Raw genomic sequence first — 70807 nt, 5'->3', positions numbered from 1 at the left:
CCAGGGGAAGGTCCTGGCAGGGGAGGAAAGAGGTGGCGAAGGGATCACCAGCACCAGCCCCTCAACGTGGGCCAGAGACTGCGCAGAGAGCTGGGCTCAACTCTGGGGGTGGAGGGCCCAAGGCCAGCTCTGCACAAAGGTCTGGGGGCATTCAGACAAAATCTGGGACTGCACCAAAGCTCTTCCCTGAGAAATGGGAAACTGGGGAGCTGGGACCCGGCACACACCGACCCAGGGCTGCTGCAAACCACAGGAGTGCCTGCAGCCTGGCAATCTGGTCATTTAAAATATCCCAGCCTGGGCGAGTTTCCTTTCCCACTCTCCCAGCACATCCCTGGTTTATTTTCAGGGAGTTCAGAGCCAGCAGACACCGGAGCAGCAAAGTCAGAGGAACAGAGCCAGGCTGCCCCCGTGATGGATTTGGCCTCGAACACGGATCAGGTGCTCCAGCATTGAGGGGTTGGGAGGAGGAGGAGGAAGCTCCTCAGCTGAATTCCCAATTTCCAGCTTTATCCGCAGTCTTCCCCAGCTTGTCCCTTCCTTGCAAACCCCGCTCGGCTCCTGCCCCACAGCCAGCCCTGCTCCCCACGGCTCGGGATGTCCCTGCTGTCAGCCCCGGAGCGCCGAGCAGGGCTGGAAGGAGCTGCTGATCCCGAGACTGGGGCTTGAGAGATGCTGCAGTGCCATCTTCAGACGGGAGGGCAGCACCCGCGGCGGGATGTGCTGGGCCACAGACGGGAGGGGGAAAGGAAACCGACCCCAAAGCCCCCCCAGACCCAGAGACCTGGGAAACATTCCCGGCTGGAGTGGCTGGAACTGGGCAGCCCAGCCCAGGGATGCAGCACAGAGCGGCACAGATCCATCCCCACACAGCCCGGGGGAGGCTCCAGCCCTTCCCTCTGCGCTGCAGCCGCAGGCTGAGGGGTCCCGCTGCATGAAACAGCTCAAGGGCTTTATGGAAAGCACATCCAGCCTCTGCCTCGGCTCTGTGCCTGGGTTCGCCGAGGTGGAAATCACCACGTGTGTTTGAGCAGCTCCCTGCTCCCGGCAAGCTGGATTACATTGTTTAGTCCTGATGGCTCCTTCTCCAGGAGGAGATAAAGCAGGACAAGGAGCTCTGTCCTTCCCTGCTCCCAGACCCTGCAGGCTCTGCCCTCAGAGCTCCATTTCCCACGGAACAGCCTCTCCTGATCCCACCAATGGCATTTCCTGGAGGGAATAAGGGAGGCAGTGACCCATGAGGGCTGGGGGCACTGGGAGAACTGGCAGCACTGGGAGCACTGGGGGCACTGGGAGCACTGGGAGCGCTGGGAGGACTGTGAGCACTGGGAGCGCTGGGAGGACAGGGAGAACTGGCAGTGCTGGGAGCACTGGGGGCGCTGGGAGCACTGGGAGCACTGGGAGCACTGGGAGGACTGGGAGCACTGGCAGCACTGGGAGCAGTGGGAGCACTGGGGGCACTGGCAGCACTGGGAGCAGTGGGAGCACTGGGGGCACTGGGAGCACTGGGAGTGCTGGGAGCGCTGGGAGAACTGGCAGCACTGGGAACACTGGGAGCACTGGGGGCACTGGGAGCACTGGGAGCACTGGGAGCTCTGGGAGCACTGGGAGCTCTGGGAGCTCTGGGAGCGCTGGGAGCGCTGGGAGCGCTGGCAGCACTGGGAGCCCTGGGAGCGCTGGGAGCACTGGGAGGACTGGAAGCACTGGGAGCACTGGGAGCACTGGGAGCACTGGGAGCCCTGGGGGCACTGGGAGCACTGGGAGCACTGGGATAAACTGGGGGCACTGGGAGCACTGGGAGCACTGGGAGCACTGGCAGCACTGGGGGCACTGGGAGCACTGGGAGCACTGTGGGCACTGGGAGCGCTGGGAGCACTGGCAGCACTGGGAGCACTGGGAGCACTGGGGGCACTGGGAGCACTGGGAGCGCTGGGAGCACTGGAAGCACTGGAAGCACTGGGAGCACTGGAAGCACTGGGGGGCACTGGGAGCACTGGGAGCACTGGGGGCACTGGGAGCACTGGGAGCACTGGCAGCACTGGGAACACTGGGAGCACTGGGAGCACTGGCAGCACTGGGAACACTGGGAGCACTGGGGGCACTGGGAGCACTGGGAGCGCTGGGAGCACTGGGGGCGCTGGGAGCACTGGGAACACTGGCAGCACTGGGAGCACTGGGGGCACTGGGAGCACTGGGAGCACTGGGAGCACTGGCAGCACTGGCAGCACTGGGAGCACTGGGAGCACTGGGAGCACTGGCAGCACTGGCAGCACTGGGGACACTGTGGCACTGGGAGCACTGGGAGCACTGGGAGCACTGGCAGCACTGGCAGCACTGGGAGCCCATTTAATTCCGTGCCACATTAACAACAGGCACTGACAGCCCCGTGGGCAAGCAGGGCCTGCAGCCGGAGCTTGGTGCCCAGAAAGCTTCAGACAGGGCCCCTCTGAAAATCAGCACCCTTGAGAAACCTTTTTTTCCAGCAGCAAAATGTTATTTGGTTATTTGGGCCAATTTTTAGCAATTTTAGTCATTTTGGCCTCCTCCACACGTCACTACTGCCGTGAGTGTCCCTGGAGCCCAGGGAGCAGCAGCAAAGCTTTAGGGGAGAAAAAGCAAATGTTCTTTGGGATTTCAATGGGATGAAATCACTGCAAGGCCTTTTTACAGTGGCATGGGGGGACAGAAATGGCTTCAAAGTGACAGAGAGCAGGGTTAGATTGGATATTGCAGAGCAATCCTTCCCTGGGAGGGGGCAGGCCCTGGCACAGGTGCCTAGAGCAGTTGGGGCTGCCCTTGGATCCCTGGCAGTGCCAAGGCCCGGCTGGACACTGGGGCTTGGAGCAGCCTGGGACAGTGGAAGGGGTGAAATCAAACCTTTCTCTGATGCTAAACTTCATCCCATCCCCGAGCCTCCCCTCCCTCATGGCCCCCAAGCAAATCCAGGTGCCACAAAAGCTCTGGAGAAGGAGGATTTGGTGAGCTGGGGAGGGGATTCCTGCACTAGGCATGAAAACAAAACCGTTTTCCAGGAGCAGGGTCACAAAAGCTGTACCCACCCCCACCTCGGCTCAGGAATTACAAAGCTTGGTTTTAAACTGATTTTAAACGTGAGCTGGGGAAGGGAGGGGGGTGAGCCTGGCTGGAGGAGCTCCGGGGGCTGTCAGCCGTGCCTGCTCACAAGGGGAGCTCTCTGCAGAGCCCTGGCAGCACCAGGGCTCGTCCCCAAACGTGTGACAGCAGCCTGCCGGCCCCGCAGAGGGCCCTGCCCAGAGCTGGGTGCCAGAACTGGCCCAGGAACGCCCGGGTTCCTGATAACCCAGGGGCTGAGAGCTGCTGGGCATGGAAGCGTGTGCCAGAAGGAAACCTGGCAGCACCCAGCACTGCCAGCTCAGCCTCAGGAGCTGCAGAGCTCAGGGAACAGTCCTGGATCAGCCAGAGGCAGTTCCTGCCTCAGACGTGACCTCCCTGCTCCCAGTGCCCAGAAACACTCCGGGAGCTTCCAGGCAGGGTCGAGACCAATTTGCTCAATTCCCAGCTTGGCAGGGAAGGGATTACACAGCAAAAACTGGATCTGAGGGTTACACAGCTCTCAAAGCCCTTCACCCCCTGTCCCCCGGGCCAGCTCAAAGCCTTGCTTCTTCAGAAACTCCTTGGCAATTAGCTCGTTTTAATTAATACCAACTCCACCCAGCGGAACCAATGCCTTGAAAACGGTTGGGAGAGAGGAAAAAAAGCAAAAAGGAGGAGAGCCAGGGTGCAGTTCTGTGCTCACCCCCATGGATGGGGGTGGTGGGAGCCCTGAGGGAGCCTCGAACCCCAGCTGGGGACAGGGAAGGAGCCTGAGCTGTCCCCACACCCATGGGGGGTGGCAGATGGCAAGGGACATCTCCCAACTCCCTGCAGTGCTCCCACTCCTCCTCTGTGACCCCACCATCCCCAAAACCCACTGCAGACACACAGAGCTCCCCCCAGCCCTGCCACAGAACCGCCCCAGCCCTGGGGATGGATGGGAGCGATGCTGGCAGCAGCCTGCATAGCCAACTCTCCTTTCCCAGCACCTCCTTCCTGCCTCCATGGCAACTTTCAACAGCCTTAATTGCTTCTTATTTTAACACTTGAGGAACGAAACCTCTGTGATCTTCTGTCACTTCGTTATTAACACTCCCCAGAACAGACCCCAAATGCGGCCAAGCACTATTTTATGTGTGTTTATATTTGCAGCTTGAATTTTCTGTATATCCCTGGCTGTGGATCTGCTGCTCCTCCAGCCCCTCTCCAAAGGCTGTCAGAAATCCTGAACATTTGCTTGCTCAGGGCTCTGCCCTCCTGGGTCTCTCCTCCCTGGTCCAAGAGGAATGAAACATCTCTGGAGGCTGCCAGTGCCAGCATGGAGATTCCTCTCTCCTGACACAGCTTTTCCCCTGGGAATTCAGAATTGCTCCCAGCCACACACACATTTCATGGACAGGGAGCAGCACAGCACTGCAATGTGTGCCCAGTTTCATCCTGCCCCTCGTGCTGTGCTCACCAAACCCTTCCCTTGGGAGCCAAAGGGCCAAACTGGGCTGGTCTGCCCCAAACTGGTGACACTGGGGAAAACTGGTTGTGTCCTGTGTCCCACCTGGGGGGGACATCAGGGGGTTACGGGGGCTGAGTCCAGCCCAGAGCTTCATCCCACACCTGACGGGGGCTGGAAAACCCTCTGGGATGGAGAAGCAGCAGCACAGCTCAGCTCAACGGCCCACGGTTGGTCCAGGGTGACCTGAAAGAGTCCAGGGGGTCACCCAGGGGCTGGAGTTGGTCCAGGGTGACCTGAAAGAGTCCAGGGGGTCACCCAGGGGCTGGAGTTGGTCCAGGGTGACCTGAAAGAGTCCAGGGGGTCACCCAGGGGCTGGAGTTGGTCCACGGTGACCTGGAAGAGTCCAGGGGGTCACCCAGGGCCTGGAGTTGGTCCAGGGTGACCTGGAAGAGTCCAGGGGGTCACCCAGGGCCTGGAGTTGGTCCAGGGTGACCTGGAAGAGTCCAGGGGGTCACCCAGGGCCTGGAGTTGGTCCAAGGCGATCTGAAGGTCAAATTCCTCCCCAAGGCCTCTCCCTGCCAGGCTGGAGCAGCCCTGCCTCTCCTTCCCCGGGACAGCACCTCAGTCCCAAGCTTGGCAAGGCTCCTGCCTCCTCGCTGGGAGTGCAGAGCGGCAAAGGCAGTGACCTCCCCGCCGCAGAGCTCTCACCTGCATGGATAGACATAAAAATACACATTTTACAGTCTGTCCCTGTTCATTAGGCCCCGCTGAACACAATAAAGCTGCCACTGGACCAGCCCCTCCTGGAGCTCTCAGCTCATGCTGAAAAATGGAATTATATTGCAGTGAGGCTTGTAAACAGTGCCAGGCTTGTTTATTATAAACCCTGCCCCAAAATCCAATCAGATTAATTTTATGTGGGACTTGAACGGCTGCTGCTAGCCGGGGGTAATGGGATGGACACAGCTCCTCGCTGCTCCTGCAGGTGCCCAATCCCTGTGGGCACTGGCCTCGGTCTGAGGGCTGGGAGGGAACTTGGAGCACCCAGAGCTCCCCACTCCTCAGGGGAAACCACATTTCCAACATCCCGGGCCTGTCCTGACCCCCAGGGATTCCTTCGTGTTGTCGTGTGTTTTGTTTAAATTCATGTCTGCCCCCTCTTCTCTTCCTTAATCTCCTCCTCTCCCGAGCTGCCAATCTTCCCAAGGCCTTCCCTAACCCCCTCCATTCCAAGCTGTCAGTCCTCCCCTTCCCCACCCCTTTCTCCAGAATGTTCCTTGTCAATCCTCCCTATCCCTACCCCTTCTTCCAGAGTGTTCCCTGCCTGTTTTGTAACACTCGACACCCCATTCCTTACTTTGTGTCATTCCCCTCCCCTGTTTTCCCTGATAGGTTTGTGAACTATTTGTCCCACCTTAGACTCCTCCCTTACCCCATCCTCACTGGTTCACTTTCCTGGACCACTCCTCCTACGTTACTGTATAAAATTTCTGTTCAGCGCCCTGAGTGGGGTCTTGGGGCTCCATCTTGTCTGTCTGATAAATGCACTCTGGTTTACCCCAGACCCGTGCCGTGTCCGTCTGTCCCCGTGCCGAGCCCGCTGGGATTGCGGAGCTCGCGGGGGGACGCTCGCTGCCCTGAGTGGGGTCTTGGGGCTCCATGCTGTCCATGGGATAAATGCACTCTGGTTTACCCCAGACCTGTGCCGTGTCCATCTGTCCCCGTGCCGAGCCCGCTGGGATTGCAGAGCTCGCAGGGGGACGCTCGCTGCCCTGGCCCGCCCCTGTCCAGCACGCCCTGCTCGGTGTGCTGCTGCTCCTTCACCCTCCCCAGGAGCCCCCAGGGTCCCTTTCCCTCGGGAGCAGGCTCTGGTCGCAGCAGGGAGCTGATCCACGGGCTCCTCCCCAGGCAGGAAGGTTTGCTGGGCCGCACCTTGCTCTGACTGCAGCCCAGCGTTTCTCCCAGCCCTGCCCTTCCCTCCCAGCTCAGCCCCAGTTTGGGATCACAAACAGCAAAGCCAAGGTGGGCGCTGAGCACAGAAGTGGATTTAAAGTTCCCCTTAAGCACAAGAGCTTTTCTTTCTTTAAAAAGGTCAGAAGGGGGGGAGGGAAGATGAAGTGAATTTATCCAGAAGCTGGTCAATCCCGTAATCCCAGGAGGTCAGAGCCATCCCACCTGGAAATCTGCTGGATTCCACTCTCTCCTTGGTGGGCTGCTGCTTCCAAGAAAATCTCATCTCAAGACACAAAGAGCCAGGTCAGGGAAGCCTCAGCTCCTGATTCTGGGAAATGAAGTGGGACAGAGTGGATTTGAGGCAGTCCTGGCTGGGAGCATCAGGGGGAGGTTTCCAAAGCCACGGTGGGCACGGGGCTGTGCCTGTCCCGAGGGGCTGAGGGATGGCTGCTCCACGACACAGGAATCCTTCTCTCCCTCCACCTCCCAGGGGCCAGGACTGCTCCAGCTCTCCTGGGCTGGCCTCAGGAAGCAGGATTTAAAGGCATCATCTTGTCACTGTGTGACAGATTCCCAAAGGGCAGCATTCCCAGAGTTTCCAACAAAATTCCTGTGCCTTGTCTGCCTCCCTCCCCACCAGACCCCGCAATGCCAGATCTGACTGGGGAGATGCAAGAGCTCCCACAGGGAACCTTGCAGCAGGTGGATTTCTCCCTCCACCTTCCCAAATTATCCTTCCAAAGCAGATGCTCCTTCCCTTTCCAAACTCCAGGAGCTTTCTGTGTCTCTGGGTGCTGGAGAAAACACGGAAAATCTCCTCCCTGGCAGCTTCAGCTGCAGAGCCAAGGGGGCACAGGCTGGCACTGCTCTGAGGAGTCCATGGACCCACATCCAGCCTCCACAGAGCCAGGCAGCAGCCACAGATCCTGCTGGAAGCATTGCCTGCAGAGCTGCACACCCCAGAATTCCAGCAGAATTCCCATTTAATGGCTCTGCCCTGGCACAGGAGGGAGCTGGGCAGGAAGGGCTCCCACCACCAGCAGGACGCAAAACCACAACATCCCCAGGACCAAAGGAACCAGATTTGTGTCCACTTTGAAGCCAAAGGGAGGGAGAAGGAAAAGGACAATTTGATGGAGCAGCTGGGAAACATCCCCTCAGGATGAATCCATGGGCACTGGAAGCACTGGGTACTGAGAGGCTCTGGCTGGGGAGCCAACGCTGCCCCTTCCAAAGCTCAAATCCCCCACACTGCTGGAGAATCAACCCTAGGGCAGGGAAGAGGCTCCTCTGCTCCATTCCCTGGCTGGCTGCTCACAGGGAAGAACAGCTCCAGGCCAGGAGGCTCCCAGGAGGCAGCACCAAACCCTGGGGGAAGGAGCAGCTGCTCGGGGCGGGGGGTAAAGAGGAGGGGAGGCTTTAGGGAGAGGGAGAGATTTCCCACCAGACAGACTGTGAGCTCCCTTCCCCTCACACATAACCTTTGTTCTCAGCTGAGGTGTCCTAACAAGGACATGGCTGCATAAACGCCTGTGGTGTTTAATATATAAATTAAATAAATTAATAATCAACCCTCCTGAGAGGGAACGAGAGAACCAGCTGTGTCTGACAGATTTGCCTGTGACAGTGGAAAGAGGAGGGAAAGCTCTGGAGCAGGCCTTGGATCACGCCGGGCTGCTGGCTCAGGGCAGACAGAAGCATTTTTGCAGCCTGGGGACCTTCAGCAGCAAACCAGGAGAAGCTCCCCTCCCTGGGCTCTGCATTTTTATCTTTACTTTTCCCTGCCCTGCCCAGAAAAGCAGCTCAGGTGCAGCTCCTTGGGGTTCCCATCCCTGGGAACTGCTGCCATGCATGACTTCCTTGGATCTCCCCCCTTCCAGGAGTTATTCTCCTCCAGCATGGGGCAAACACAGCTGAGGAGGGCAGGACACGGAGCATCTGCAGGTCCTGTGGGAAAGGTGTTCTGTACCTGCTCTTCACCCCACCACCTGGGCACTGCAGCTTCCTCAGGCATCAGGAGCAGCTGTTCCCGATCCCAGCACAGCCTCCTTCCCCAAGGTGAGGAATGGAGACATTGTCACCTCAGACGGGTTGGGGATGTTTCACAGCCGCAACTCCAGCTGCAGGTGGGGTTTTGCTGGGAAATGGGAACTTGGGAAATGCAAACTGCTAGTTTGCAACCTGTAATGCAGAAATTGTGGCTGCCCTGGACCCCTGGGAGTGTCCAAGGCCAGGCTGGAGGAGCCTGGAGCTCCCTGGGACAGGGGAAGGTGTCCTGCCCATGGCTGGTGAGATTTAAATCCCCTTCCCTTCCCATCCCTGACTCCATGAAATGCTCCCTCAGCCAGCTGCAGCTACCACTCAGTGTGGGCTGATCCTGACTTTCTGCTCCAATGGAATGAATTCGGCAGGATCCAGCCATATGGATTAGACGGGAAGTTTTAGGGAAAAGAGAAACACGTGAAAGGATTATGGAGAGTTTAAAAAAAAAATACTTTCTCAGCCCCTTCAGAACATGAAAATAGGAATTGTGTCTTTGAGGCAGCTCAAAAGCCCCGTTTGGGGTTGTGTGTCTGTGTTCACAGGCCCTGGATTTGCTTCTCACAATCAAGAAATGAGCTTACAATCAAACACTTCAAAAAATTGTGCTCTCCCGCTTTTATCCGGCACTTGCATATGGATATGGATGCACACAGAGCTTTCCTCTGCACTGGCCACAAACATTAACACTTCATTTGGCTTTAATGAGCAACTTGAAACTCCCAGAATCAAGAAAAGGCCCTAAAGCGATTGAAAATAAAACTTGACAGCAGCACAAAACCAACCAGGCTTTCTCCAGGCTCTCCCAGCCAACCTGTGGAAAATCTTTTCCTGCATCAGCATCCCAGATGAGGGAAGCAGCCACAAATGATGGGCAGCCAGGCTTTTAAGCACCTTAAAAATTTAAATGAGTTCCAGGTGTAAATTCAAAGTGGCTCCTCCAACTGCATTAAGGCACTTTCCGTTCAGAATGAGAGCAGCACTGATTTGATTCCGTGCATCTGTGCTGAGTGTGGAGACCCAGGGCATTGGAGCCCTCTGCTGAGAGCCTGCACTGGGATTTGATGCATTCCCAGGTGATGCCAGGGCTGGGGTCAGGCCGTGGTCACGGACTTGCCCTGGGTGCCAAAGCCTGGAGGATGAGAGCAAAGAAATCCCTCTGAGGCCTGGGAGCCGCTCCCTCCTCCAGCCTTGCCCTTGGAACAGGCTCTGAGCCACAGCCAGCAGCAAATTCCACCTGTGCCCACCCAAATCCCGCATTCCCGGGCACTTCTGTGCTGCCAAAACCTCATCAAAGCACAGGGAAACCTTTAAAGGTGGCCTTCAGGGACATCTCCCACCAGTCCAGGCTGTTCCAAGCCCTGCCCAACCCGGCCTTGGGCACTTCCAGGGACGGAGCAGCCCCACAACCTTCCCGTGCTCCTCCTTCCTCCTGCTCCTCCAGCACAAACCTCCCTTAAAATCAGCGATTTGCAGTGAAACTGCCCAGAATTCCCTGTAAGGAATAAATGGGACAGCACAGCTGGGGCTGCTCCATCCCTGGAGTGCCCAAGGCCAGGCTGGACAGGGCCTGGGGCAGTGGCAGGCGTCCCTGCCATGGCAGGGATGACCCTTAATGCCCCCTCCACACCATTCCTTGGATTTTAAGAGGGAAATCCCAAACCCTCTGCAGGAGCTGCCTGGGAGCTGCATTTGAGCAGCACAGCGGGTCCAGAGCAGGCCCAGCAGCTGCTGAGAGGAGCAGCCCAGCTCGGGAAAAGCTTCACTCCCCACGCCTTTCTAAGTTCTTTTCCTTTTTAATTCCACTTGCTACAGCAAAGCACTGCAAAGCTGTATTTAAATTAAAACAATCCCCCAGCCTGCAGAGAAAACACACAGAGCCATCCATTTCCACGAGCAAACGGGGCAGGAAATCCAGGCAAGATTTATACAGTTATTCCTCTGTAATTATCCAGAAGAGAGAGAAAGCCCAGGGGTCAGCAGTATCTCATTCATTATCACACCCCAGCAGCTTCTTAGGCTTTAATTTTGGGTTATTTTTTTTTGCAATCCCCTGCCTACATCCAGATTAAGGGTGATGTGCTGGGAAAATAAAGCTCTTTGTTGATAATGGGGTGAAATCAAGCTCCCCCCCAGCAGAGCCCCTCCAGGCCCCAGCTGTGGCTGTCACCCATTGCAGGCCGACCAGGCCATCATCTGATGTAGGGAAATAAAGAGTAAAATGAAAAGTAATTCAAAGGGAAAAGGGAAAACAAGGAGCCCTTTGAGAGCCAATATTTTAATTTGCCTTTTGCTGTAACAGCTCCATCCATTCTTTTTTTCAGCCCCTAAAAAGCTGTTGGTGCTGCTTTGGTTTATGGCAGGAGAAGAACCCTGGGATCCTGTGCTGGTGGCACTAAATCCCTGTGGCACTTCAGCAGGGCCACGTGCCTCTGGTTCCAGAACCAAACTCTCCTGCCCACAGGGAGACCCCAGAACGGGAGCAAGGTGGGGAAGAAGAACTCCAAACCTGCCGAATTTGGGCTCTCCAGTGCCAGGCTGGTCAGGCTGCCCCAGCTCCGGCCTCACCCCCATGGTGGGACCTGCAGGTGCCCACGCTGGGGGATTGTTCTGCCCCCACTCCCAGTTTGGGATTTCTCCATTCCAGAGGGAGGGATTTTGCTCCAGCACCTCCCCAGACCCGGCTGAGAAACTCAGGAGGGTTTCAGTCCAGGCTGAGGAGGGGCTCCAGGGGAGCCAAGGCTGCTCTGAGGCACAGAGGACAATCCATGGGAGGGGTCACCAGGAGAACGCTGCTGAGGGGAGCCAGGGAGCAGCTGCAGGGATTAACCCTGGAAAAAAAAATCCATTTTCCACCTCCACGAGAGCCAGAGGTGCTGCAGAAGCTGCTGGGGCAGGAGAGGCTCAAAGCCCACCCTGAGGTGCCCAACCTGAGGCACTTTGAGAACAAAAGGTGCTCACTGGGGAAGGATGTTTAAAGCTCATTAGAAGAGCTAATGGGAGTTTTTAATTTAGGGCCTGGGACTTCCTGGGGCACCCTCACACCCTCAGACAGGGCTCAGATAAAAGAGGTCCATAGGAACAGTTTTATGATCATGATTTTCTGCTTAATTAAAGATCCTCCTCTGCAATTACCCAGCTTAATCTGGGTACAGGCCTCTGAGTGGCATCGGCTGAGGACACAGCCCCGAGCAGATTGAAGCACTGACACTGATTTAGGCCCTGCTTGGCTTTTTCTATCTTTTTTCCAAGGCAAGGAAGGTTTATTTATTTATTGAAGGAGTCAGAGCTGCTGTCCTTGTGCCTCCAGCTGGGTTTCACTGACACCCTGGGGCTGTCGGCTCCCAGGTTTCTTTTATGGTTTTAAAACCTTCAAACATTGCAAAAAGCTGATTTTTTTCCCCCCAAGTGATGGACAGGAACGAGTCCCAGCACAGCTCGAAAGCTCTCAGGCTGAGTGGCCACAGTGAACCTGAGCAAAGTTCAGCCGAGAAGCCACAATAAATCAGTATTTTTAATATTCTTCTGTCTGGAGGATCAAGCTTCAAGATGTATTCCCAAAGTCATTAATCACACAGTAAAGGAAATCTACAAAGCTTCGTGTTCTCCTGGATTTTGGAGATGGAATTCCAAGAGTTTCAAGGTGATTCCTCTGGAGCTGTGTGGTTTCCGTGTCCATGATGACATCTAATATTTCACAGGACATTTATGGCACAGCTCAGCTGGGACCACTCTGCTTCCTCGCCCATTCTCCAGGGGGGAATTTAAACAGAGGACTTTGGATATTTTATTTCTGAGGGGGAGATTAGACACTGGATTGGGAAAAGTATTCCATCTTAAAGCTGCTCTGCAGAGTCCAAACCCCAACAAACAACAGGAACTTCGACTCCAGTTCTCTCAGAGTGAGGCAATTTTACAGAAACCACACAGGTAATTAATGATCCCATCAGGAATTTCCATTGCCAGAGTGGGGTGTGGGAGCTTTGCTATAAATTAAGCCATCCAAGTTTTTATTGGATTTTTGTACCACAGTTCAAAGTCTTAAAAAGCTCCAAAAATTCGCTCTCCTTGTTTGCCATGATAGAGATGGAAATCTTATAAATTACATTATTCTAATTTCCCTATTATCTCATATACACCCTCACATTCTGATTCTGCACAATCTTCATCACATCCTTCAGATCCCATAAATTGTGTCTTTAGTATGGAACAAAGCAGTGAGGAGAGAGATACCGGGGTGAAGCGGGAGGCAAAGGGAATCAGTCAGACCTTTTATGTTCATTAAAAGTGTTGCTGGAGCTGGATTTATTATTATGTTTTCAACTAAATTTTGTTGGCACCCAAAAAGCGCCTCGGAACACTTTAAACACTTGGGCAATAACTGCCTCAAGTGTCGCTGCGAGCGTGCGAGCCCGTGACACTTTTATAAAAACAGTGACAACGCAGAACCATCCCCAGAGGGGAAAACTGCAGCAGCACAGGGGTGGGGGGAGCAGCAGGCTCAGGAAATCCAGCAAATTCCAGGTCTCGGGAAGGGCAGGGAGGGAAGGGGACACAGGGACCAGGCTGGCTCATCCCAGGGCTGGGTGACCACCAGGGCTTGAGTGCAAACAACAACTGGGGTTTTTTCTTGGAGTGGGGATGCAGCTGGAATTTGGGATTTCAGGAGGGGGAGGCAAGGGTCCCCCTTCTCCCTGTCTGCTGCTGCAGAGTTCATTGGAAAATCCACGGAGCACAAGGCGCCTTTGGCACAGCCAGGGAGCCAAAGCTGCCCAGGGCAAAGTCACAACTCCTGGAAGGATTCTGGGCCTTCAAGCACCCCCTTGCAGCTCAGAGGGAAGAGCTGGGAACCCCAGACTGGGCTGGGTCGGAAGGGACCTTAAAGTCATGGTGTTCCACCCTTGCCATGGGCAGGGACTCCTCCCAGTACCCCAGGCTGCTCCCAGGCCTGTCCAGCCTGGCCTTGGGCACTGCCAGGGATCCAGGTGGATCCATCTGGGAGCAGAGCAGATCCTGCAGCCTGTGGAGCAGTGGCCCTCGAGAGCAGTGAAGGTTCGCACTCACCTCCCACTGAAAATCATCATCGTCCTCATCATCTTCATCATCGGTAATTAACAGCTCCCTGACCCGCAGGGCAGACTCCAGACATCCTCACGGCCTCTCCAAAGGCACCCTCGGTACCAGCACCAGTTCCATCCTCACACGGGGCACCACCAAATGTTGATTCTTTGCTTCTTTTCTGCCAGGGTCGGGGTTAAATCGCCAGACATATTTCTCATTTGGACTCGGGTGTTTATCAGTTCTTATCTCTGTCACAGTCCCACAAACCCTGAGTTCTGCAGCACTTCACTCTAACACACTGAAATGGAGCCCCATCTCTCTCTACAAGGCCTTTTAGGGATAAAGTGTCCAATTAAGAAATGACACCTAAATTATTTTCACTTTTAACCCAATAACCAACCACCCGTGCCCTGCAATGCGGGCTTTTTATCCAATGACACAAAACCACCCAAACCCATGGAGGAGAAGGAGAAGGAGAAGGAGAAGGAGAAGGAGAAGGAGAAGGAGAAGGAGAAGGAGAAGGAGAAGGAAAGGAGAAGGAGAAGGAGAAGGAGAAGGAGAAGGAGAAGGAGAAGGAGAAGGAGAAGGAAAGGAGAAGGAGAAGGAGAAGGAGAAGGAGAAGGAGAAGGAGAAGGAGAAGGAGAAGGAGAAGGAGAAGGAGAAGGAGGTGAAGAAGAAGGCCCAGCCTCCACCCCAAAACCTCCATCTTGCCCCATATCTATTACTGTATCCTAAACCCCAAACTCTCAGTTTCCCACCCTGTGACATCACACACTTCTGTTCAAACTCCACCCCCACAATCCCAGTTCTGCCATTCCATTTTGGAAGCTTCTCCACGGCCTCAGGTCAGTGCAGAGTTCTCCTGGGGGTCAGTGCCTGGCAGCACAGAAAGGCTCAAATTCTCAGTGAGCAGGGCTCCAACAAGGAGCAGCACCAGATGAATCTCTGGAGGCTCCAGGTGCCTGCATGGAGATTCAGGCTCCCCCGACCCCCTGGGTGCCTCAGGAACACGGGGCACCCAAAGAATGAGGCTTGTGGCCACAGCAGAGCATTCCCATGGCCAAAAGCCGCCCAGGGACTGGGTACAGGGAAGGTGACACAAATCCAGGCTCTGGCCCAGCACCTGCAGCCTTGGCCACCTCTTTGTAACCCTCTGTGGGAACAGGGAGGAAAATAAAGCAGGAGAACGAATCCTGAGGAGTCCCCTGTGCCCGACTGCACAAACCCAGGGCCCACCCTGAGGGGGAAACTGCTTTTGGGAATAAAAGCTCCCAGGGAAATCATGTCCCCTAGAAGTGTGTCCATTATCCCAAACAGACATTTTAAGGATGGGACTTGTGGCCTTTCCCCACTCTGTTTTCAGAGCTTTTACACATAATTTTACTTAATAAAAAACCCTCCCGCCTTGCTTTTACTGTTTAACACCTCAAATTTCTGCTTTGTTTTCCAGCTGATGCATTGCTACCAAAATTTTCCTCCTTATCTCAGCCTGGAGCCCATTTGCAGCACAGAATAACACTTTCACCCTCAAAAGGAGCAAGTGAAAGGCAGAGAGGGCAGAAATAACCTTTCCAAATGACCAAATGTCATTGGAGGCATCCAATTTGCTTGCCTTGCAAGTTGAAAATCTGGGGGGTTCAAAAAGTCCTCCTGTGCTGAAGAATGGGGGAAATTAAGTTTGACCTTCAGCTTTTCAGTTCAGGAGGGGATTTTGGGAGCCTCCAGCAGGTTCTGTCCTGCTGTGACACATCACAAATGGACCCTTAAGTGTCCCAAACACCAATTTCCACTGGACCCAGCCTGAAAAGACAAATGCTTCGAATTGCAGCACGTTAAGGAGCTGGAATCTGTATTTTGCTTCACTCTAAGAGTAAAGGTCAGAATGTACAAAGTGGGTTTTTTTGAGAAATACAAACTCTGTCACGGACTCCTGCAGAACTCCACCTGCGAGGGTGTCCCTCTGCAGGGACCGGGAGTCCTTAAATTCACAGAAATTCAGGTTTTGCTCTTGAAGTGCTCGACAAATGCTCTGTAAAAGGATTCAAGTGGCTGAACTGGGTGTGGATTTTGCTGACTCCAACACCTTCCGTGTCTCAAATCCTTCGTGTTTAGGCCTGAACCAGCTCCCATTGCAGACAGGTGATGGAGGGGAAGCTGCAGCTCCAGGGAATGAGTTGGGAATTGTCCTCAGGAGGCACCTCCAGCATGGGAGGTTGGAACCCAGCCTGGCAGGACTTGGGACAGGCTCAGAGCAAAGCGCTTTCCCTGATTGGTGGGGAAAATCAGATTGGTGTTTTATTACTATTATTATTATTATTATTATTATTATTATTATTATTGTCATTATTATTCAGCCTGGAGAAGAGAAGCTTTGGGGTCACTTCACTGCAGCCTTCCAACTCCTGAAGCAGCTGCAAGGAAGATGGAGAGAAGCTTTTTACAAGGGCCAGGAGTGGCAGAACGAGGGGGAATGGCCTTGCACGGAAAGGGAGGAGGTTTAGCTGGGATACTGGGAATTCCTGCTGGGGAGGCCCTGGCAGAGGTTGCCCAGAGAAGCTCTGAGGGGTCCTGAGTGACTTCCCAAGATGGAGAGATTGATGACCACAGAAATCTCAGCCAAGAGGAGCTCAACACCCAGACGGAGTCATTTAAACCCCAAATTCCAAGCCCCAAGGAAAACTCCCAGCCCACTTGGCACCAAGTTTTAAAACAAGTTTTTTATGATCATCATCATATCCTGCCCTTCACTGAAATCATCCTTTCCCCCCACACTGATGAGACCTTCCCTGCTTAATAAATCATCCCATGTAAAAAAAGTCACAAAAAATAGCGGAGGGAAAAGGCAGCTCAGTAAAAACGGAATAATTTCTTTCCAATCATGTAGCCTTGGGACATCTTCCATAATTCCTCTCTGTTTGCATTTTAACAACCTCGAGGATACCTTTCTATCATCCCCTTGAATTTTTGAGCTTTTAACCCTCTGATGGTACCCAGTGATGGTTAAAGGGCTTTAAGAACTCAGGTTTTTTTAAGGGCCACAGCTCTGCCTCCACTCCTGTGAGCTCCAGCGCTGCAGTTTAACCCCTCTGCTGAAACATTTCAGCTGTGGCTCTGCTAAAAGTGGTAAAAAATCCACTCTGAACTGCTCACAAGAGGTCTTGAAATACCCCAAGCCTCCTGTGAGCCTCCTGCCCTTACTTCCCTTTAAGGTTCCTCCACTTCCAAAAGAAACCCCACATTACCAGCACTCCCCCGGTGGATTTTTTTGGCTGTTTCATGGCTGTAAAGCTCTAAATGTGAGCACATTTGGTCTCCACAGCTGAGAGGCTGCTCCAGAGCTGCCTCTGGAGCTGGGTGCTGTGCACGGCTCGCAGGCAGCTCCGTGTCCCTGCTGGGCTTCCTGCGGGCTGCTCCAAGCGTTGCCACTCCTGGTGCCCAAACACATCCAAACAAACCCTCGCGGCATTTCCTCAGCCCGTGTGGGGCAAACCCACAGCTCCTGGCAGCCCTGAGAGCAATGCCAGGGCCAAAGCTCGGTGAAACCACAATCCCAACCTGTCCCCTCTGCCAGGCCTCTCCCAGCTCCCCCCCTCCAGGGAATTTTCCTGCTTTTACATCATGTCTTGGTTTGAACAGCCAGGTGTCTGCTGAGGAGGGCAGGAGCCCTGAAATGGGAAATGCAAACCCCCTCCCTCTGAATTATTTCAATTTTGAAATTGAGGGGCTCTCAGGCAAAGATATGGGAGCAGGAATAACAGTTCTTTGCTAGGGAAATGAAAACTCCAAATGCAAGAGCACAAAGAAAGCAGTGCAGAGTCAGAGCAGGCCCTGGCAGGCTGTGGGGCAGGGTGCTGGCAGCAGTCCCATTCCATGGGGGCTCAGCCCTCCTGCAGTGCCAGCTGTGCTTCTGCTGGAGCAGGATCCTGGACAAGGCTGGAGTTTTCCTCTGGAGCTCCAGGGGTGGTTATGGAGCTCTTGTCCTTTGGGAATGCAGTGGATAAGGCTGCTGTGGTGTTGCAGAGCTCAGATTGTATCCAGGTAGGAATGCTTGGCTGCTCCCCCTGGGCGCAGCCTCTGCCCATGGGATGCTGGAATTTTCTCAGCCATGCAGGGACACTCAGTGGCCATGGACAGAAGAGATCTCCTGGAGGGAGGATTGGCTGTGGGAGAGAGAAAGAAAACTGCCCCATGAACAGCAGAGAGCTGCCCCAGCTCTGACAGGTGGGAAATAGAATACAATATACACTTATCTTACAATCCAGGTCACATCAAGAGTAACATTTGGACTGGTACTTCCCACTTACTTCCCTTGCTGTGCTACTGTAGAAGCAACATCCAGGGATAAACCCCCAATTCCCTCTCTCCCTCCTCCTCCTCTCCCTGGGAAATCTCCCTGTGTCTCCCTGAGCCACAGCGGGCCCAGGCCGCGGCTCCTGAGCAGGAGGAGATGTTTGGTAACACCCCTACAAGCCTTTGCTTACATCTCCCTCCTTGTTTTCCTGATCTAATTAGTGGTGCAGAGAATTAAACCTCAGCCTTCAAGGCCAGGAGCTCCCCAGGAGAGCAATCCAGCTCTAGCACTGTTTAAATATGAAACAGCTCCTGTCCCGGCTGGAGCTGGGGAGGCAGAACCCACAGAAATGGTAATTACTGGGGGTGATTAACAATTGCAAGTTGTTGTCAGGAAGTCCAGAGCTGCTTTAGGAAATCCTTGGGGGGCAGAGAGAACAGCTCCATGGTGGAAGGGGGGAAGTTGGTTCTGGAAAATGTTGAACAGATTTGCCAGCACAGCTGTGGCCCAGGGGTGACAAAAGGGACAGCAGCCAGCAGGGGAACCACACTCCCAGGTTATCCTGCATCCCTCAGGAAGGGCTGAGGGGATCCCAATCAGATCCAGATCCAAAACCTTCCCAGGTGCGGCTCACACAAACACCTCCACACTGATCCCACATGGATCCTGCTCCGATCCCTGCCCAGGTGTGGCTCACACAAACACCTCCACACTGATCCCACATGGATCCTGCTCCGATCCCTGCCCAGGTGTGGCTCACACAAACACCTCCACACTGATCCCAAATGGATCCTGCTCCGATCCCTGCCCAGGTGTGGCTCACACAAACAGCTCCACACGGATCCCAAATGGATCCTGCTCCGATCCCTGCCCAGGTGTGGCTCACACAAACACCTCCACGCCGATCCCAAATGGATCCTGCTCCGATCCCTGCCCAGGTGTGGCTCACACAAACACCTCCACACTGATCCCACATGGATCCTGCTCCGATCCCTGCCCAGGTGTGGCTCACACAAACAGCTCCACACTGATCCCAAATGGATCCTGCTCCGATCCCTGCCCAGGTGTGGCTCACACAAACACCTCCACACCGATCCCAAATGGATCCTGCTCCGATCCCTGCCCAGGTGTGCTCCAGCCTGGCTGCAGGTGGCTCCCACAGCACCCTGTGGCCCCTGCACAGGCATGGCTTTGTGTCATTGTGAGCTGGCTCCCACTAAGCCTGGTTTGAGGGCTCCCAGTTCAGTGCCAGCAGCAGCTCCTGCTGTGCAGCGGCCCCAGAGCACCCCTGGCTCTGCTGGGCCTCCCTCACGCCTCCTTTTCCAAGCTGAATCCACACCCAGGTGCTCTTGTAGGATGAAGCCACCACAAGCCACGATCACCCCTCTTGTCCTTCCCTTCCTGAGCGAAAATTCCTTTTTAGGAAGGAATTTCAGGCCATGAAGGGGAAGTGCACTGCTGTGAGCAAACCCCAGGTTTCCAGCGCAACCATGAGTTGTGTTTGATTATTCATTCCCTACTGTCCTGCATTCCTTAACCTTCAGCTTCCCCTGGACACAAAAATTCTCCTTCACCTCAGACAGTTTAGGATTCAGGTTTCAGACATAAAAGTCAGCACCAACCATGCAATCCAGCACCAGGAATCCAAAACCCACAAAACAAAGCTCATGACCATTTTCAGGACTCTGAATCCCTCATTCCCAACTTTACCTGGGAGTTAGGGCTGCCCAGCCCTTTTATGGACACAATCCAGACAGGCTGGGAGCTGCTGGATTCCACAAATCCCAGTCTCCAGGGGAACTGCCTGTTCCTTCCGATTTTCTCTCTGCCAAGCCAGCAATACAGAGCCACCTGAGTGAGCATTAAACCAACAAACAATCCTGCAAAGCATCCACAGACCCCCAGGAAAACTGCTGGCTGCTTTATTCCCAGGTTTCCCCCTGCAAATCACAGCTAATCCTTGCAGATTTATTTAGATTACAGCCTCCTGAGGCTGAGGGCTGCTCACAGGGAATATTTACAGACCAGCACAGCACACTCCCCTCCTGGGGACTGGAAAATAAGCAAAGGAACATCCCCAGCAAGGACTAGGGGCATGGACAGGATTTATGCCAGGGGTCTGGATGGGATCCATTGCCTTGAAAATTCTGCGCGTTTGGTCACATTCAAAAAAATAAAAAAAAAACCCCAACCAAACCAACAAAACAAACGGCTTTGGATGAGTTTTCATAGCTTGGTCAGAAGGGATTCAGTGGAGCTGGGAAAGAATCCATTTATATCCCACTCTCCTCCCTGGGAGCAGGCACCATCCCCTGATTCCAGAGGATTTACATCCTTTGGGTGACTCAGGCAGCAAATGCAATTTAATGCAGACAAGTGTAAAACGCTGAGTCCCGAGGGACAAAGCACAGCGAGTGCAGCTTAACGGGAGCAGGGACGCAGCCAGGGAATGCTGAGGATGGGGAGGATGGATGGGGATGATGGCCAGGAGGGGATTTATGGATCTGGGAGGAAAAATCCTGCCGTCATTGACACCCTCCTTATCAGCACCGAGCAGGAACTGAGCACTGTTACTGCAGCTCTCGTCCAAAAAAGGGACAGCGTGATAGAGGAGGATCATTGATCCAGTGTGATATGGGATCATTGATCCAGTGTGATACGGGATCATTGATCCAGTGTGATATGGGATCATTGATCCAGTGTGATACGGGATCACTGATCCAGTGTGATATGGGATCATTGATCCAGTGTGATATGGGATCATTGACCCAGTGTGATACGGGATCATTGATCCAGTGTGATAGAGGATCATTGATCCAGTGTGATACGGGATCATTGATCCAGTGTGATACGGGATCATTGATCCAGTGTGATAGAGGATCATTGATCCAGTGTGATAGAGGATCATTGATCCAGTGTGATATGGGATCATTGATCCAGTGTGATACGGGATCATTGATCCAGTGTGATATGGGATCATTGATCCAGTGTGATACGGGATCATTGATCCAGTGTGATAGAGGATCATTGATCCAGTGTGATAGAGGATCATTGATCCAGTGTGATATGGGATCATTGATCCAGTGTGATACGGGATCATTGATCCAGTGTGATATGGGATCATTGATCCAGTGTGATACGGGATCATTGATCCAGTGTGATAGAGGATCATTGATCCAGTGTGATAGAGGATCATTGATCCAGTGTGATATGGGATCATTGATCCAGTGTGATAGAGGATCATTGATCCAGTGTGATACGGGATCATTGATCCAGTGTGACACAGGATCATTGACCCAGTGTGATACAGGATCATTGACCCAGTGTGATAGAGGATCATTGATCCAGTGTGATACGGGATCACTGATCCAGTGTGATACAGGATCATTGATCCAGTGTGATATGGGATCATTGATCCAGTGTGATACGGGATCATTGATCCAGTGTGATATGGGATCATTGATCCAGTGTGATACGGGATCATTGACCCAGTGTGATACGGGATCATTGATCCACTGTGATACGGGATCATTGATCCAGTGTGATACAGGATCCCTGTGTGACCCGGGATCCCTGATCCCAATGTCCTACAGATCTGCAGGAGGTTTTCTCTGTAATTCCTGTCCCCTGACCATGACTGTTTGCCCTGCAGGAAAGATTTTGGGGTGACCTCACTGTGGCTTGCAGGGCCTGAAGGGGCTCCAGGAGAGCTGCAGAGGGACTGGGGACAAGGCCTGGAGGGACAGGAGCCAGGGAATGGCTCCCAGTGCCAGAGGGCAGGGCTGGATGGGATCTTGGGAATTGGGAATTGTTCCCTGGCAGGGTGGGCAGGGGCTGGGCTGGAATTGCCAGAGCAGCTGGGGCTGCCCCTGCATCCCTGGCAGTGCCCAAGGCCAGGCTGGGAGCACCTGGGGCAGTGGGAGGTGTCCCTGCCGTGGCAGGGGTGATAGGATTTAAAGTCCTTTCCAGCCCAAACCATTCCATAGTTCCTTGATTCTGCGGCTCCATCCACAGTCTCTCCAAAGTACATTTTTGTGCCCCTTTCAGACAACCCCATTACCACCACAACCCCCCCAGTTTGAAGTTGTCCCTTTGTTCAGAACCCTGCAGCACAGCTCTGCAGTGTTTCCTGATTGGGGCCAGGCCTGGCTGTTCTCTGCAGTTAAAGACAAGTGGTTTCCATGATTTTGTGCTCTCTGAAGGAGGAGGATGAAATCAAATCAGGGACTGCAGCCTGAGCACTGAAACACTCCCTGCCAATCACTGCCAGAGCTGCTCCAGCAGCAGAAAATGCCTCTTTTCTCTCTCCAAAGAGCCCTTGTAGAGCCTCCATATAAAAATCAGACCTGGAAAGGGAACAATACCAGGAAAAGATTTGGGGAGATGAAAGCACAAACTGAAGAGCTTCAGGGCACAGCTGATGTTGAGAAAAATGTGGATAAGGGGGCGGGGAATGGAGTTTAATGTGAGTTTTCTGGGGTTTGTTAAACCACAGCATCCAGAGGGTGAATTTCTACACAAGTTCACCCTCAGAACAACCCTGCCAGAGCTTTCAAAGCATTCCCAAATTAAAAGGGCAGCCAGGTCCTAACAGGAGCTTTCTGGGCAGGTCACAGATGGGGAAGGAGGTACAGGAATCACCTTGCAGGGACAAGGAACCCTTGGATATTCCTCCGAGCAGGAATTTGACTCATCTGCACTTCAGCAATGGAAGCCCTTGTGGAAATCAGAGTTTGCAGCTGCCCTGTGCACGCCCAGAGTGTGAGTTTGTGGGCCCCAAGTTGGGCAACTCCCTGGGGGCTGCCCTGCCAGGGGAGACCCTCCTGGAGCAGTTCTGTGTCAGGAACCAGAGACACGTTGGACTTTTTTTGTCTTCAGCTTCTGTTTATTGCTATCAAAACTTCAGCACGCCGTCTGCACCAGACTCTGCGTGCAGGAAAAACAGCACAAAAATGGCAACGACCTCAAGCAAGGCTTTTAAATCTAATCAAAAACGAAGCTACCCAGTTAAGAAGTGACACCTAGATTATTTCCCTTTCTAACCCAATAACTGAGCCCTGAAGACCCGCAGTGCGGATTTTTCTGCCCAATTACAAGATACCACCCAAACCCAAGAAGAAAGAGGAAGAAGAAGGAAGAAGAAAGGAACTCGAGACAACACCCTGTACCCTCCATCTTGTACCCATTTACAATATGCTAAAAATCCTAAAATCTAAATTTCTCACCCCTGTGACACACTACACTGCTCTCTACAGTCCCTACAATCCATTTCACACTTTTGTGGTTTCTGGTTCACCTTGAGGCTTTGGAAGTTTTCTCCATGAATGAGGGTCAGAGTCAGTGCTCCCCTGGGGGTCAGGACACCCCAGAACACAGAGGAATATTCCCAGTGCCCTGGGTTTCCACACCAGAGCTGCCTGAGCAGCTGTGGACTGCTCCTGAGCTGTCTGAAACTTCCAGGGCTTTGTGCTCCAATGTCACCCTGGCACCTCCCAGCAGAATCTCCTGCTGCATCTTGGGTTAATGATTTGTAGCAGGTTTTTATCTGCCAATAGATCCATGCCACAGAGATGGAAAGTTTTATGGGCTTTCATTTTCATCCTGCTTTATGGAAGGGACAAAACAATAATGAAAAATTGGAAAAATGATTGAAAAAGAGAGCAGCTGCTCTGAAAAGGGAGCAGGAGGTTCACGAGTGAAGGGAAAAAGTTGCTGTTGTTCTCAGAGCTACAGGAGAACCAGGGCTGCCTGATCTCTAATTTCCTTTCTATTCTGGCTCAGTGTGATGCAAACAAGGGTAATAATAACACCCTAAGTGATGTTTCCCATGATTTCCCTCCAGAACAGTGCCAGGCAGTGGGAATAAATCCCTGTGTCCTCCCGTGAAGCTGAGCCTGACAGAACAAGTTTCCTCTGGGATCTACAGCCTCCCCAAAATCTGGCTTTGGATGGGCCAAGAGAAGTCATGGGGCTCCAAAATGCCCATTTTAAGGAGTCATCTGGGAAGAGAGGGCAGGAAAAGGCTGGGAGGGTTGGGATTGTTCAGCCTGGAAAAGCTTCAGGGTGACCTGACTGTGGCCTGAAGGAGCCTAAAGAAAGAGGGAGGAGGATAGAGGGGACAAGGCATGGAGGGACAGGACACAGGGAATGCCTTCCACTGCCAGAGGGCAGGGCTGGATGGGATCTTGGGAACTGGGAATTGTTCCCTGGGAGGGAGGGGAGGGGTTGGGATGGAATTCCCGGAGCAGCTGTGTCCCAGGCCAGGCTGGACATCGGGGCTTGGTGCACCTGGGACAGTGGGAGGAGTCCCTGCCAGGGCAGGGGTGGCACCGGGTGGGATTTAAGGTCCCTCCCACGACAAACCTGGGATTTCTGACTCTGCCATGACAACTCACCACAGCAAAAACCAGGATGAGAGGGAGTGCCCTGGCTGCTCCCAGCCCAGTGCATCCCAGAGCTCCTTTAGGAGATATCTCCTGCTGGGGGCAGACAGGCCCTGCAGATCCAGTTCACATTTACTTCCCTGCTCAGTGGGACATTCACCCTCCTGCAGCCACCTGAGCCCCGTTTCTGAGAGGTGACTCCATTCCTGTGATCTGCCACCATCACGGGGCTGGGAGATGCCACATGGCAGCTCCTTCCCTGTCTGCTGGTGACAGCCAGTGACAGCTCCCAGGAAGGGCTGGCTGAGCTGGGGAGCACCCCAGCAGTGTGGGATGGAGGGCACAAGGGCTGGCTGAGCTGGGTGTGAAAAATGCTGACTTTATGATTGGCTTTTCGCAAATGTTACAATGAATATTGTATGTGTAATGTTAGAAAGTTATGCTGTATTAATTCTCTTAAGTAGTGTGTTAGATGTATTTTTAGTTTATAACACAATGTTAAAATAGAAACTCTGCGATGTAAGATACTTTATAACTAGCTCAAGAAAGAGATGAGATAATCAAGAAACTTTGCACAGAGTTAACAGTTACAGGGCACACAAAGAGTTACCACCTCCTTATTGGAAAAGACAAACATTCTTCCACCTTCTCTCTGTCTTTATGGAACCACCAGGATTAAGGGGAAGAAGTTGACAAAAACCAGAAAAGTTCTTAACTTGCAAGGAATTTATGCATCGTGTATGGGATGTATGAATATGCAACAGGATGTTGCTTTTAAGGTGATTCCTTTGTTCACAAGGCATGCTTGTCGTGGCTTAGTGTCCGAGAGCATCCGGATATCCGTAATTCTTTGCTTTTTATTGTCTTGTAATTGTCCTAAGTCTAAATTTTTGTTACTCTAATTGTATTACTATTTTGATAACCATTTTATTATTATTAAACTTTTAAAATTATAAAAACCAAGCGATTGGCGTTTTTCACAAGGGGAGCATCCCCAGCAGTGTGGGATGGAGGGCAGAAGGGCTGGCTGAGCAGAGAACATCCCCAGCAGTGTGGGGTGGAGGGCAGAAGGGCTGGCTGAGCAGAGAACATCCCAGCAGTGTGGGATGGAGGGCAGAAGGGCTGGCTGAGCAGAGAACATCCCAGCAGTGTGGGATGGAGGGCAGGCTCAGCCCAGGCTGCACCAGCAGCTCTGTGGCAGCACAAGGCAGTGATTTCCTCCATGTGTGAGCTCCCAGCTCAGCTCTGCCTGCTGCTCCTCCCCGCACTGTTCCCATCACAGCCCTTTGTCTGCCTGTCACGCTGGCCATTTCTGAGGCAGGGAAATGGCTTTGCCTTCTGGCAGGCATTTAATTTATTCTTTCATTCGATTGGAGTTTTAAACACATCGAACATGAGAACTTCTGAAACTTCATGGGGCCTGACTGCTCACAGCTCACATTAAACATTTGTTATATGTGTATATGATAATTCGTGCAAATACAATTGTCGTATATTTTATATAATGTGTTGTTAAGATATACTCTTATAAGAAGTTTTTAAAACGCACAAGCCAGTGGCGGGAGATTGCAACACAATGTCCAAACCACCTGGACAAAGGAGGGAGAACCTCATTTACAATCAAATGAACGTGGCCAGCCTGGAGATGGGTTGTTCCTCAAGGTGATCCGAGGAACGCGATTGAGATAGCCGGAGCCATCGGGGAGATACATCTCAATGCTGAATTCCATGGCCTCTTCTGTGGGAAGGAGAAGTTCCTTCTGTCCTGCAGTCTTTGTTAAATGGAGTCACTGGAGCTCTGAATTCCTGAAGCACCTGAAGGATCCTAAAGGATCAGGATGGGCTCTGGGCAGTCTGGGTCACATCACCCAGCTCTTCCCTGGCAGAGCTGGGTACAGAATAGGATCATCCCTGAGCAGCTTCCATGCCCCTCTCCTCCTCCTCCTCATCCCTGTTTGTTCTGCTTTTACAGTCCCGTGGGGCTCCCTGCTGTCCCCCAGAGCTGCCCCCAGAGCTGTCCCTCCCTGTCACTGGTCACCCGTCCCTTCACCAAACTCAGGCAGGTGATGTCACAAAGTCCTGGGCTCATGGAATGGTTTGGAAGGGATTGGAAGCCTCACCTTGTTCCAACCCCTGCCCTGGGAATGGAGGAGAGTCAGGGAGTTGTGCAGGGCCAGAAGGGCCCCCCTGATCCCCCTTTTCTCCAGGCTGAGCCCCTTTCCCAGCCCCCTCAGCCGCTCCTGGGGCCCCAGCCCCTTCCCTGGCCACGCTCCAGCCCCTCCATGTCCTTCCTGTGAGCTGGACACATCCCCAGCACCACTCAGGACTTGCGGAGCCGTTCCTGAGCAGTTCCTTGGAGTCCCTGATGGCCACGAGCAGCCAAACCTCCTCCTCAGTGCCTCCCAGTTAATGCAGTGTCAGCTGCTGGGCCACCCCGGTGTCCCTGGGCCACCCCCAGCCTGTAGGCAGGGCTGGGACATTTCCCCTTTTTGGAGCAGGTGGGACACGGATCCTGCCCCATCTCATCTGCTGTGGTGTGGTTTTTGCTTTAAGTTTGTGTTTGCCCACTATTCTCCTCCCTAATCTCCTCCCCTCCCGAGTTACCAATCTCCCCAAGGCCTTCCCTAACTTCTCCCCTCCCAAGTTGTCAATCCTCCCTATCCCCACCCCTTTTTCCAGAGTGTTCCTTGTCCATCTTGTAGTATTCGACACCCCATTTGTTGCTTTGCATTATCCCCCTCCCCTGCTCTCCCTGATAGGTTTATAGAACGTTAGTCCTGCCCTAGATTCCTCCCCTGCCATGCCCTCATTGCTTGGTTGCCCTATACCACTCCCCCTATAAAAACCTCTGCAGAGGCCCTGGGCTTTTTCTTGAGGTCCCAGGTCATGGACCTAACAAATCCATCCAGTTTTACCCCGTGTCCCGTGTCGTTGTTACCTGTTACTGCGCCGGGCCAAGCAATAACTGGGAATAGCAGAGCTCAGGGGGGGAAAGTTGTGTCCCTGCTGTCTCCAAGCAATAACTGGGAATATTAGAGCTCCGGGGGGAACGTCGCGCCCCTGCTGTCGCCAAATGGTAACTGGGAGTAGCAGAGTTCACAGGGGGAAAGTTGTGCCCCTGCTGTCACCAAGTGATAACTGGGAATAGCCGAGCTCTCGGGGGGAATGTCGTGTCCCTGCTTTCGCAAACAATAACTGGGAATAGCCGAGCTCACAGGGGAAGGTCGTGTCCCTGCTGTTGCAAACAATAACTGGGAATAGCCGAGCTCACGGGGGGAAAGTTGTGCCCCTGCTGTCTCCAAGTGATAACTGGGAATAGCCGAGCTCATAGGGGAATGTCGTGTCCCTGCTTTCGCAAGCAATAACTGGGAATAGCCGAGCTCATGGGGGGAAGGTCACGCCCCTGCTGTCGCCAAGCGATAACTGGGAATAGCAGAGCTCACAGGGGGAAAGTTGTGTCCCTGCTGTCACCAAGTGATAACTGGGAATAGCCGAGCTCACAGGGGAAGGTCGTGTCCCTGTTGTCACCAAGCAATAACTGGGAATAGCCGAGCTCACGGGGGGAAAGTTGTGCCCCTGCTGTCGCTGCCCAGCACGCCACGACAGCGCACTGCGACACCCATCTCTGCAGCAGCCCCTTTCCTGCTCTCCCAAACCCTGCTGGGTGTGGGCGCAGGAAAACTCCGGCCTGGGAGGGCGTTCTGCTCCTCTGGGACAGCACAAACTCTTACACTGTGGTTTTTTATGGAGCTGTCCTACCTTGGGAAGGAACTCAGTTACCGAGGTAGGAAGTGTGAAAATCTCATTTTAGGGAGCTGCAGCGTCAGACTCTGACGTGTCCCATTGTGTGACCATTTGATGTAATTGATGCTCCATTTCTGGGAGCCACACGGTCTGGAAGCTTCTGCTTTCACAGATAAATAAATAAATAAACCCCAGCCAGTTTTCTGGATCTTTGGGAAGAAAAACTGGAAGGCTGACCTGGAAGCATTCATTTATGGTTGTTGTCAAGGTGACAGAGTTTATCAGACTAGCAGAAACCCAAGTATTTAAAATGTAGTTTTAAATTCTCAATGTAGTAGGGTAAGGTAAGCACCGATTCTGTCAAACACTAGTTACCTTTCGTTAGTATGGAATTGAATTCATTCTTAGAAGAGAAAATATACAAATATTGCTCTGTCATGTAATAACTAACAGATTTCCCTTAAAGACAAAAATAGACAAATGTTTGGTAATTTAGCAAAGTCTATTTACAACATTGTCTTTAAACTTGAGCTGTCTGGTAACTCATATTCAAGATTCCTGGTCCCTTAAAAAAGAACGCCACCCTTGATTACAGTAGAGAGAACAAAAAGGATGAAATGCAAATATTTGTTTGTGTTCCCTGATTTTTAGCCTCGTCTTAATTTTTTCAGCAAGGCCTGGCTTAGGAATTTTGAGTGCTTGTGACTAAAATTTCTGCTCTGTTCCATTCTAGAGGCTCAGGAAAGCCTCACAGTGAGCACAAAAAAATGCAACTTTTCCTTTAAAACAGCCTCTTGTTGTTGGAGTGATAAAACCCTGTCAGTGATATAGTTATACATATATCTAAATAAGCAGCTGGTCAGCTGTACTTAAAATATTCAAAGTAATTCTCCACTTAGCACTTCTATCTTGAAGTTATAAAGCAAGGTTGGCTGGCTGCTGACATTATTGAATTTCAAATAAAGAGACTCTGGAAGGCTGCTGCGGTGTTTTTTTTTTTTTTTTTTCCTGCATTCTCTTAAAAATGCCTTGACAAATTAAACCAAGTTGTCTTCAGGCTCTCAGCTCAACCCAGCAGAGACAAATCTGAGCAGCTCCTGCTGATGGGGTTACAAATAACACCGAGGTTCCTGGTTCTAGCTCAAACTTTGCACTCACCCAGGCAGCTCAAGGAAACCAACATCAGATCCATGAATATTTGATTTTTAAAGTAAGTATAGATACAAGAAGAGGAGAGCGAAATTAATAACTGACTGATATTTGTAATGAAATTGATGGATATCAAGTGTTCCCCCCTGGGGAAGGAAAGACTTTCATGTTGGTCATGTCATGGAGTCAGAGAATTGAGGAATAATTTGTGTGGGAAGGGATTTGAAAACTCATCCCATCCCACCCCTGCCATGGCAGGGACACCTCCCACTGCCCCAGGTGCTCCCAGCCCCAGTGTCCAGCCTGGCCTTGGGCACTGCCAGGGATCCAGGGGCAGCCCCAGCTGCTCTGGCAATTCCAGCCCAGCCCTTCCCCACCCTCCCAAGGAAGGGTTTATCCCAAAATCCCATCCAACCCTGCCCTACTTCAGCCCAGCCCCCAAGGGGTGGAAGCAGAGACTCTCCATGTGTCCCAGTGTCCCCATCCCTGCTGGGGACGGTGCTGGGAGCAGGGCAGGGACAGATGGAGCTTTGTCCTGGCCATGGCTCAGCTTCCAGCAGCCCTCGGTGGCTGCTTGGGGTTGGAGGTTTCAGAGCGCTCGTGTTGTGTCAACGTTGGTCATAAAGTTCTCCAGGCCTTTTATCCATCTCCCTGCAAGCTCTGGCTGCGGCTGATAACGGATTCCAGAGCCTGGCTCTGCACCCAGGGAGCACAAACAGCTTTTTATGAGTTTTACATTTCCCAGCCGTTAATTTCACGAGGCTGTGGCATGGAGTAGAACACCAGGAGGCCTCGGGTTTTGTCAGGCTCATCACAGCCATAAACTCCTCTAACAAGTCCATTGTGCATCTCTTACCTCATTTGCCTGCTCCCCTGGGGGTCCCTCCCTGCCTATTCCTTGTCCCCTAAAGGAGGAGAGGATTGAGAATTCCTCTTTCCGCCGAGGTGCTGGATCGCAATCCTCAGTGTAACAAACCTCTTATTTTCACTCTTCTTTCAGTTTAAACCCATTGCCCTTTGCCCCTTTGCAACAGGCCATGCAAAAAACTTCCCTGGAGCCCCTTCAGGCCCTGCAGGGGCTCTGAGCTCTCCCTGGAGCCTTCTCCTCTCCAGGGCAGCACCCCCAGCTCTCCCAGCCTGGCTCCAGCCCTGGAGCAGCTCCGTGGATTCCTCTGGGCTCTCTCCAGCAGCTCCAGGTCCTCCTGATGTTGTGGGCTCAGGACTGGGGCAGCTCTGCAGGGGGGTCCCACCTGAATGGGGCAGAATCCCCATTATCCCATTATTGAAACTTGCAGGGTCCTTGGGACAGTCACCTGCCGGGTGACAGATGGAGCCAAGGCCAGGGCCCCCAGGAGCTGCAGGGAGCAGACTTTGTGAGCAAAGTCCATTCGCTGGCTGGGGATCCCACACATCCAAACTGACCATTTCTGCCTGGTTTTGTCCTTCCTTTCCCATCTGTTTTTGTTTCAGTAACAGCAGGGTTGGCTCCCGGCCGCTGCCTCCTGCCTTTCCCAGCCTCTTATCCCAGCAGCTCTGCAAGAGGCTTCAGGACAAGCAGCCCCTGACATTTTTGACTGATTTGCTCATCACCAAAAGCAAATTTGGGCTGGGGTGGGGAGAACCCCCATAAAGGAAGGTGGAACAAGTGGCCGGGAGGTTCACGTTGTGCTTCAATGTCTATTTATTCCTTCCAGATTGGAATGAATAATTCCAGATTAATGGCCCATGGCCCAGCCCTCACTGCCAGGTGATCCATGGAAAACTTCACTCCAGCTCAGCAGCTGGGCACGGATTAAAAGGGCTCATGCCACATTACAATAATATTTAATTACTAACAGCAAGTGAACTGCCCAGCTGAGGCTGAGGGATCTGCTGGGGCAGACAGGAGTGGAGGGGAGCACAAACCTTCTCCTGGAATCAGCTCATTCCAAGGAGAGAAGTGAAGATAAAATAAGGAGGAGGAGTCCCTGTGTGGAGGAGGCTGTGATGGATGTGAGGGGACCCTGGGAGCGTCCAGCCCCAGGCCAGGGCAGTCGGTCACTGGCCTCTCACAGCCGTGGCAGCGTCACTTGGACTGAAACGTTTGGGCAGAGCGGATGGAAGGGCAGCAGGAAGAGGAGAGAAACTGTGCCCTGGGCAGACATTGGGGGTGACTGATGCTTTTGGGGACAAACAGGGGACAAAGAGGAGACCTGCTGCTCCTGGTGGCACTCCCAGCACACGGTGGGGAACAGGGAACCAGCCCCTCCCTGGGACTCCTGCCCTGGCAAATTCCAGAGGCAGCGGCTCCCAAAGCAGCAGATCCTAGTGCTGGGGACAGACCTCTGTGTGGGGACAGACCTTTGTGGTGGGACAGACATCCCAGGAGCTCCACTGAGCCCACAGCACCACTCCCCAGAGGATCACATCCCTGCCTCCCGTCCCTTTGAGGGGAGAAGCATTCCTAGCGTTTTCCAGGGACATTCCCCAGAGTTGTCCCTGGGGGAGAGCTGGGGTGGAACATTTCCAGTTCATCAGCCACGGCCGGGGATGGGAACAGCAGGGGGGTGACCCAAGGCCACCATCTGTGCTGGCACTGGGGTCTGCGGCACCCCAGGGAGCCCTGGGGCTACTCCAGCTCGGCAGGGACAGCTTGGGATAGAGAGGGGACAGTTTGGGATGGGAGGGACAGCTTGGGATGGGAAGGAACAGTTTGGGATGGGAAGGACAGCTTGGGATGGGAGGGGACAGTTTGGAATAGAGGGGACAGTTTGGGATGGCAGGGGACAGCTTGGGATGGGAGGGGACAGTTTGGGATGGGAGAAGACAGTTTGGGATGGGAGGGACAGTTTGGGAAGGGAGGGACAGTTTGGGATGGGAGGGGACAGTTTGGGATGGGAGGGGACAGTTTGGGATGGAGGGACAGTTTGGGATGGGAGGGGACAGTTTGGGAAGGGAGGGACAGTTAGGGATGGGAAGGAACAGTTTGGGATGGAGGGACAGTTTGGGATGGGAGGGGACAGTTTGGGATGGGAGGGGACAGTTTGGGATGGAGGGACAGTTTGGGATGGGAGGGGACAGTTTGGGATGGGAGGGGACAGTTTGGGATGGGAGGGGACAGTTTGGGATGGAGGGACAGCTTGGCCTCCCTCTGCCGGGGCTGGGGAGCCCCGGGGCACTCCGGGATGTAGCCGAGCTCCTCAGGGCAGGATTGGGGTGTTTGCCATGGGCACCCCGAGGGACGGACCTGGCTGCAGCTGCACCTTCGGGAGGGGCAGCTCTGCGGTGGATGGAAGGGCTTTTCCCGCTGTGCCGAGCCCCGAGGGACCCATCAGGGCTGGATGTAAAAGCCCCCGAGTGGTTCCTGCGTTGGAATAAGCGACAACAACGCTCCAGCTGGGAGCGCTGGGGTCTGACCCTGCTGTTTGTTCAAATTCCTGGGGTTTTCCCCTTGGTTTCCTGAGCAAAGGAGGTTCTGTGGTGGTTCTGGGTCCGCAGGTCACTGTCCCCAAGGCTGGCAGGGGACAAGGGGCTCAGGGACTGCCTGGTTCCTACAGCCCCTGGGACAGAGGGGAGAAGGAAGGGGGAGAGATCCTATGTGTATCTTCTTTCCTTTCTTTTCCTTAAATAAATAATTTTCCCCTAATTAACACACTGCCTCAAATGCCAGAATATCCCCAAACTTTGGCAAGGGGACAGAAACTCAGGAAACAAAATAAATTTCTTCAGCAGTGACACATTTCCTGAGCTATGCCGAGATGCAGAGCTCTGTTTTTCTATTGCTGATCTTAATTACAAACACAAAAGTCAATCCCTGACATGTACGACAGCAGGAAACCATGAAAATCCTCAAATCACAACAAAAATTATCAGCTCTGTTGCAAAAATGTTTCGGAATTGTTTTTTAAAGGAAAACCTTCATTTATAGGCTGACTATTTATTTTTTTTCCGTATAAAAATTAAATCTACGCAGGTCTTGGGAGGTATCAGGGTGTGATGGGAGATGCCCAAAGGTCCACCCTGAGAGTTTTTCCAAGTGCTCTCCTTGTCTCTGCCAGGCAGAGCCCCTCTGAGCACAGCTCTGCTCTGGGGTCTCTCGGCCCTTCCAGCCTGGAATTAGGCAGGCTGTGTCTGCTGGGCTCAGAGGGGCACAAGGTCCTTGGGAAGGCCCAGCCAGTGCCTCTGATTGCAGGACGTGAGGGAAGGCAGCAGAAAGAGCAATCCTGGCTCTTCCTCCCTCTTGTGCCACAGGCCCTGGAGCCCCGGGGCTGCTGGAGGAAGGATCCAGCATTCCTCCTGGGTGTGCCAGGGAGGAATGGGATCCCCAGCAGGGTCAGCTGCTCCCGCTGTCCTGGGGGAGCAATCCCTGCTCTCCGAGGTCTGTCCCACCCCAGGTACCAGCCTTGCTGCTGAATCACGGAATCAGGGAATGTTCTGAGCTGGGAGCGATAAAGGATCATGGATCCAACCCTGGCCCTGCCCAGACCCCCAGAAACCCCACCCTGGGCATCCCTGGAGCTCTGGCAGCCTCGGGGCCGTGCCCATTCCCTGGGGAGCCTGGGCAGTGCCAGCACCTCTGGGGGAAGAACCTTTCCCTGAGCTGCAGCCTGAGCTGCCCTGGCCCAGCAGAGCTGGAGGCTCTGGACATCCCAGCCTTCAATCCCAGTTGCAGGGATGGACGTTCCCACTGGGATCAGCCTTCCCAGCACCTCGGCCATGCTCCTCCCAAGGATCCAGCATTTCCCTGGAAGGCTGTGAAGTCTCTTTACAGATGATTCCCCCAAAATCTGACGCCTGTGAAGCAACTTCAGCGCATCGACTGCTTGGAGCTGGCTCAGCTGAAGGGAACTCGCTTGCAGGGATAACTGAGGATGGCTCCCTGCCCAGTCCCAACAAAAGATGGATTTTGTAAAGCCAGCTCAAATGATGCCATTCATTAGGAGAACTACAAAGCAGAACATTTTAAAGTTAATTGGTTCTGCAATTAAAAGATACACAGAACATGTGATGCAATTAATTTTACATAAACATGGTCAGGAATTAAAGGCAGAAGAACTTGGTAACTTCTTCAGATGGAGCATCTGTTTGTTCCCAGCAGCAGCAGCAGCTCCTCTGCATTCCAAACAGGAGCCAGGGAATCGCTCCCACCCCACTGCAGCTGGAATCACTCCGGGTTTTTCCAGAGGCTGAGCTGGTTTGGAAAGGATTCAGCTGGAAGCAGGAAGGGTTGGTTTGGGAAGGCAGCAGGAGATGGAGCAGATCTGGGCGCTGGGAAGGAGGAACCAGCGGGGTTTGGTGGTCAGTGCAGCAGGGTTGGTGGTCAGTCAGCAGTGTTGATGGTCAGTCAGCAGGGTTGGTGGTCAGTCCAGCAGGGTTGGTGGTCAGTCCAGCAGTGGGGTGGTCAGTGCAGCAGGGTTGGTGGTCAGTCAGCAGTGTTGGTGGTCAGTCCAGCAGGGTTGGTGGTCAGTCCAGCAGGGTCGGTGGTCAGTGCAGCAGGGTTGATGGTCAGTGCAGCAGGGTTGGTGGTCAGCAGGGTTGGTGGTCAGTCAGCAGGGTTGGTGGTCAGTCAGCAGGGTTGGAGGTCAGTCAGCAGGGTTGGTGGTCAGTGCAGCAGGGTTGGTGGTCAGTGCAGCAGGGTTGTGGTCAGTCAGCAGGGTTGGAGGTCAGTGCAGCAGGGTTGGTGGTCAGTCAGCAGGGTTGGTGGTCAGTCAGCAGGGTTGGTGGTCAGTCCAGCAGGGTTGGTGGTCAGTGCAGCAGGGTTGGTGGTCAGTCCAGCAGGGTTGGTGGTCAGTCAGCTGGCTCGTTCCGCTGGGGGCGGTGCACTTTACTGAGGTGTAATATGGTACATAGAGTACGGTATTTCTGACAACCCCCCCTTTAAACCCCTTTTACCATAACCAAACTAACAGTGCATGCTCAACAATTATCAACCATTTTACAATAGTTTCTAACCTATTTTTAACACAAGGAATGGGAATGCACAAGGATCGGGAATGCAACAAGGAGCAGGAAGGTCCCAGGTTGAGAAGCAAGATGCATTCCATTACCATCCCTGTGGCAATTATCTTCTGTTAATTGGGCAGTTTTTCCTTATCTCTTCCACAACCAATCCTCCCTCAGGGGAGACATCTGCTGTTAATGGGCTATTGAATGTCACTGGTGACTGATAAAAGTTACATCCTATTGTGGGATGCTCCGCCCAGAGGGAGGAGCCAAGCATTCCTACCTGGATACAATCTGAGGTTTTGGGACACCAGATCAGCCTTTCCACTCGTTCCCAAGAGGAACAGCTGGGGTTTTCCACTGGAGCTTCAGAGGAAGGCTGCACCCTCCTACAGGATCACTGCTCCCACAGAACCACATCTGCCGCTCCAGGAGGAATGCAGCCACTCCAATTTGGACGGCCACCAACACGCTGGCCAAAGGGGTGTCAGGGTGTTCTGACTCTGTCAGTGGTTCTCCTTTTGTGTTATTGCATGGATTTTGTTTTCTTTTCCCTTTTCCTAATAAATTGTATTTCTGACTTGGAGTCTCTCACTGGTTTTGCTTTTAAACCAGAACAATCGGGAATGCACCAGGAGCAGGAATGCACAAGGATGGGGAATGCACCAGGAGCAAGAATGCTGCAGTCCCATGGGCTCTGGAGCTTTACAACATAACAGTTTAAAAAGATATAAAATTAATCAGGCCAAGCAGCACTTGCCAGCTGTGGTCTCTGAAACTCTCTCAGTTATTGAGCCAGGCCGTGTTCATCTCTCAAGAGCTCGTGGGCCGTTTTCATTTCTTGCTTTGTTTTGTTTTGTTTTGCCTTTCACTTCAGTGAAATAGAAAAAAATATTAGGTTTTTAATCTTTCATTCTGCATTCAGTGGGGTGTCAAGAAAAGCTTCACAAAGAGGTGATGCAAAAATCCATCCATGCAGAAGGAGCAGGAGAGCAGGGAGGGAGATGGAGCCAAAGGGTTGGAAGGGTGAGAAAACCCCTCTCCCCTCCCTCTGGATGTGGCAGGCAGGGATCAGGGATCCACAGGCTCCTTCTCCCTCTGTGCAGGAAGGATCTGAGCACCCCAACCCCAGCCCTGGGTGCCACAGCCCTGCTGGTGCTGAGGGAATCACGGAATGGGTTGGGTTGGAAGGGACCTTAAATCCCATGGGCATGAAATTCCACTGTCCCAATTTGCCCCAAGCCCCGCCCAACCTAGCCTTGAACAATTGTTTTGTTTAGTAACAAAAGAATTTATTCTTTCATCTGATTCTTTCAAGATTTATCATTTAAGGAAAGATCCCAAAGCCAGTCATTGTTGTTTTTTGGGTGTTTGTAACTGAAAATAAAATCTCTTTTCAGAGGAAATCTGGGAGGTTTTTTGGGTTTTTTTGGTTTTTTTTTTTTTTTTTTTTTTTTTTTTTTTTTTTCCAGAGAAAAATCATATTTTTCACTGGTTTGGGTAGAAAGTTACTGCTTTGCAGCAGTACCAGTGCCTTGATTCAGCTCCCAGTGACAGCAGCTCCTCAATTGGATCCCAAAACTCCTGGTTCGAAGTGAAAGCTCCAGATGCTTTCCTCGGAGTGAGAAATAAATTCTCTGAGTTAAAAACCAGCACCACCCCCACCCAGGGCACCCGTTGGAAAAGATTTCATGATGAATTTGCTGGAAACTTCTTTCCTTGCAGAACAAGAGGTGTCTGAGGGAGACAGCTTCAACTCTGCTGAGCCCAAGAGCCAACTGCAGCCGTGTGGGGCCAGTGGAAATGAGAACATGAAAGATTTATGCACCCAGAAAGTGCTGCAGAAGGAGAAAATGAACTTTTTAAGAGGGTGGCAAAACTCCTTAAATGCACCTGACTGAAAATGAAGGTGCTAATGAAGAGTTCTTGCCTGTGGTCTTGTTATAGCTCCGGGCAGTTTTCCCTTTCTCCTTCTCCCCCTCCTCCTCCCCCTCTTTCCCCCTCCCTGCTCTTGCTTTTATTTAAGAGGCTTCCCTTGAAGGAACATAAATCTGTCCGTTTTTGCTCTGAATTCACAGGACAGGAAAGAATTAATTCTTCAGTCATTGTCTCTTTGACTCAGTCTTTAATTTCCCTTCCACGACAGTGGTGCCTGATAAAATTTCCTTTTCTATGCTCCAGCGGGAAGATGGAATCCTTGATGGGTGAATTCTGGATTCTTTCAAAGCCTTTTGTGGTTCTACTGGGGGTTCCAGCAGGTGAGGAGAGCTTGGGTCCCCAAATTCCATGGAATTAGATGTTTTCCTTCCCTCCAGCCTCCAGGGAAGGGCTCCCTGGCTGGGGCCTGGAAGCTTCAGGTCCTGTAGGGAAATGATTCCAGGAGAATTTTCTCTTTTCATCTTCCTAAAAGAGAGAGAAGAGCACCCAGGCAGAGCCCAGGCTGCTCCAGGACCAGCCTGGCTCGACACTTCCAGGAAGAGGATTAAAAAATTCAGGAAAAAATGGGTCTAATTCCAAACCCCAAGGATTTCAACATAAAAATCCAACCCAAAAATCCCAAGTCTGGCTGAGAGAAAGAACAACCCACTCCTGGCTTAGCTGGGCAATACTGTTCCTGATTGGAATTAAATATGAAATTTAATTAGAATGAAATACAGAATTTAATATATGTAATAAATATCTGAAATGTCACTGTTGTCCCCTTGCTTTTGAATGCAGCTTTCTTGGGGTTTGAGCTCCTTCCTGCTTTTTCACCTCAGATACTCCAAGCAAAGGAAAGCAAAGCCCCTGGAAGTGTCTGACCCTGCAGTTCAGCTCAGCTCTGGTTTCTGGCCTCCTGAACCCCCTAAATAACCAGGAAAGCTGGCAAATCCCAAAGCTGGCAAATCCCAAAGCTGACAAATCCCAAAACTGACAAACCCCAAAGCTGGTAAACTTCAGAGCTGGGAAACCTCAGGACTGGCAAATCCCAGGACTGGCAAACCCCAGGACTGGCAAATCCCAGAGCTGGCAAATCCCAGAGCTGGCAAATCCCAGGACTGGCAAATCCCAGGACTGGCAAACCCCAGGGCTGGCAAACTCCAAAGCTGGCAAACTCCAAAGCTGGCAAACCCCAGGACTGGCAAACCCCAGAGCTGGCAAATCCCAGGACTGGCAAACCCCAGAGCTGGCAAACCCCAGGACTGGCAAACCCCAGAGCTGGCAAATCCCAGGACTGGCAAACCCCAGGGCTGGCAAATCCCAGGACTGGCAAATCCCAGGACTGGCTAACGCCAGGACTGGCAAACCCCAAAGCTGGCAAACCCCAGGACTGGCAAACCCCAGAGCTGGCAAATCCCAGGACTGGCAAACCCCAGGGCTGGCAAACCCCAGGACTGGCAAATCCCAGAGCTGGCAAATCCCAGAGCTGGCAAATCCCGGGACTGGCAAACCCCAAAGCTGGCAAACCCCAAAACTAGCAAATCCCAGGACTGGCAAATCCCAGGACTGGCAAACCCCAGGACTGGCAAACGCCAGGACTGGCAAATCCCAGGACTGGGGTTCAGTCCTGGCAGAGTCTGGGATTTCCTGCAGGAGCACTTCGTGCACAGTGAGTTCCCTTCCCACTGAATCAGCGCCTTGGATTAATTAACTGTGAATTGATTGTGCAGGACATTAATTGAGATTTAAAACACATCCATGGAGGTGCCCGTGTGATTAACTCCAAAAAACAGAGGCAATAAACCTGGAGTTAATCCAAGAACCTGGTGGGGGGTTTGGAGCTTTCCCCCGCCCCTGCGCGATCCCAATCAATTAACATCCCCTGGGACAATCAATTAGCACCCCTGAGATGATCGCGCCGGGTTCCAGGAGTCGCTGTGTCCCTGCTGGCTCTGCCTTGGAGAGGTTTCACCCTTTCCCCCTCCATCCTCAGCTCCCTGCATCTCCTGCTCCCACTGCTGCTCTTTGATCTCCAGAATTTCAGAACCTTCAGCTCTTTCATCACAGAGAGCACCAGGCTGGGAGCGGGCACAGTTTGATTATCACACCCAGGCCTGGCCTTCAAACAAATCAATTCTGTTTCTCAGCCTGCCTGGAGACAATAAATGAGTTTTTATTTATTAAAATAAAAATAAACCTGAGGTTTTTCTGTTTGCCAGGTGGCCCCACGTGGGCAGGGCTGAGGAAGGGAAGCTCCTGGCACACAGAGCACTCTGAGGCTGCTTTTTGATGAAAAGGCCACTGTTATTTTTTTTTTTTAAATCAATATCTAACATGAAAGTCCCCCTTTGAAATGAAATTGTACGTGTGGCCCTTTGGGGCTAATTATCAGCTGCTCATCTGGATGTTATCTTTTTGGAGAAGCGAGAAAGGAGAAAATGCTAAGTCAAGGCAGTGGATTAAAAATATCCACATCATTTATTTGCCAGAGAGACGAGGGTTTGAAGTCTGCTTAATGAACATAAACCCTCCTGCCTCTCTGTTAAGGACCACTGCTTTTAGCAGAGTCAGGTGCACTTATTGCTGATCAGAAAAATGGGTTTCCCAGCCCAAAATAGTTCTAAGAATCTTCAAGGTGCTCCTACTTTGAAGGAGAAAAAAAGCTAAAATCTTTCCATTTTTATGACTCCATCCTCCAGAATCACAGTGTGGATGGAGAACATGGAGCGTTCCCTAAATACACAATTCCAACATTTGTTGATGGAAATGAGTATTTCCAGCAATCAGTTGTATTGAAATAAGGAATATAAAATATCCCCACTGTCAGCACTGCACTCCAAGGCAGCACTTGGGTTTCAGGTAAATGATGATGCCTGGGCTCTTTTCTGAAAACACAGACTATTTCATGGGGTTAATTAACTGTAATTGTGTTCAGGTGCTGCTGCAGAACTGGTGAAACGCTGCACACCAAAAAAAAACCCGAAAGGAAACTGGATTTTGGAAAGGAACCTTAAACCAGGGATGTGTCCTTTATCTTGTGGGAAGTTCTGGGACTCCAAGAGATCCCTCCACAGGGAGAGGCTGCAGGCAGGAGTTTGGTGCTGTGGGTTGTGCCCAGACTGTGAAATCCTCACCTGATGGGCTGGGGCTGTGATCCTGCTTCTGGAAGGGCTCTGGCTGGCCAGAATTCCATGGGTTTATCCATAGAAATGGACCTGTTCACAACCCTTAGCTCGGGGAGAAAGCTCCTCTTTAGCAGGCACAAACTAACCCAAAGCACACAAACACAGGATTTCCTCCCACTGAGTTACAGATCCGTTCTCTGACCTCTCCCAGGTGCCAGGTTGCTCTTTGAGCAGGAACAATTCCAAAGCCTGCTCGCTCTCCCGGCCCATCTCCCTGTTTTAACCCTTCCCAGCCTCCCTGCTCCATCCCTGGCTTGCTGTGGGTGCTGTCTCTCCAAACCCGCAGCTCCACCGAGCTCAGCCCATCCCTGTCTCACCACCAGCCCAGCCCCTGCCGGGCTGCTCAGAGTCCACCCCGGGCTGGGAGCAGGCAGGAACAGCTCTGCCCACACAAACTGGGCATTTCCAAAGCCAGCAGCAAGGCCCGAACTGGCTGAAACCTCTGCGCTCTTAAATCCTTGGTCTCCCGTTAAAATCAATATGGAATCGTCTCAATGTATCAATCAAGATGATCAATTAATCCCCCCTGAGATGATCACCTGGGGTGCTAACTGATCATTTCAGGGTGTGTTAATTGATCTGGGATCCTGCAGGGGTAGGGGAAAGCTCCAAACCCCCCACCAGGTTCTTGGATTAACTCCAGGTTTATTGCCTCTGTTATTTGGAGTAAATTACCTGGGCACCTCCATGGATTTGTTTTAAATATCAATTAATATCCTGCACAATCAATTCACAGTTTATTAATTATACTGGATTTTGAGTTTCCTGTCCCAGCATTGTTTTGACACCTGATTCCCCACAGGCAGGAGCTTGTCCTTAAGCAGGGGACACAAACCAGAGCAGATTCCCTTCAGGAACCGGAGCCACATTTTTGTGACACAGTTCTTGCTTTCCAGCCTTTCTGCATCTTCCTGTAAAGTTTCTCCCTTCCCAATGTTATATTTATTCTACTTATCCAGAAATATGAAACCCCTTAAAAAATGGGGGCTGGGGAATGGCGCTCACAGCAGCACAGCCCAGGTCTGTGAGATTTGAACTCAATCTCAGGGAACTCTGGTTCTGCAGGAGCTGTTCCCAGATCTTGCGTCTGGGGAGCTTTCCTGGTGGAACTGGGGCAGCCACGTGAGGGAGCAGTCATCCCAAAACATTTGGCCTTGGAACTTGAGGAGGTTGGAGATGGAACTTTGGGGTTGGAACTTGAAGAAATTGGAGATGGAACTTTGGGGTTGGAACTTGAGGAGGTTGGAGATGGAACTTTGGGGTTGGAACTTGAAGAAATTGGAGATGGAACTTTGGGGTTGGAACTTGAGGAGGTTGGAGATGGAACTTTGGGGTTGGAACTTGAAGAAATTGGAGATGGAACTTTGGGGTTGGAACTTGAGGAGGTTGGAGATGGAACTTTGGGGTTGGAACTTGAAGAAATTGGAGATGGAACTTTGGGGTTGGAACTTGAGGAGGTTGGAGATGGAACTTTGGGGTTGGAACTTGAAGAAATTGGAGATGGAACTTTGGGGTTGGAACTTGAGGAGGTTGGAGATGGAACTTTGGGGTTGGAACTTGAGGAGGTTGGAGATGGAACTTTGGGGCTGGAACTTGAAGAAACTGGAGATGGAACTTTAGGGTTGGAACTTGAGGAGGTCTGTTGAAAATCCCCTGATTACTCCAGACCGGCACAGAAGTTGCTCATATTTTTTCCAAGATGGTGTAAAAGGAATGAGAATCCTTCATTTCCTCACTCCTGAGCCAGGGAAAAGGTGGAAATCAGTCAAATCTCTCTCCAGGAACGGTTTGAAGTTGGTGGCTTGGATTTGCAGATTTATTTCTCGCTCTCCTCGGCTGCGTTGAGATTTGCTGGATTTGCATATCAGGGGAGATTATTTTTCCTGCCTCAGCCTCGGAGGAGCGGGCAGGTGTGGAGCAATCAAACCCCATTGAGCTGGAAATGCTCAGGAAGCTGCTCTGGCCCAGCAGCTTCCTCCTCTTCCTTCCCAGCTATTTTTATTTCTCTACAAATCCCTGCCACTGCGCTGAGCACTCGCTTGTCCAACTCTGCAGCTGGGCAAGGGTGGCCTTTTGCTTTTCGGAGTGCTCTGACACCCTCAGGAGGAACTTCAGCCCCTTGGCTTGGCTTTATTGCTCCTCTGGAGTGCAAGGCCAGGCCTAGTGGCCTTCAGGATCCATGGGAAGAGCTTTTTATAGCAGGTTTTAAATAACTGGGAGCAGTCTTTGTACTCCTGGGAGGATCGACACCAACAGCAAACACTGCATGAAAATAGAGTGGGAAAGGCAAGGACAGACTGGCAGAGAAAGGGAATCACTCCTGCCTTCCCTGACATTGTCAAGAGGGGCTATTAATCACTTCATAATTGGTTAAAAAGAAGGGCTCTTCAGCTTTTAAAAACCTCCCTTCATGGCTGTTGATTTCCACAGGTAAAAAAGGCCAAATTAAAAGAGGCAGCAAGAACAGGGCCCCACTCCAGGGGAACCTGGGGCTGCTCCAGCCCTGAGGCCACCAGGAACAGCAGCAGAAACCCCTGGAGCTGGCACAGGAGCCTCATTAGGGGGTGATGGATGGGCAAGGATTGAGCACAAGTGGTTCTGTGCAGCAGCAAGGTCCCCAGCCAGCAGCCAGGGCTGAGCTCTGCTCATCCAGGGACAGACACTGATGGCCAGGAGGGAGGGAGAGACGGGGCAGGTGAGAGGATTCCAGCCCAGAGCCCCATTCCTGACTGCAGCACTGCTGGGCGGGAGCTGGGGCAGCAGAGCGGGCCAGGCCTGGCTCAGAGCTGCTGGAGCCTTCAGAGATAGAGGAGATAAAGGGAGCAGCACCTCAGGCTGGGAGTGCTGGTGAGCAGAAATGGCTCAGAGTGTGGAGGGTCCTAGCAGAGACACGGAAAACTTCCCTCAAAGACTCTGGGGGAAGTCAATTCCCTTGGGAAAGTGAGGCAGCTCCTGATGGAGGAGGAGGAGGGAGGAATGCAACACACCCCCGAGTCCAGGCTTGCACCCCTCACAGGGGGTTGGGTCATGCAGAGTTCCCTGGGATGTGCAGAGCCCCGAGGTCCCCCGTGGCAGAGAGGGGGAGCAGCACAAGGCCCAGCAGGTCCCTGCTGACCTGGCAGGATCCAGCAAAGCCTTTCCTTCCGAAACGTTTTGGTCCCCAGGACACCAAATCACCCCCGGTTACACCCCCTGTGCCCCTCCCTGAGGGAGGGACCTTGCACACTGAAATGCCCATGAAAGCTTGAGGGAATTGGAATTTTGTTATTGGAATAACCCCCTTATTGCCTTATTCCAAAGCTCCCTGGGTTTGCAGCAGGTCATGAAACTGAATTTTGCTCTTTCCACCTGTTTAAAACCAGAGGACTGGGTGGCACTGAACTGAACAGGGGTAATGCCTTTATTAGTGCTCAGCTCTTTATTAAAAGGATCAGCTGGGCAGGGGGCTCGACGCGGAGCTCATCCCCGCGGTTGTAGCTTTCCCAGGTGGCCAAAAGGGAAGGAGGCGTGCAGAGTCTGTCACTGAAGTCCAGAGCAGCAGCTGTCCCCGCTCCTTCCCTGGTGGCAACACCAGGAAATTCCATCTCTTTGTCTCCGCTTCCCACAGCCTAACCTAGTCTATTCTTTTGTAGGTGATGGTGATGGGCAAAAGTCGATCAGGGGATGTGTTTCCCTCTTCCTCAGCTAGGGCATTTGTCTAGCCCCCTCTACTGTGTTTAGTTCTTTATTTAGGGGTGTCTTTATCCCCTAAAAATACTCCCATGATCCCAAGGGTTTTTTTTTAGTGGCAGTGTGGGTGGGGGAGGCCGGTTATCTCCAGGTAGTTTAGAGAAAACGAGCAGAGCAATTAGCTAATTAACATTTCAATATCGGGACTCAGCTAGAGTCAGCAGTTGTTCCGGTGTTGCCATGGGAACTGGGAAGGCCCTGCCCGGGAGTACCTGGAACTTTGTTCATTACAGCACCACTGCAGGAACTCATTTTACCTTTCCAGTCTTCAGCGGCTTTTCCAGCAGCAGGGCACAGGACAAACCAGTCCACCTCCACTCCCTGACAGCAGCACTCCTCTCCCTGGATAAAGCTCATCCAGAGCTCCTCTCTGTGAGTGTTCCTGCCCTGAAAGCTCATCCTGAGCATTGTCAGCTCTCTGTGGTAGTTAAAAGCCAAACAATGCTGTCCCCAGCCTGTCCATCCATCATCCAGCTCTCCCCACAGAAACCAGAGCGAAACAATCCGTTAATATCCACGGAATGATTCTTTTCCCTTTGCCAGCAGTGGCTCTGGCTGAGCGACATCATCCCCAGGGGGCTCAGCCCCAGGTTTTAGGGATCCCAGCAGGATTCCCCAGCACTTGGTGCTGCTCTGTGTCCTCCCAGCAGCACAGGAGATGCTCTGGAGGTGTTCCAGCTCTGGAAAAGCACTCCAGGAGGATTCCAAGAGGATTCCAGGAGCTCTGCTGAGGCTGTGGATGTTCTCGGTCACTGCACTATGGGATGTGGTCCCGAACTGGGAGATAACCCTCACCCCATTGCTCCTCATTTCCATGCAAATCCATTCCCCCGAGTTCCCTTCCTTTCCCAGAGCTGTCAGAGAAATAAAGCCAGGCCCTGTTTGCACTTCCCATCGCTGGGGTGACGGGGAGGCAACAGCTCATTTTCCTAACGAGCTCATCAGTGTAAAACAGCAGCGGGGAGATGGCAAAGCTCTCAGAAACTGAGCTCATCTGCCAGGATTTTATATTTTATTTGCTTGTGCCACCTCAGCCCAGAGCTGCTGGTGGATGGTGCCAGGCACTCAGAGCTCAGCCTGCTCTAGGAAGGCCTGGAGTGGCACAGGAGAGGCTCTGATGGGCTCCTGTGTGCAGGTTCAGCACTGCCGGGGTGGAACCTGCCCGGGGCCCTTCATTGTGCAGGGATTGACCAGCTGCTGGGATTGACGGCGTGCCTGCAGCTCCTGGAAAGCAGGGGACAAACCCAGGGCCTGCCTCTGGCTGGGTGTGAATAAAAGGCTCCATTAAGGAGCCCTCTCGGCCCTTCAGCTCACACAAACCCACACTTTGCCCTCAGAGGGGATGGAATCGACAGCAATTCCTGGCTGCCCGTGAGGATGGGGACAAAGCTGTGGCTGCTCCAGGTTCCTCCCTGTGAGCCCCCTGGGATCGGGAGGACACAGCTGAGCCAGCTGGGGCAGGGAGCAGTGGAGTTTGGTTTATTCTGGCTGAGGAGCAGTGGAGTTTGGTTTATTCTGGCTGAGGAGCAGTGGAGTTTGGTTTATTCTGGCGGAGGTTTTGCTGGTTTGGGGTCAGAGTTCCAGGAGAGCTTTGCAGAGGAAGAGGAGCAGCTCCAGGAGCAGGAGCAGCCCTGGCTGTGCTGGGTCTCAAGTTTTTAAAGGTTATAGAGTTGATAAGTTAAACGCATTGTTGCCAGCTTTATTATCCAATTACCTATTGTTAACAGTTTTATTCTCTAATTACCTGTTGTTGTCTGTTGTTAATTACCTGTTATTAACAGTTAGAAATCCCCCTTCGTTGGGCCGGGTCTCACCCCTGCTGCTTCCTGGGAAATGGCACCCGCGCCTGTCGGGAGGAAGTGACATCGGCGGTTGTATGCAAATGCAGAAACACCCCAAGTCCAACAAAGAAAACCCCTAAAACAACGAGCTTCCACAAAATCGAGCAACCCAAGTGACTTCGAAGGGTGAGCAACTGCGTCTGGTGTCTACTGGGACCTTTTCAATTTCTCGCTGTAGCTTAGGGAGATGGCGGCTGGAGTAAGGACCGCAAGTCACAACCCAGACTCTGGAATTTCCTGCAGCTCCTGTGAGGACGGAATCCCCGGCTCTGCCTGCGTGCAAAGTGGACAAAGCTGCGCTCCTCCTCCTCCTTCTCCTCCTCCTCCTCCTCCTCCTCTTCCTCCTCCGTGCCACTCCCGGAAGCAGCGGCGGCGCGTGCCCGAGCTGGTCACTTTTAATAAAGGCATTAAAAGGAGCACAGTCACCTGCCCATCCGTTTCAACAGACACTAAAATCACATTAAATTGTGTGTGTGGGGTCCACAGAGCACAAACCCAACCCCGCAGAGCCCTCAGGGACCACGAGGAGCAGCAAGTGTGAGTCCCATCGCTTTGTCACCATCAACACTGGCTCCGGGCATGGCTGAGCTCTGTCCTCACCCCCATGTCCCTTGGGATCTGTCCAGAGGGATGAAGGTTCCATCCTCAGGAGCTCACCCCTCCCAGGCAGCACAGCTCAGGTGTTGGACTCTGGCTGGGCTTTATAAAGGCCATAAAACAAAAAGGTTAACGTGGCCAAGTTCATAAATTCAGCAGTCAGGGATTAGAACGTTCCTGTTCATCTCCTCTTTATGGAAAATTTACATCCAAAGGTTTGGGTTTGCCCTTGCACAGAGTCTCTGAGGCAGGTGTGGAAAAACTGAACCTCAGCAGTCAGGGCGGCTGTAGAAAGCTCTGGGACAGGCTGGGCTGTCAGGAGCTTTAGAACAATTCCTAATTTCTGTGTTACACAGCGGAGTCTGTTCCCAGCAGCCTGAAATGGCCCCTCCTGAACCGGGAGCCAGGGCTCTGTCACCTCATCAGGATCATGACCCCTTATCTTGCAATGCCACCTTTACCTGCTGAGATGGGGCAGCAGAGCCCGGCTGGGGTCACCCAGAGCAGTGGGGCAGGGTTCAGGGGGATCTCAGGCTGTGAGGAACCTGATCTGGGGCTAAACCGAGCCATTCTCCCCCCAGGCCAGGGCAGCACCCATCTGCCTGCAGGATTCAGGATTTTGCTGCAGTTCTGGGGCCATTTGCTGCTCGTTTGTGCTCCCTGTGCTCCTGAACCAGTTCCAGCTGCTTGATAATATAATAGCTGTTTGCCACTATTTTACCAGTTATTAGCTATTTTATTAGTTATTAGTTTTTAATTATTGGTTTCGTTTTTAGTTTTTAGCTATTCTATTTTTATTAGTAATTGGTTAATTTTAATTAGTTATTAGCTATTTTATAGTTGTTTCCTGCGGTTCTCTGCAGAGCAGAACTCCTGAGTGGTCCCATAACAGTGCAAAATTCCCAGCTGGAACTGCAGAACTTCCCCAGACTGAGAAACTGTTCCAGCTCCACGTCCAGGACTGTTCCTGGTGCTCATCACGGACAAGGCACCCAAATTCTGAGGAGGAAAAGCTTCTTGACCCCTGGGCAGGCGTCAGCTGTCTCCCTTCCTGCCGTCCCAGGTGTCCCAGGTGTTATCCACCGTGAGGGATTGACCTCCCACCCCCAGGACCCCTCGGAATTACAGCGGATTTACACTGAAAGGAAATGCCGATCAAAAGTTAACAAGATTATTTGAGAAAAGAAATAATTTATCCCATTTTCCAGGCACGTTGGTGTCCCTCTGCCCTCTCTGCCCACTCCCATTGTTTTTATTTTCTACTGTCGCTGTAAATATTTTATCTGGAGCCCAGATTAGTTCAGTGCCATTTACTGCTGCCGTTCCCATCTCCAGGAGAACAAACCCTGCTGGTTTAATGCCACCTGCGGCCGGTGACGGATGGCTCTGTCCCTGATCTCTGGTGTTTGGTGTTTTTATGAGGCTGCCTCCTCTGTTTTCTCTCCATTTACGGCCTCGCTAACGCGGGGAAGGAGCAGAGCAGGCGTCCATCACCTGCCAAGGGCAGAGCTGGGTGCAGAGCTGGCCTGGCAGGAGGGCTGAGCTCCCAGGGGACAGCAGGGACAGCGCTGGCACTGCCAGGGGACGGCAGCTGCCCCTGGAAACCGTGTCCTGCGCCTGGCACTCGGGGTCACTCCGCGGGGTTTGACAGTCTCCCCGTGTCCAGATCTCTCCTGACAGTGCTGATGAAGTCAAGGAGAGGACCAAAGCCTGCCTTAAAGACTTGTTTTAACAAGAGCTGGGCCCAAAGGGCAGCTCTGTGCCAGGGCTCTGTCACCTCATCAGGATCATGACCCCTTATCTTGTAATGCCACCTTTACCTGCTGAGATGGGGCAGCAGAGCCCGGCTGGGGTCACCCAGAGCAGTGGGGCAGGGTTCAGGGGGATCTCAGGCTGTGAGGAACCTGATCTGGGGCTAAACCGAGCCATTCTCCCCCCAGGCCAGGGCAGCACCCTTCTGCCCGCAGGATTCAGGATTTTGCTGCAGTTCTGGGGCCATTTGCTGCTCGTTTGTGCTCCCTGTGTGTCACACACTCTGTCACTGCCACACACCGAGCTTGGGGGGGATCTCAGCAGCACTGGGAAGGTGCAGAGCTCCTGTTTGAGCTCCTTTATCCTACACAAGACCAGGGGGTTTAAAGTCCTGCAGGCTCTCCTTGCCCATCACACCCAGAGTGGATTTTATGTGAAGAAATCAGCTACGAAACTTCACCTCACAAAGTTCTTCCCGTGCTCCAAACAAAGCCAAACATTAACCTGGATAAAATGACAGCCAGGTGAGGCACAGAATAGCCTGAGGTGGTCCAGGACATTAGGAGCAGGACGGGCTGGGAGTGGTGTCCTCAGGAGTCAGCAGAGCACAAAGACTTTTGGTTGGAAAGTTAAATGTTCCTGGGAAGGACTGATTTAGAATGAGTGAGGTGGTTGGGCAGATGGGTCGGTAATTTTAGAACTGCAATTGTGATTAAAAGCACTTTGGCACCCAAAGCTGGGAAGCAGCTCCCTGATGGTGATTAATTCACACCACGGGCTCGGGGCAGTGCGGGGACTGAACTCCTGCTCAGTTCTTATCAAGTGAAATGTATCCAGCGTAATCTGATAGGTCCTGAAAGGTTAATGTAAGCTAAATCAATGCTGTCTCCATCCCGATAAGGCGTGGGGAATTGTCCTTGAGTGTGCAGGAGGCTGGGGATGAGGGTAATAAAGGCTTTCATCTCCTGCTGAGCCCTGCCAAGTCCATTGCAGTGCAGGAGGGGTTGATAAGGGCACTGATTTATCAGCCAGCAGACAGAACACCGAGTTTGCTGCTAAAACATTCCATCTCCCTGCTTTAGTACTCTCTTAATAAACATTTTAAACACCAAAACACCTTTCAGACAGCCAAAGAAGGGGAATACAAGAGGCTGGAGTGGCACTGGCCCGGTCAAGTGTCCAGGTTCTGAGCACTGGGACTGCCTCAGGGGTGGGGGAGGATCTGGAAACCTCAGCTGGTGAAATGGTGTTAGAAACCGGTTCTGTTGGAATAAGGAGCTACATGGAAGCAGAGTTCTGGTGTGAGTTTAAACTTCCAGCACTTGGTTAAATCCCAGGGATCAAGGAGAGTTCCAAGCTCTCTCAAAGCCATGGGACATAAGGGGCTGTTTAGCTTCCACTCGTATCTTTAAAAATACCTCTTGAAATTAATGGCTAAACTTAAAGCCTTGGCTTAAACACTTTTCTGTGAGCTGAGAGGGGCTGAGAGCAGGAGAGGCAGGGGAGGGAGCTCCAAGTCTGCCCTGTCCCCAGCACAAATAAATAATTGATGGCTCTAATTCACGCTGGCTGTGCACTGCCGGACATCCTCTGTGATATTCATGTCCTGCAACAGGGAACATGTCAGGATCAGGCTGGAAGCAGGCAGCAGGAGGGCTCGGGATCACACAGGCTCAAATCCCAGCTCTGCCAGCCCTGAGGCACAGAGGATTTTCCTGTGCTGCCTTTCCCAGCCTTGTCCAGCTCCAGCTCCCTGCAGAGCCCAGCCCCAGCAGCTCACAGACACTCTGATGCCACCACGATCTGCTGAGAAGCACAAAATGTGCAGATTCGACAGAGTTTGTGGCTAATTCTGAGCCTTACAAAGCCCAGCCCGTGCTCAATGCCAGACCAGCCCCCTGCCAGCTTCTGAGGTGGATTTGCCTCCATCCAGGCAGGGGGGGCTTGGAGCTGCACTCAGCATTGACTCAGAGCATTATTGTTACAGTTGATTAATACCTGAGCACTCTAAAGAGATAAATTATGATTATGCACACACAGGCACTCTATCCACAGACAGCAGATCCATTTTCCTCCAACGAGCTGCCAATTACTGGGTATTTCTACATTATGTTTACACAGCCTTTTATAATCAACACTCCAACCACTTTAGGTATTAAGTGCTCCAAACTATTGATTTGATTAATTCAGCGGCTTCAGAAAATCACCCTGCTCTGCTTTTCTTGCCCTTCTGATGTGCAGCATCCCCCCCTCCATCTGCGGGGATCTTCCCTGGTTTGAGCACACAGATCCAGGAGGGTTCCCAGGCGCCCCAGAGGAGCAGGGCTCACCTCCTTCAAAGTGTCTGCAGGAAAAGACCCCTAAAACGAGGAGGGCAGGGATGGATGGGTGCTGCCCTGATTTTTAAAAGTGTTTTCTTTTATAGTTCTTTTGAAAGTCTTAAATTTCTCATAAAAATTCTTCAGCCTTCTAATCTGTTTACGTATTTCTACTGGAGTTCTCACACACTGTTCATGTAAATAATGATTGTTTTACATTCTTTGAAGGGAGAATTGATGGACTCTTGGTTTGACCAGTGTGGCTGGAGAGGTGGTCATTCCATCCTCCAATCCACAGTCACCTCTAGAATTCTATAAATACCAGATACTCAAATAAAACACTCTCTTTTTTAACCTTTAAACTTACCAAGCGTTTGTGTACTCACTTCGTGTCCAGTAACAACAGATGGGATATTGGGAAGGAATTGTTCCCCGGGAGGGTGGGGAGGGGCTGGGATGGAATTCCCAGAGCAGCTGTGGCTGCCCCTGAGCCTGTTGGGAAAAGGGCAGTGGCAATGCCCTGGAGGCATGCACCATAGGCCCCGGGGGTCCCCCGTAGGTTAGGGGGAGACAGAAGGCTTCCCCCATGGTGCTCCGCAGCACTGGGCTAATTTACCCCAGTTCTCTACTCCCCACTTGTGGGAGGGGTTCCTGCTCTCCCTTGGGAGGCAGCAACAGGCTAGAAAAGGTTGCCAATCAGCTGCTGCCCTCCACCCCAGTTGAGCTGTCCATCAATGTTTAGCATACTCCCCGGTTCCAGAAAGTTCAGTTATTCTGTTGTCCCCATTGGCTCCTGTTAGAATACCACTCCTCCTCTGTACCCCGATTGGTTCTCTGTATGTCACCCCACTCTGTCTCCCCCCTTTACCCGTTGCCCGTTGGTTGTTTTGTACCCTAACCACTCCTACTCCTTTGCCCTTAATACCCAGCCCCGCCTTCCCTTGGGGCTCCCGGAGTTTGCTCCCTCCTAGAGCGCTTGTGTCCCTCGTCTCCTCCTCCTGTTCCTGCGACTCTCCTACAATAAAGCCTCTAGGAATACAGCCACTCCGGAGTCCTCTCGTCCGTACAGTGGAGCTATCCGGGTCCCGCCACCTCCTCCCCGCGGACCGGTCAGCCGAGGGTTTTCCCCCGGACAGGCTGGGCACCCGGGTGAAGCCCGGAGGACTTGTAATTTAATACACCCACTGGCCCCTTGGCCGTCCCTACCCCTTTTACCCCTATATGGTCTCGTTCTAGAATATTCCCCTCTCCCGGTTTCCCCGTTGGTTAATGTAACCCTGCCTGTGCACCCTGGCACTCCCTGTTGGCTCCTGCCCTTTGTACCGCCCCATAGCCCTCAGTTGGTCGGCTCTGATGCTTTGCTCCACCCCCTCTCTGGCATATTTATACCCACTGTCCATTGCCTTCCGTGCCTGGACCCCTCGGTGCTGCACCCCAATAAACCCTGGCTGGAACCCCGGAGGGAAGATCCTCCCGTGTCCCCGCTGGCTGCGGCGTGCTGGAGTGTGCGATGTCGTGTGCCTGCCCAAACGCTCTCCCTGCGGGGAAGGCAGCGGCCCTGAGCCCCTCACCTCACCGCTGCACCCCTGGATCCCTGGCAGTGCCCAAGGCCAGGCTGGACACTGGGGCTGGGAGCACCTGGGACAGCGGGAGGTGTCCCTGGGGCGGAACAGGATGAGCTTTATTGTCCCTTCCATCCCAAACCATTCCAGGATTCCGTGACTGCCTCCACCTCTCCAGGCTGTGCTGAGTCGAGTGCTTTCCCAGCACAGGATGAGTTTTTTTTGTTAAATCCACGAGATTCCCTCTTGCAGCCCCATGAAACCGAGTGGATCCGCAATTCCAAAGGCTGACCTGGAGCCACCTGCAGATTTAAGTGCTGCAATAATCCCCAGTTTCTGATGCCTTGTGGGGCAACGAGGAGCCCTGGGATTTACCCCGGGGAAGTGTTGGGTTTTTGGTGCCTTTGGCTCGCTTCCGTGGATCAGAAGCTCTGGGATTTTGCTGGCTTTAAATGCAAATTAACTCCTTTGTCTCCCATCTCATTCCTAGGCCAGATGTCCAGAAATGGGGGCATTTCTGCCTCCAGTTCCCACCGTGCCCAGCACAACTGTCCCAGGTGCTTCCCCTCACTCTCATTATTTCTCAGAACAATTAACACCAATCTGCTCCTCCCAGCTCTGGCTGCCCCCCCCCTTGTCAGGCACCCCAATTCCTGTACCCCGTGCTCTTCCCATGGTTCCACAGCCCTGGGGTCTGGCTCGGGGGACAAGAGGCAGAAAGTCCCATCCCAGGCGCTCAGGGTGAGGGATGAAGGGCAGCCAGACCCCAGAGCATTCTTAGGAGAGAACAGTAAATAACCAAGGCACTGCTCATGCAGGGTAATGGGTTTTTATCACCAGCTGAAGGAACGGGGGCTCAGGGAGCCAGGGAACAGCTCCCAAAGCCTGGTGACATCCAGTGTCTGCTGAAAAATGAGGCAGGGGAGGAGCAGGGACAGCCCTGGGAGAGATGGATGGTGCAGGTGCTGCTTTACTGCCCCAGCTCTGGGAGAGGGATGATGAAAAATCATCCCAGCAAACGGGAGCTCAATCGTGAATGAATCAATAGTGTGGGGAACTGCAGAGCAGCGGGAGAGGAGCCCTGCCCAGCTCCTTCCCACCCTCAGCCCCTGGATTTGGGGTGGGGGTACTGGGGGTCAGGGCTGTGACTCCCAGGTCTGATGGGGAGCACACGAGGCTCTGCAGCCCCAGACTTTCCTGCCCCTGAATTTTGGCACTTCCCTTCCCCTGCCTGTGCCTCTGGTCCCACTCATTTATCCCACCTATATCCCGGGGGGTTTCCCAACAGATTTTAAAACATTATTTATCAGAAAGGGGTGGGGGGAAAAAAGTGCTTTTATTTGCAGAAAGAGGAAGTATGGAGAAATCAGTGCTCCAGCCATGTCGGACTAAGCTCTTTTCTGACCCAGAGGTGGGGAAACTGAGAGACCTTTTAAAAACTTTTATTTTCAGTCTCATATAAAAAGTAAGACAATACAAATCTTATAATTCATGTCATTACTTTTAAAAACTATTTCTTAATTACAATACATCTTTCATAAGTCTGTTTCTCTAAAATATCTAATAACATTTACAAAACCACCTTTTAAAACTTATTTCTAATTCCATTTCTCTCTCAACAATATCTGTCTTATTCCATGACATTTCGAAATCATCATTTCTTATCTCAAAATTTACATGCAGACACACACTGTATAAACCTTCTGTCAAACTTTAAAAATTTTCTATAAATCCATTTCCCACACAGCCACTTGGATTAACAATTCCCCCCAAAAATGTTTAAGGAAAAGCAGCCAAAGGAACACTGGGCTGGGGATGCGCCAAACCATCCTGGTGCTCCGAGGAGTCTCTGCCTCGTCAGAGAGCACAGGGGGCTGGGCAGGTGAATCCCAACAGGTAAAGGAGAGGTTCCAGCTCTGAGGCTTCCTTTGATAAGAGCTCAGAAATTGTTTTTATCCTTGAGCAGTTTCTGCTGTTGCACAGAGATAATTCCGCTCCCGGCATCCTCAGGAAGAGCTGCTGGGACGCAGCTGAAAGCCCCCAGATCCAGGCTACTCCAAAAGCACCGCCTGGAAAATCCAGGCTTAAACCGAGACAAAATCTTCTCCTCGGAAATCGCGGTCCCAGCTAAGCTGGAGCTTTGTGGGTGCTTCTCGTCTTTTACACTGGAAAAATACTGTCGGAAAAAAGGACAGGATGGAAGGGCTTTCCAGGGAACGTGTTAAATCCCAGGGGGACAAAATGTGGGATGTGCAGAGGGACATACCGTTCTTCTAAGGGTTTTGTAGTCAGACCATAAAAAACCACCAATATATGTTATTATATAGAAGATATTTATAATATTCATCAAGAACTGTGGGCATTGAATAAAGAGTAATGGGTTCAAACTGAAAGAGGGGAATTTAGCGTGAGAAACGTGGAAGGAATTCCTCCCTGTAAGGGCTGTGAGGGGCTGGGATGAATTCCCAGAGCAGCTGTGGCTGCCCCTGGATCCCTGGCAGTGCCCAAGGCCAGGCTGGAGCAGCCTGGGACAGTGGGAGGTGTCCCTGCCGTGGCAGGGGTGGCACTGGATCATTTTTAAAGTCCTCCCAACCCAAACCACTCCATAATTCTATACTTTTTGCCCCCAAAAAAAGGGAAAATCCAGGTGCAGAGCTGAAGGGATCTGGGATCTGTGCTGGCAGGATCTGCCTCTCCCCAGAGCAGCATGGAGAACTTTGCAGAGCTCAGCTCAGGAGCTCTCCAATGCCACCATCCGTGAATAATAATGGCACGGCATTAAAAAAGAGGCCGGGATTATTCTTTTGAAAGTGTTGCAGCCTTCTTGAAAAATGACTGTTATTTATTTGATCGTCCCCCGAAGATTCCTTTGTCACAGGCTATTGTGTAAATTTGTGTTCAGACAATTCTGAAAATGTTGAATTATTCACTTGATTGGCCTTAATGTCTCCTGCTGAAACACCTCAATATGCTGCGATTATTATCAATATACGGCGGGCTAATAAAAGTGTGGCAAAAATAACTGCAGCTGGAATTTCTGACGAAAAAGGATAATTTCCTAACTGCTCAAACATTAGTAGTTAAGAAAGTTAAGATAAGGGTAATAAAGCCCCGTGCTTCAGGGCTTTGCAAACGGGGTTAGGAAGTAATTATTTTAAGTTCTTTTTTCAGTGTTATGTAATTTAACTCTCGTTAATAAAAGACCCAGTTCTGAAAGGCAGTGAAAGATGGAGCTTGGGAGCAGAGGAGATTTAAAATAGAGAAACGAGTCCTCAACCTGCTTCAATGCTCTCCAAAAGCACCCTCCAGACACTTATTTGCATTTTCTAACTCCTATAATAAAATATTTTTTCTTCCCCAAATGTCGGTGGGATGGAACTCTGGCATTTCCCTGCTGTGGAGGAGCATTCCTTCGTTTTCCTTTCGCATCCCAAATCCCTTGGTTGGAGGGGCTGAGTTGGGTTCATTTGTGGTTTTTAAGTGTCCCTGGTGACTCGGAGCCGTTAGGGGGTTGGGATGAGGTGATGTTCGTGGTCCCTTTCCATGATTCCTGTGGCTCTTCCCTGCACATTCCCAGGGGTTGGAAGCACAGGGAATCTGGGAATGACCCCGAGGTTGTATCCCTGGGCTGGCTGTGCTTGAATCAGCACTGGGGGGGAAATTCCTGCACATCCCACAGGGAGAGTCCCTCACTGAGAGGCTCCTCCAGGACACTGCCAGGGACAAAGGGCTGGACAATCCCTGGGATTCCAGATCTTCTTCCCAAAGGCACTTTCTCCACCAGCTGTGCAAAGCTCCATCATCCCCACACCGTCATCCCACTGCTTCTCCTTATTCCAGGGCCCGAAGGGGCTCCAGGAGAGCTGCAGAGGGACTGGGGACAAGGCCCGCAGGGACAGGAGCCAGGGAATGGCTCCCAGTGCCAGAGGGCAGGGCTGGATGGGAATTGGGAATTGGGAATTGTTCCCTGGCAGGGTGGGGAGGGGCTGGGCTGGAATTGCCAGAGCAGCTGGGGCTGCCCCTGGAAAAGGCCCCCAGGATCCTCAAATCCAACCTCATCCCAGCCCCACCACGGTCACCACTGATCCACGGCCCCAAGGACGCATCCACAGGTTTTTGAGCACTTCCAGGGATGGGGACTCCCTCCAGCAAGGCCTGACCACCCTTCCAGGCAAGAAATTGTTCCTGAAATCCAACCTGAACTTCCCCTGGCCTGGCCCTGGCTTGGGTCACCCTTTTGTCCTAAGAGATTGGGAATGACATTTCCTGATCCCGCTTCACTTCCTGCCCTCAGAGACCTCCCATGCAAACACCAGCAGGGATCCACCTTTTTGTGTGTTAATGAAGATTTTTGGGAGGAAAACAGAATCAGAAGTTTCTGTGCTGTTTTGTGGGAGATGAATGAAGAGGAGCAGATGAGGGATTTTTGGGGGGGCTTTGCACTCAGAGTTCCCCAGGAAAAAAAACAAAAAAAAACAAAAAACAAAAACAAAAACAAAACAAAAAAAAACAAACAAAAAAAAAAAAAACAAAAAAACAAAAAAACAAAAAAAAACACCACAAAAACCCAGACAGAAAAATCTACTTCTGGCTGAAAACAAAGCAGTGTTAATTGTGGGGCAGTGGGCAAAAGAACAGGAAATGACATTGTGGGGCTGGTTTTACAACCAGGGTTTGGTTGGAACAAGCTTGGGAAATCACAGGGAATATCAAATATCCACAGCAACTGGGACTGACTGGAAATATTGGAATCACTAAGGGGGGGGTGTTAGTAATAGCCAAACTTTGAAGGCGTTTTAAGGAATAAGAGCTGGAGCAAAGAGAGCACCTTCACAGATGAGCCATCCCTGCAATTCCAGGTGGGATTTTCTAATGAGGAATTCCACATTTACCCAGCAGAGGCACTTTTCATCCTCCTGTGGGGAAGCAGCAGTTCAGCAGCTGCTCTGGGCACAGAGAATGTGAAATCCTGCAATGGTTTGGGTTGGAAGGGACCTCAAACTCCTCCCATCCCACCCCTGCCATCTCCTGATGCCCAGAGAGGAAAGAAATGCCTCACTCTGTGTCACTCTCTGTCCCATCCCTCTGGCTGCCCTGGCTGTCTCAGACCCTGGCAGGGGTCTCAGAGACCCTGGCATGAAGTCAAAAACACCTGTGGCTTTGATTTTAGCCCGTGGGAAAAACTGACAACTTTGTGTGAGGAATTACAAGCCACAAGGGTTTGAGCAGTGTGGGAGTTGAGTTAACACAGGGTGAAAAAGTAGAATTTTGGTGCTTTTTAGAGTAGGGTTCAGGGGGACAAGATGGAGGGATTTGGGAGTGTCCTGGCCTTCTTCTCCTTCTCCTTGCCCTCCATGTCTGGGTGTGATGGTGACACTTTTCTGTTGGTTTAGGGTAGAGATTCACAGTCTGACGTAGGTGATGGGCATTGGCACATTTTTGTAAACATACACAGATATGTGTATGATAGAACATACACAGGTATGTGTAGATAGTTTTGAGTATCTAATGTGGGAGCCGCCCGAGGCTCGGGGCAGAATGCCATGGTGGACTTGCTAGGCAGAGCTCGGCAGGTCAGAGTAAGAATGTTACAGATAAGAAAAAATAAACAGCCTTGAAAGCACTATTGGATGCATTCCAGACTCCTTTGGCTGCAGTGGGCTGGGAAGCAAAGACTCTTTACGATTTCGGGGTCACCCTGACTTTCAGAACCCCGAGAAATCGGCATTCTCCCGTGTGCCATCCTCACACCCCAGCGGGGTTTGCATTCATTTCCCTCCCTGGAGGTGGCAGCCGGGCCCCTGCAGTGGCAGGAGGTGACAGTCCCGGCTCCCGAGCCCGCTGCGTGCTGCTCGCCCCAGCTCCGGGCTGATCCCCTCGCGCCGGGCAGGAATCGTGGGGAGATCCCAAAGCTGCATCCGTCCCCGTGGCAGCGGCACGGGGTGGGAGGGGACGGGGGGGGGGGGGGTGGCAGCGCTTACACCGAGGCCACGGCTGGGAGGTGACACCTCTGTCACCCCTCTGTGACCCCACCAGGCAGCTCTGCCCCGTGCTCTTCACTCAGAGCCACACCTGGGGCTGCCCAGCACCCTGGAGGTGGCTCGGGACACCTGGGAGAAATTTGGGGACACCCTGGAGGTGTTTGGGGACACTCAAGTGGTGTTTAAGGACACTCTGGAGGTGTTTGGGACACTTGGGAGGTGTTTGGGGACATCCTGGAGGTGTTTGGGGACACCCTGGAGGTTTCTGGGGACACCCTGGAGGTGTTTGGGACACTCTGGAGGTGTTTGGGGACACCCTGGAGGTTTTTGGGGACACCCTGGAGGTGTTTGGGACACTCTGGAGGTGTTTGGGGACACCCTGGAGGTTTTTGGGGACACCCTGGAGGTGTTTGGGACACTCTGGAGGTGTTTGGGGACACCCTGGAGGTTTTTGGGGACACCCTGGAGGAATTTAGGGACACTCTGAAGTCGTTAGGGATGCTCTGGAGGTGTTAGGGACACTCTGGAGGTGTTTGGGACACTCTGGAGGAATTTAGGGACACTCTGAAGTCATTAGGGACGCTCTGGAGGTATGTAGGGACACTCTGGAAGTGTTTGGGACACTCTGGGAGGTGTTTGGGACACTCTGAGCATCAAATAAATGCCCAAGGCACTCGTGATGGAATCCTGAATCCTCCTGGACCTGTGCTGGAGTTCCACAGCTCCCGCTGCCTTCTTGTATTCCCATGGCCATTTCCTGTCGTTAGCTGCAGAAAATCACATTTCACCATCGGGCTGCTCCTGGAGGATTGTGAGGAGCGTTTGCTGCTTTGCTTTAGGGTTAAAGCCCCACTTTGCTTCCATCAATCCTTAATTACTGCTGCTAGAGGAGCAGCAGGGATTGAGCAGTGCTGCTGCAGAGAGTTTATCTGCAGATAAAACCCCAGCAGTGTTTTTAGAAGAAGAGGCCAGACAAGATCTCTGTGACACTGAATTTAATGTGAAAAAAATCCCATTTTACCATTTTATTTGGGTAACACCTTGTTTTCCTCAGCTGCCCAAAGAACAGCAGAGAGCTGCCCCAGCTCTGCCAGGTGGGACAGAACACACAGCCCAGCCACATCTTACAACCCAGGACACTCCCCAGCTCCTCTCCTGAGCACAGAAAGCCTCTCCCAACCTCCTCTCCTGCTGTCACATGGATTTCCAAGGTGACCTCAGGATTCCCCTCCCTGCCCTGGGCCTGTCCTGACAAACCAGCTCCAAGGATGTGCTCCTGCCTTGTGGGATCTCCCAGCAGAGCCCACAGGAATTTCTGCCCTGCTGAGGAGCCGAATCTTCCCATTTTGTTCAACTCAAATCTCTCCCATCCACCATTTCTGAGGAATATTACGAGACCTCCTATTTTTTTTCCTGTTTCTCAAATGTCAAGTAGATCTTTTACAGCAGCTCTTAAGAAGATAAAGGGGATTAAAGGATCATTTTATCCTATTTAAAGTTAGCTCTGAGACGATAGGAGTAAACAGGAACATTTTAAAGGATGTTAATCTCGGCTCTTTTTTATCCCCCCTCTCCTTTTCTTTTTCTTCTTCGCCAGCAAAATTTCACTTTGCTGGATGTGTTCCCTTTTGAGGGTGAAATGATTGCAAAGAGGCAAATGCTGCCACCCTTTCTCCTCACTTCAAAAGGCAAACACAAAATATCACTCCTGATTGCAATATTAAACATTAAGTTTAAATTGGGCTGTCAGTCATGGGCTTAGAGTTTATGGAAAGAGATGGAGAGGATCAGAGGGGAACAAAAAGGTTTTGGGCAAGGGAGGGAGCCTGCCCCTGCTTGTGGCACCCCAGAAAGTGAGGCCACAGCTTGCTAGCAGCAGAATAATGAAGATAACATTGTTTAAAAAAAAAAAAAAAAAACAAAACCCAGGCAGCATAAATTTGAGCTTTGCAAGGTGCAGGGGGATTTCAGGATAAGCTGTCAGGAGACAGAGCCAGACGCGGTAACATCTGATGGTTCTCTCACACCTCACTCACAAACTCAGCTCCCCTGTTGGCGTTTGTAACCCAGCCCAGCCCACAAGGACATCAGTCCATCAGAGCAGCCAGCACCTCTGATAGCAAACCTTGGCAGCTTCGATAAACTCGGGATCAGGGCTGCTCCAGAGCCTGGCTGCGAGCTTGGGCTGCCCTTGGGGCTGACAGGGAGGGCACCCCCTCCCCAGAGCAGCCCCCGCACTGTTCCTGCCCCTTCCAGGCTCCAGCAGATCCAGCGGAGAATTGCTGGTTTCCAAAAAGCCCCAGGCAGCAGATGCTCTAAAGCAACTCTCATTTTCCTGGAGATTTGATAGACCCCAGTGGATCCAGGACGCTTTGGGATCAGCCAAAGGGCGGTGCAAAGGGCAACGTGTGCTCGGGTTTTCCTGCATGTCTTCCCAAGCAGGGCCTTGCCGTGGCTTCCAGAACAACCCCCTGGTTTTGGGACACATCTGAGGATGTGGGATCCAGCCCATCGTGAGGGGTGGCAGCAGGAGGGGATCACAGCAAAGGAGCCCTGTGGGGGTCTCGGCGGGCTCTGAATATTAAGGAGGAGCAAAGTCACCTCAGAGGGTTTCGTTTTTGGCTGGCTGTGAAAGCAGCACGAGCTGGTGCTGCAGCAGCTTTTGGCTCAGGTACCGATCAGAGCTTCCTCTCCCAGAGTGTTTAAGGTTTGTTCGTCCTTTGTTTATTTCCCTTAATCTAAAATAAAAGTCACAGAGCCTTCAAGTGCATGTTTTGCTCTTTGTTTGGGCAACACAACAAAGAAAAACAATTGCAAAGGCAGGCAGTGCATTCCACTTCCAGGCTTTCAAGGGATTATTACCAATGGCAGGAGAGAAGGGAATTATAGCTTTGGAAACTCAGGGGGAAATACCGGGACAGCAGCTGCATTAAAGAGCTTCCCTCATTTTTAAGCTGCACTAATTATGTTCATTTAATACCAGACAGGAAAATATTGACAAACAACGCAGGAATTAAATGGAATTTCCAGCCATGGTGCAGCTGAACCTCTGCTGGAGCCTCTGGAGACGGGCTGAGCACTGGGGCTGGGCTGGGATGTCCTGCACCAAAGGCAGGGACCTGCCATGGAAAGAGCAGTTATCCCATGGATGGAATGCCATGGAAAGAGCAGTTATCCCATATTTGGAATGCCATGGAAAGGGTAGTTATCCCATGGACGGAATGCCATGGAAAGGGCAGTTATCCCATGGACGGAATGCCATGGAAAGAGCAGTTATCCCATGGATGGAATGCCATGGAAAAAGCAGTTATCCCATGGATGGAATGCCATGGAAAGAGCAGTTATCCCATAGTTGGAATGCCATGGAAAGGGTAGTTATCCCATGGACGGAATGCCATGGAAAGGGCAGTTATCCCATGGACGGAATGCCATGGAAAGAGCAGTTATCCCATGGATGGAATGCCATGGAAAAAGCAGTTATCCCATGGATGGAATGCCATGGAAAGGGCAGTTATCCCATGGACGGAATGCCATGGAAAGGGCAGTTATCCCATAGTTGGAATGCCATGGAAAGGGCAGTTATCCCATGGACGGAATGCCATGGAAAGGACAGTTATCCCATGGACGGAATGCCATGGAAAGGGCAGTTATTCCAGTTGTGAACATGCCAGGGAAAAGTGTCTGGGCTCAGGCAGAGGGTGCCCTGTGGGCCTGGCATGGCTCCACCACAGCCCCTTGTCCTGCAGTGAGAGCCTCCCTCCCTCCCAGCAGCTCCTTCCCAGCACAGCCCAGCTCCCTCTCTCCCTGCTGTGTGGCTGTCCTGGCACTCCAGGTGCTCCATCAAGGAATTTTAGGGACATCAGGCCTCCCTCTCCTCTCCTCTCCTCTCCTCTCCTCTCCTCTCCTCTCCTCTCCTCTCCTCTCCTCTCCTCTCCTCTCCTCTCCTCTCCTCTCCTCTCCTCTCCTCTCCTCTCCTCTCCTCTCCTCTCCTCTCCTCTCCTCTCCTCTCCTCTCCTCTCCTCTCCTCTCCTCTCCTCTCCTCTCCTCTCCTCTCCTCTCCTCTCCTCTCCTCTCCTCTCCTCTCCTCTCCTCTCCTCTCCTCTCCTCTCCTCTCCTCTCCTCTCCTCTCCTCTCCTCTCCTCTCCTCTCCTCTCCTCTCCTCTCCTCTCCTCTCCTCTCCTCTCCCTCCATCAGTCCCCATCTGGCTCAAAGCACCCCAATCCAGGAGAATCCAATGCTCTGATTCTCCTCTGCCAGAGGAAGATTAATCAAATCCATCCTCACTAATTGGTTCCCTCAAAAAGGGCAGCCTGGATTGGTACCAGGTGCGGGGTCATTAATAGGGATCATCAGCTGGATGAGAGAGACCCTCCATTAATAAGAAAATATCCTGGGTTTATGAGGGAGTCCAAGGTTTGATGGCCATAAAAGCGACACAGGATGTTCTGGAGGGCTGTCAAAGAACAGAACCTGGCTCATCAGGGCCTGTCACCAGCCAAGGCCAGCCCAGCCTCTCCCAGAGAATGGAAAGCGAGCGAGCTCCCGGCAGCGCATCGATCCCACAGCCTGGGCCTGCCAGATAAACACTTCAGGAAAAGCTTCCAAAAAAATAATTTGGACATCTATTATCTCAGCCAGCCCAGCAGAGCACACAGCCCCGCATTCCCATGGTGCTTCCAGAGGGGTTTGGGCCCAAGTGGCAGCGCTGCAAAGCCCAGATACGGGATTGGGAAGGGATGGAACAATGGGGCAGGGAGAGGGGGCAGCCTGTGGCTGCAGAGGGTTGGCTTTGAGGCTGGGGCACGCTCGGAGCGGTTCTCCCCTTTTCTTCTGCTCTGAGTTGTGTTTATCAGCCCTGTGGAGATCTGAGCTCTCCTCTGGCTCCTCTGCACAGACACGGTGGTTTTATCTTTTTTACAGAAAATAAACCCAAGCGCAAGCCAGGGGATAATTCCAGGGGATAATTCCCACTGCTCCTCCCGGTGTGCCCATGGCCAGGCTGGTCCCTCAGGCTGGGGAGGCAGCTCTGGTCCCTCCCTGGGGACTCAATCCCTGCCCCTGTGTGCTCAGCTCTGGGGACACAGGCCCCTTTCTCCTTGCATCCCAGAATTTCCCCCACGTAGGGGCCAAAGGCTGCTCAGAAATCTCACCCTGATGAGGTTTTGCTGTCCCTCTAAGATGGGGTTGTTGGTCACTGCTGCATGAAGGGGGGACAGACAGAGACGAACCAGTGACAGGGGGGTTGAGGGAAGGAGGTTGGAGATTTTGGGGGGATTCTCCTGTTCCTGTTTCCTGGAGGTGAGCAGCACAACTGGGGGGCACCAAGGGCAGCTCCAGCAGCTGTTCCAGCTGATCTGGCCCTCCCAGGTCCATGGTGGAGGAGCAGAAAAGAAGGATTATGAGGGACGGGAGCACAAGGCACGAGGGGCCGTGGAAATCACAAATCCCAGCCCTGCCATGGCAGGGACACCTTCCACTGTCCCAGGTGGCCCCAGTCCCCATCCAGCCTGTCCCTCCCAGGGATCCAGGGGCAGCCACAGCTGCTCTGGGAGAGCACACAGAGATGCCTGAGGGCCATCCTGGCCCAGGCAGTGTCCCAGCCTGGCCGAGCAGGGAGCAGCACAGCCTGGATGCAACTGTGCCCAGAGAGATGCAACTCAGACAGAAACGACTGAAAAATGGGGCTGGGAGCCACCTCTGGGGCACTTTGGTGTCCCTTCACTGCCCCAGCCCTGCTGTGCCCAGCCCTCATCAGCACAGCCCTGCAGGCTCTGTGTCTGAGCCGTGTCCCAGGCACAGGAGCAAATATTGCAGTGCTCTGATGAACCAGAGTTAAACTGAACTCAATTGAATCAAGCCCATTTTCACTGGGAATGAGCTGCTAATGTGGTTTAACCATCCTCTGGAGAAGTTAATTTGGATTAATTTCCCTGAAAGCTCCCGAGCAGGGGAATCCTGCATCACCAGAGGCCTGGGGAGTGCTGGCAAAGTGACGTCTCCATGAGGCCAGTGTCACCAGGTCCTGCACTGCTCCTTCTCCAGCAGTTTTCCCATTCTGTGGGACAGCAGAACACTGCGAGCATTAAACGGCTCTGCCCCAGCCAAGCAGATGGATTTGAAATCACCACACCAGGCTAAAGAGCTCTGGTGCAACAAGTACCTTGCCCATAACTGGAAATTCCTTTAATTCTCCACTGACTGATTTCTTTATTGCCCTTTGATGAGGTTCAACACAAACCCGCCATCGGCCCCAGAGGCCGCGGGCTGGGCCCGGCGCTTTGTGCCTGCTGAGAGGGGCTGGATTCTCCAATTGAATTCCAGTTATTGTTCTGCTTGTCGCTCTTCTCACGTCTCCTGGTGACAGGTGGCTGTGCGAACGACAGCAGATTTGTGTTTCATTAGGACACTTAGCCAGCAGATCGATACGGCTGCACGCACCCCTCGGGGAGCGCCGAGCCTGCCTGGCTGCCGGGGCTCAGAAGGATTTGGGGAGCTTGGGCTCCCCGGCAGACAGATGTTGTGTTTGGAATAAAGCCTCACTGATTCCCAAACAGCCCTGCTGGAAGCCGAGCAGCTCTGGCTGGCACGCTGCACCTCCTCCTCTGCATGGTGGCATTTTTGGGTTCTGTCAGGGCAGAGCACCGAGGCACCTCCTGCTTCCCCCACAGCCCGGGCACGGCCCTGGCTCCATTCTCCATTGCCCTCTTGTGGTTCTGGAGCAACAGCTCAGCTCAAAACCTCCCCAGACCCCGACAATCCCTCTGGAATCACAGCCTAACACACTGAAGGAGACTGTCGGTGTCTTGGAAGGAAACGCAAAATATTTCCAAAAGGCTTTGTTTTGTTTAACTTCTTCCCCCTCCCTCTCATTGTTCCATCCTCCCCCCCGCTCCGCTGGCATCATTTAATCCATCCAGGAGTTTCTCTGGAGTTCAGGCTGCATTGATGATTTGGGTGCTAATGAGTCCTTCAAGTGTAGGCAGCAATGCATAAAAAAATGTGTTTTAAACCTCCTCCTTATGGAGCATTGATTCGGTGCGATTAAAAGTGGGTACCAGGTTTTAGTTACTCGCTGCTGGGTGCTCAGACATCACCACAGGAAATAAACAGGAAATTCCCACTGGGAATGAAGTTCTGAAAGGGCTGGTTCTGCTTGTAGGGTGCAGATGGGCACAGCGTTGGTGTCACGCTCTGGGTTCACTGAGGGGAAGATTCCTGCAGCAGATACCGGGGAAAAATCCTTCCCTGGGAGGGTGAGGAGGCCCTGGCACAAGTTCCCAGAGAAACTGTGGCTGCCTCTGGATCCCTGGAAGTGCCCAAGGCCAGGCTGGAATACCCTGGGACAGTGGAAGGTATCCCTGCCCATGGCAGGGGTGAAATGAAATGATCTTTCAAATCCTTTCAACCCAACCACTGTGATTCCATGAACCCAACCACTGTGATTCCATAAACCCAGCCACTGAGATTCCATAAACCCAACCACTGAGATTCCATGAACCCAACCACTGTGATTCCATGAACCCAACCACTGTGATTCCATGAACTCAACCACTGAGATTCCATAAACCCAACCACTGAGATTCCATATATCCAACAATTGAGATTCCATAAACCCAACCACTGAGATTCCATGAACCCAACCACTGTGATTCCATAAACCCAACCACTGAGATTCCATAAACCCAACCACTGTGATTCCATGAACTCAACCACTGAGATTCCATAAACCCAACCACTGAGATTCCATATATCCAACAATTGAGATTCCATAAACCCAACCACTGAGATTCCATGAACCCAACCACTGTGATTCCATAAACCCAACCACTGAGATTCCATAAACCCAACCACTGTGATTCCATAAACTCAACCACTGTGATTCCATGAACTCAACCACTGAGATTCCATAAACCCAACCACTGTGATTCCATAAACCCAACCACTGAGATTCCATAAACCCAACCACTGAGATTCCATGAACCCAACCACTGAGATTCCATAAACCCAACCACTGTGATTCCATAAACCCAGCCACTGAGATTCCATAAACCCAACCACTGAGATTCCATATATCCAACTACTGAGATTCCATAAACCCAACCACTGAGATTCCATGAACCCAACCACTGAGATTCCATAAACCCAACCACTGAGATTCCATAAACCCAGCCACTGAGATTCCATGAACCCAGCCACTGTGATTCCATGGTCACTGGGGAGACAGGATCCCAGAATCCCAGGAAGGAGTTCCTGCCCTGCTGGACATGCTCTCCAGGGTATAGAAAAGCACTTTTGAGGCGGAATTTGTACCCAGCCCACCGCTGTCTGTCTCAGCTGGCACTCAGGACATCCCGAGGCAGGGGGCTTCACCCCAGTGCCACTGTCACCAGCCTTAAGCCCTCCTGAGCTCACTGCTGCCACTCCTGATTCACAGCGGGGCCACTGGGGCCGCTCCCAGGCCTCCCCTGCTCTGTGCACGCTCAGCTTCAGGAGCCTTTGGCACTTAGAGAGGGGAAAAATCTTATAAACCCCGTTTGATGTTGAGCAGCAGCTCCATGAATTGCTTTAAAATCTGGGCATTACAGGAAGATCTGTTCTGGTTCGGTGCCTCCGTACTAAAGCTCCCCACGTGCCCCTTGCCAAGGCAATTAGAGTGGGAACCTGAAATCATCAGGTCTGGGCCAGTCCCCACCCCTCTGACTGAATATTTCATCTTCCAGTGCAATTTGGGAAGTTGGAGGGAGAGTCAGGAGTGGGGGGAGTATTTGTCAGGAGAAAAAAGCCAGAAGAAGCCCGAGGAGCATCTCCTTTATGGTATAAATCTCCTCAGTTTCATTTCCTCCGCTCGGAGCGTGGAGTGGAAGGAAAAACAGCAGCAAAGCCTTGAGGGCAGAGAGCTCCTGACCCATCCCTGCCTCGTCATCATAAAGTCTCCTGGCCCCAAAGTCCCTGATAGAGGCTGGACTTTGAAGAGCAATAAAGAATGTCAGGCTGACAAATCTGTGCCATCAGCAGAGATCTCCTGTGCAGCGTCCAGGATGATTGCCCAGCTTTATTGCCCCTCCCTGGGCCAGGAGCTGGGATTTCTCTGTTCCAGCTCAGAGACAGGAACCAGCAGCTCCACAGGAGCTCCGTGCCCAGCTCAGCTGTCACTCCAGGATTATAAATTTGGTTGGATAAATCTTCAAAGGTCAATGACTGACAAAATCAAAGCAGATTGCTAAGAAGGGAGGAAAATATAAATGATGGCATTGACTCAGGGTAATAGAGACACAAATGGATATCAAATCCTGGATGTCAGACTTCAGATTCTGCCACAAACCGATTTCAGGGTCTGGACATGCACAGCAGCTGCTCTAAACACATCCTGGACTGTAGCAGGGAGGCATTTCAGCCAGGAAAAGGACATGTATTTATTTCTATGTATTTCTATGTGTTTTTTTGTTTTGTTTTGGTTTTTTTTTGTGTTTTTTTTTTTGTTTTTGTTTTTGTTTGTTTGTTTGTTTGTTTGTTTTCTGTATTGTATTTCTACGATCACTCCGAATTTCTGGTGCTTCTGGAAATGTAGAGTTCTGCAGGAAAAGTCCCATTCTACCTCATGGTGAGAATGATGGGATCATTACCGCTCCTATTTGTTCTTGAAGTCCCCAGACAATAGGCAGGACAATCCAATACACAGGATTTATTCCTGGCCTTTAACTCCCATAAACCCGGCATGCATTAATGGGGGGTGAGAAATCAGATTGGTGTGATAAGGGGGGACCTTTTGGCTCCCCACAACGCCCCGACTGTCAGATTAAGCCCTTCCCTGACCCAGAGATGGGGCAACTGAGAGGCGTTTTAAAAACTTTTATTCCATTTTTAGTCTCATGTGAAGAGTGAGACAATACAGATGTTAAAATTTATGCCATTACAATCAGAAGCCAACTATTTCCCAATTATAATACATTATAAACATTTATTTAAAATGCTTATATCCTTTAAATTCCATTTATCTCTCTACAATATCTGTCTTATTCCATAACATTTCTAAATCAACATTTCTTATCTCAAAGTTTACACACGATGGGTATTCTCAGTTCAGTCAGAGAGAAAGGAAAAGTTTCTATCAGGCTAGAGCCTGGGAGAGAGTTGGAAAAGAATGTAAATAATTGTCTAATCTATCTTGTTGTTCACACTGTTTATAGATACGTTCTGGAGAGCGCACCAATGGTGTGAGACGTTTTTACTTTAACACCAATGAAATTGGTCTGCACAATGCTCTTCATAAAAAGAGTGGTGCATTTGAAATAAATCAGTAAGAGTTCTCCTTTGCCTTTCGATCTTGGAGTTCTTCTGTTCCCGTCCTGCCTCGTCGGCGACAACACACAAATATGTAAACCTTCTGTCAAGCTTTAAAAATTTTCTACAAATCCATTTCCCACACCTGGCAGAAGCCCTGGTGAGGTGAAGGTTGGGCTCTGCTCCCAGGGAGAGGGGCCAGGAGGAGAGGAAATGGCCTCAGGCTGGGCCAGGGGAAGTGTGGGTTGGATTTTGGGAACATTTCTCTGTTGCTGTTGAGCAGGACGGGAACAGAGAACTCCAGATCAGAAGGCAAAGAAAATGAACTCTCTCCTTTATTTCAAATGCACCCCTCTATATATAGAGAACATCGTGCAGACTAATTCCATTGGTCTTAGAGTAAAATCATGTCACACCATTGGTGTGCAGTGAATGACGCACAGAGGCAGAGCATATCTATAAACAATGTGAACAACAAGGTAGATGAGAGAATTATTTACATTCCTTCCCAACTGCTTCCCAGGCTCTTGCCTGGTTAGAAAACCTTTCTCTTTCTCTCTGACTGAGCTGAAAATACCCACATTTCTCCACATAAAAGGTTGTCCAGGCCTGGCACAGATGCCAGGCAAGTGGTGGAGTCACCATCTCTCCAGGGATTTAAAGCCACGTGGATGTGGCACCTGGAGACATGGGCAGTGCTGGGGATGTTTGGACTCGATGGTCCCAGAGGGCTTTCCCAACCCATTCCCAAGATTCCTGCTGAGCAATTATTGGGCAGCTGGGACAGTGCTGCCCGGAAGAAATTCTCTGCTCTCCTCACACGTGTGGGGAAGCGGCCTCAAAATGTGAATAAAATGCCTGGAAATGCCCAGGACTTGTGTTTGTTTTGGTGCCTCCAGCTGTGCCCACACCTGGAGCTGCTTCTGCAAATCCTGGCTGTGCCCAGGGCACAGAAAGTGCCCGGGATGTGCCCAGAGAGCCCGAGCCAGGCTGGGCAGTGCCTGGGCTCAGGGCTGGCTCCAGCAGCACCTCTGGGATCCGGATCAGGAGCTTCTCCCTCCTCCCAGGTCTTCTCCACAGCGTCCCAGCCCTGCCCTGCCCTGCCCTGCCCTGCCCTGCCCTGCCAGGCTTGTTTCAGTGGCAGGGTTTTGTCTTTGTGCAGGCACAGAGCCCACAGCAGCCCCTCAGTATTCCTTACTCGCTTTTCCCAGTGCAATTCCAAGAAGTAATTACTTCATCCAAAGGACAGTGGCAGATTTGTCCCCAAATATCCCCATTTCTGCTCCACACCTGGGCCTGGCCATGCTGGGGACTCCACTTGTGGTTCATATCTTATATATTTATATCATAAACTGTGGTTTCGGTATATTTTTTATGTATTATACTTCATAAATATGGATGTACTACAAATCCAGGCCTTATGGAGAGCCTGAAAAGCATTTTTGGGACATTCTGCGGGATATTTAAGCAAAAGCAGCTCTGCACCAACTGCCTGCAGCCCCTCAGGAGAGAAGAGCTTCCAGAAAAATCAGAGTGGCAGGAATTTGGTGGAAAAGGCTGGATTTTGGGGCCTGTTCCCCGTGAGAACCCAGCCCACGGCTGAGGGAGAGGAGAGGCCCAATTAGGTGAGTTAAGTACAATAACAGTGAAATGCTGCACACATTCCACTGCAATAAAAATGATAATGATTCTACTGAAAAATATCATTACTTCACACTCATTTAATTCTGGAAATCTAAATTCACAAAGGAAACAAGAAGCCCTTTAATCTCAGGGTAGATAAATAGCCCAATTTTATTCCTACTATTATTTTTTATCCGTTTCCAAGACATTTTATAAGACTTCAGAACACGAGAGCTTGGTTTAATTAACATTATCACATTAAAAAGCACAGCCAAAAATTTCATGGCATTTTAATTGAAATATAATACTGTCGCACTTCATTTTCATTCTTTTTTTTTTCTGCATCGAGCAGCAAGATGAAAAACAGAGTCTGCACTGATGGCTGGCCTGGATGCGGTGGATTAGCAGCGAGGGGTTATAAAAGCCATTTGCTCGGCCTGAGCAGGAAGGAACATTCCCATTTCCTTTGTTCCCACCCCGAAACGACGGCTCTGCCTCCACAGGTGATGCCAATCCCACACTAATATTTTTGGATGGAGGTCTGTGCACCTGCTGCCCTGGATAAAGAGGCAGCTCTGTGCTCCAACAGCCCCTTCCAGCAGAGCACCTTGGAAGCTGTCACATCCTGGCCTTTGGCAGCAGGGATCCAGCTGGGAGCCTGTGCTGGAAAATGCCAATATTCCCCTTCTCAGAGCTCTGGGAATGTTGCTGGCATCTCCTGGTGATTTATTAAAGAAATATGGCTATTGATCTAGCACCAATATCCAACTGTGATGGACAAAAGCTCTCTAACAGTTTAAAGTTAGAAAGTGTATGTTCATTGCGGCGCCGGGCAGCGTGCGGGACAGCTCCCAAATACACACTGCACCTTTCCAATGATTGCAGAGTCCTTTTATCCACACCAGAACTGAATACCCAAAATACAAACACATATTCATCATTTTGGTCCATCC

The 70807-nt window shown here is 51.9% G+C and overlaps 2 long non-coding RNA genes across 2 annotated transcripts; one reads left to right on the top strand and one right to left on the bottom strand.

Annotated features, from left to right (window-relative positions):
• Positions 1-25839: 25839 nt before the first annotated feature.
• On the bottom strand, positions 25840-27317 carry LOC128819041 (uncharacterized). Its single transcript, XR_008440626.1, has 2 exons — positions 27189-27317; positions 25840-26075 (listed from the first exon to the last, which is right to left on the bottom strand). It is a non-coding gene; the product is annotated as an uncharacterized LOC128819041 (long non-coding RNA).
• A 16739-nt stretch (positions 27318-44056) lies between these two features.
• LOC128819070 (uncharacterized) lies at positions 44057-46067 on the top strand. The gene is made up of 3 exons (XR_008440636.1): positions 44057-44271; positions 45681-45866; positions 45984-46067. It is a non-coding gene; the product is annotated as an uncharacterized LOC128819070 (long non-coding RNA).
• The last annotated feature ends 24740 nt before the right edge of the window (positions 46068-70807 follow it).

The sequence above is a fragment of the Vidua macroura genome, chromosome 25 (assembly GCF_024509145.1).
Source record: "Vidua macroura isolate BioBank_ID:100142 chromosome 25, ASM2450914v1, whole genome shotgun sequence".
Taxonomy (NCBI): Eukaryota; Metazoa; Chordata; class Aves; order Passeriformes; family Viduidae; genus Vidua; species Vidua macroura.
The sequence above is the reverse complement of the archived record's forward strand: the minus strand, read 5'-3'. Positions and strand labels throughout refer to the sequence as shown.